Source organism: Cyrtonyx montezumae, unplaced genomic scaffold, assembly GCF_038088225.1.
Source record: "Cyrtonyx montezumae isolate F1298 unplaced genomic scaffold, pur_monq_1.0 scaffold_33, whole genome shotgun sequence".
NCBI classification, from domain to species: domain Eukaryota; kingdom Metazoa; phylum Chordata; class Aves; order Galliformes; family Odontophoridae; genus Cyrtonyx; species Cyrtonyx montezumae.
Genome location: NW_027072038.1, coordinates 2,340,774 through 2,412,862, shown reverse-complemented (window position 1 = coordinate 2,412,862; position 72,089 = coordinate 2,340,774). Strand labels below are relative to the sequence as shown.

At 43.2% G+C, this 72,089-nt stretch overlaps 2 protein-coding genes across 2 annotated transcripts; one reads left to right on the top strand and one right to left on the bottom strand.

Moving 5' to 3' along the window:
- The first annotated feature begins 58,280 nt into the window (after positions 1 to 58,280).
- NEFM (neurofilament medium chain) lies at positions 58,281 to 62,597 on the top strand. The gene is made up of 3 exons (XM_065745047.1): positions 58,281 to 59,345; positions 59,523 to 59,647; positions 60,781 to 62,597. Exons 1-3 carry the CDS (start codon positions 58,281 to 58,283, stop codon positions 62,162 to 62,164), a joined length of 2,574 nt encoding a protein of 857 aa, XP_065601119.1. The 3' UTR covers positions 62,165 to 62,597.
- A 4,200-nt stretch (positions 62,598 to 66,797) lies between these two features.
- NEFL (neurofilament light chain) lies at positions 66,798 to 71,423 on the bottom strand. Its single transcript, XM_065745152.1, has 4 exons — positions 70,371 to 71,423; positions 69,391 to 69,515; positions 68,366 to 68,688; positions 66,798 to 67,351 (listed from the first exon to the last, which is right to left on the bottom strand). The coding sequence occupies exons 1-4, from the start codon at positions 71,421 to 71,423 to the stop codon at positions 67,179 to 67,181; spliced, it is 1,674 nt and encodes a 557-aa protein (XP_065601224.1). The 3' UTR covers positions 66,798 to 67,178.
- Between the last annotated feature and the right edge of the window lie 666 nt (positions 71,424 to 72,089).

The following is a 72,089-nucleotide window of genomic DNA, read 5'->3' as shown; positions in this document are numbered from 1 at the left end:
CGTCTATATTTAGCCATGAGATGTAAGAGCAGTAGATACAGAGACAGGAGATTTACACTCAGCCATCAGCAAAGCATCATACAATTTTTATATCATCGATCCAAGCCTGAGTCCCCTTCAGTACTCCTCCCCTGAGCTTATAAATTCTTTCAGGTTTTTCATTGTTTTTAATTTATATGCTGGAAAAAGCACAGATGCTTTCCATGAAAGCCACACCACATGAATTAACATTTCCTCAGATCGCTAATGATGAAGTAAAGCATTGCCCAAACTCAAGGGAACAACAGCCCCAAGTCTTATTTCAAATTCCCATTACAAACCCTTCAATTAGTTTCCTGGAATCCTTTTCTTCCTCCCAGTACCCAACAGCAGGAGTTAGCCCACTTACTAAGAAGAATTTTGCTGTTGCTTATGCAGCTCTGAAACCTCTGGTGGCAGAATTAATCTATGTGCAAGTGGGATATGTGATGAACTAACCCACTGAAGAGTAAAGCAGACGCTGGAATATCCAACAATGCTTCCTAACCTAAGAAAGTATAGGGCCAAGACTTGAGGCAGAAGGATACCTTTCTAATCCCAGCGATAAGAAAAGCTTTTGATTTGCTCTGCATTATTTTTAAGGCTTAGGACTGATGGGTAACTCACAAGTAACTCCAGAGCTGATGGTGTGTAATTCAGTGATGTTTTGTTTAAGAATAAAGCACCAGACGTAAGCTAATGGTTTGGATTAAATAGACATGATCCTAAGAATGTGTTAGCCTTAATTGGCGTAGCTACGTTGACTTTAGTGGGACAATGTCAATTAGCTGTAGTTGATGGCCTGAAACTCACATACTGAGTTCCAAGGAGATGAAAATTAGAAATGCAAGTTGTTTGATCCACATTTGGAAATGCACCTTTTGGATTAAGGCTGCAGACATGTAAAAAATGGAGGTTCATGGGATAGTGACATTCAAGTCACTACAAGGTGAGATTTGTGCCTTCAGTTTAGGCCTATGAATTTGAAAAATGGCCTTGCTTATATCTGAGACTAACATAAATCAAAGGATAAAAATATCCACAACATTTTTATCCCCCGTAGCCAAATGAAATTAAACCTAAAAGTCATTTATTTACAGCATATGCTTATAATATCTATTTATTATAACAATTACACCAGGGATTATAGCGCAACAAATCTTGTGCATTATTAAAGCCTACAGGTTTGTAATTTCCCTAAGTAAATACCATCCCAATGCTTTTTGCAGGGAAATTCATTTGGGTTGTCAGTAGACACTGAACGGAACATTTTGCATTGAGATCTTTTGCAAAAACTGATGAAGGAGGAAGGACCAAATGCACGAGAAAGATGTATGGTAGTGTTTCTGAGTAGGATGCAACACCATAGCTTTCACTGAAAAGAGTAAATATTCTTTGTCTGAAAACAGACATTTTATGGATTGGTTAGATAGGCAGAATGATTAAGGGTGGATTTACACTATTTGAGGATATGCATCAATGGATTTTGAGAGATGGATGTGAGATCATTGCAAAGAGGCTACTAAAAGCTATTGAACGTGCATCAGAAACATGAAATCCTCACTCCAAATCCTCAGCCATTGAGTGAAATCTGATTTGCCAGACACCAGACATCCACAAGGGAAGAGGCAAGAGGACGCTTAGATTAAAAAAAAAAAACAAAATGAATTGTTAGTATATTTAGAACACAGAACAGGAAAATGGAATAAGAACTTAAATTCTAAGAAAAACATGGAAAATCCTTTAGATTACTCCAAAAAAATTTAGGATAATGATTTTCATTCAAGGTAAGTCCAAAGCAGAAGAAACTACAAGCTTATACACACACCAGTACCTAATATTTGCTTCTGATTTGCATAGTATATATCAGATATGATCCTGGACTATAAGCAAGGTACATGAAGTGTGACTGATTGCAAATTTTAATGGATTTTCTTATCCATTCAACCTTCTAATTGAAGCAGATTGTTGTGTATAACCCTGGCCAACAGCTTCACATCTATTTCACCACTCTTCCAAGGGATATGTAAATCAGTTCACCAGATTATTAAAAAAATGAAAAACCAGACACCTAAAGGGAAAACTCTGGCATTACTTTGTCTTTCAAGACAATCTTAAGTCTTTGTTTGATATGACCTAAAGGCAATCACTTTGCTGCAAGTTGTTCCTATGCTTTCCTGCATGAGCCCTCCAATATGAGCTCCTACAACAGTGCATTTGAACCAAGCCCTTTGCTGCCATTTGTTTCAGAGCACCTCCAAGAATCTACAGTTAATTCCCTAATGTAACTGCCTGTCACATTTTAGCAGTAAATTTGATTGATTACATTTGCTTTGAGCTCTCAGAGGTGATAAAGAGATGCAAAAAGCATAACTAAATATTTATAATTCATTCACTGCACACACACATACCCACTAAGCACAGAGCCGTGTAGGTTTTTAAATATAGAAAATCAACATCTCAAATTAAGATTCACGACTTATGCAAAGCTTCACACAATAAGAAAGCTACAATTACTTCTTGAAATAGTGTGGAAGAGGAGGATCCACTACTTAAACACAGCAAATGCTGTCAGATAACACTTCCTTGCTACACTCAGGTGAGTAAGGAAGTGTTCAAGTGTGTGTGGCACTCTCCAGTCTTATGTCTATGCCCATCCTCCACTACTGTTACAACTTGTGAGTCTCTATGTTGACAAACATGACAAATAGACATTATTTCTAAGTCAAAGTATCAGTAAAGGATTAAACAATGGACTTTGACAGATCTCTACAGCAGTAGTAAGCAGAAAAAAATGACTAATTGGTTAATTTATGGCAGCACATGCAACTTTCCCCTTATGCTAATTTAATCAATGCAGAAACTTTATTTGAACTTTTTTTTTTCTTCCAATGATCAGATCATCAGCGAAATGCCCCGGAACAGCCACCTGACACTTGCTTTATCAAAAGGAAATGGCTACAAGTAAAACAAATTATTAAATGACAAATCCTTGTGGTGCTAGATCTAAATGAGAATGATTGAAGACATGTGGGCACAGAGGGCAACAGCTAGCATGAGATAATTAGGTATTACTGCACTCTAGTCTTGAGGGAATCCATTTTCTTTCTCCACTGAGTAGCAGTCTCCATCGCTGATCAAATTAGTAAATTCCATTAAATATTCCCAACCTCCATTGAACTAGCATGAATGATACTTGTCAAAGACAGCTCAGCTCCACCAAGACAGCTAGCACTAACCAGATGAGCACCAGCCAACCTGCTTTTCTGTGATGTCCCCATGTAATGATTTACCACCTACCCTGATTTCCTGCATCTGCTTTGTCTCAGAGTTACAGAGAGTGACAACCTCACCCAATTTCTTCTTCCCTGAAACAGAGACGTGGGCACAGAACTAACCACACAGGGAAAAACCAGGAGTGAATCATTAGGATATCAACTATGACATGTTCACTCCTCCTGTCTCTCCTATAAGTGAAGAAAATTACTTTCCTCCCCAGTGAAATCAAGCAAGCTTCCTTACATCTACTGCAGGAAGAGCCTCACATGGAATAGATGAGGCTAGAGACTTACCCCACATAACCCACACATGCACATAAACCCAAAGTCCCTATGGCCTGGTAAGATAATGCATTAACGTATGGGAGCCTCACTAGAAGTCTGCAGCAGAGACACACATCTCTATCAATTATACATTCCTGGTGCTGAGCAGGCACTGAATGCAGACGTTTCAAGTGTTGGTGCTGAGCATCTGCACGCAGATCTCCTGTCTACAGGGGACAGAAGCCCTCAGCAGCATTTTCTACCTGAGCAGTTTTACTCCACCTATGCAAACATGCCCTGATGCTGTAAAACATAAATGTTTTACTGCATAAATGAGTCAGAGCTCTAGAAAGAGGCAGTCACGCAATGTGCCAGAGCCACTTAATCCAAACAAGCCTGATTTTACCCTAGAAAACCCTGCTCGCTTTCTAAGCGTCAAAGTTTGCTTTAGCAGTGCATTTGTATGTCCTTCTCTGGTCTGACTTTGTATAACCTGAGCTCTTAATTAAGAGAATCTTTAAGTTATGAATCCCACTGAGATGCAGCCCTCATTGCCATCAGACTGGGATACTTAACAGCACTGAAGGAACTATGAGTTTAGGAAAGAACTACTTGCATTCCACAGATGAGGAACTGGCACAAGTAAATGATGTGGGAAAAGCTAGGGCCCAGAATGAGCCATCAAAGTCATCACTGAGTCAGCAGCAGAGCCAAGAACATAGACTTGGCAAGAGGAACCAGATCTATAAAAGGAGGAGAACTTCCAAGTTGAATTTCCATTTGTGTTATTAATAAAAAACCTCTTAGCAAACAACTAGAAGAAAAATGATTCCATCCTCTAGCAGAGGAAGATCTAATCAAGTTGCACAAGGTGACATCTCCAGAACCCAAGCATTTGATTACAGGGATGGGTGCTTAATTAAAATGGCTGTCTACTGTATCTGTAGCATTGTAGCTCAAAGGAGAAGATTCTGATCAGATCCGTGCTCAAAATAACCTTCGCTGACATTTCTTTTAGGATGAATCCAAACCTACTCCATCGTGGAAATAACATGATGTGACTGCATTTAAAACAAGCTGAGCTCTTGACTCAGTTTCCACTTGTAAAGCCTTGGAAGTGTCCTCTCACAAAGCAAGCTATGCGAACAACTGGCAATATTAGATATTTTATTTGGTTTTATCTGTTGGGCTTAAAGGACAGGAGGCACCTCAAAATAGCAATAGCAGCATCAGGACAAGGCTTACTCAGTTGGTACCTGCTCCCTTGGGGTAAGAAATCAAAGGCAGCCAAACATGGCACGAGCCACGTCCCTGCCAGCTATAGAACTCATATGCTTTAATCAGACCTCCCCAAAGATTACTTTTCCATTGGAAAGCTACTGCTTTTTTGGATCAAAAGACTCATAAGAGTCCTAAGGAAAAACCTGGGAGCTATCTCAGCTATACATCATCTCTGACATCTTGACCTAAATAAGACATCCCCCGTAGAGTTAATGAGGATATAATTATATCATGTGCAGAGACACAAATCAAGCCTTTTAGAGATGGAGAAATGACTGTCCCCAGGCTATGCTGATGCTAATGCAGGAAACCTTTCTCATTCATGGGGCTGGTGTAGATGATACTGAGTTTCTCCAAGGATCCCCCAAATGCTGAATCTAAATGCAACATTTCCCCAGAACAGAGCCACCAGAACTGTTTTCAATTAGAGATGACTGTTAATCAGGATAGCTGAATGCATCATTCATCCTTATTCACCAACCTTCAAATCCAGGCAGAGGGGGGAGGGGCTATGGGTAGAAGGAAAGAGCATTTTTATTTCAAAAACAAAGAAAGATTTGCCCAAAACATTCTCATTCTGAGATACCTTGTTCATTATCACAGCAATGCTCTTCAGTATTTTAAAATTCACAAAACACATTCTGAAGAAGGATGACTAAAGTAACTTCTCGATGAAAGAACACTTTGAAATGAAACTTCTTCCCATCTTGAGTTGAAGCTTTCATGTTCTGAAGTTATAGAAGTAACAGCATGGGAGGTACAGGAGTGAACTCCCATAGCACTCCCAGAACTTCCCACTGCCACTACCTCGATTAAATCTTGTTCCAGGATTTCAGGAGTCAGTACCAAGAGTCCTTCCACGCAAAGGTTTTACAGGATTAAGTGATAAAATTAACGGGGATGTCTTTGTGTAGGAAAATGTAATCCACAACGTTCACTGAAACAAGCAATCACAGCATTCCTGCAGCCATGCAAAGTGAAATGAAATTAGAAAATAATTGGCTGCAGCTCAAAATTAATGACTGCTTAAACATCATAAATGCAATATATAATCAAATCCAAAGGACACATTATTCAGCATGAAAGGTAACAACAAAAACATCTTTTAAAGCAACAATTATTTGTGACTTCAACTACGAAGCAGATGAATGTTGTTTTTGCTTACAGAGTGCTTTTCATTTTTAAGACAATCGGGTGGAATTACTTGGGACTTACTGCTTGTACTCAAGAAGAAATTGTAAGCGTTTGGAAAGCAAATATTCTGTAAACAGTGTTTTCTTTCATTACAGCCCCTCATCATAATGCTGATTTAAATTCAAAAGAAAGAGCCCAGGAATGAAAGGACATGAGGATGGTTTCGATCCCACGTGCAGCTACAGCTGTAAGTGTATCTAAGCTTCTTCTGAATTAGGGCTTTCAGGGGTCTGGCCTCATTTACTCTTATTTCTCAGGAAAGAAGATGACAGCACAATACTACACAGAGCTGCAAGTAAAATGTGTAGAACATGAAAAATTCATCCCTCAATTACTAATGCACCTTCACTATTTATTAACGAGGGCAGGATTTCTTCCGAATAGGCTATTCATTCCACCAACTACACACTGAGGATGTCATGTCATCACTTCCCAGTCGCACACAAAAGGGCAGAATTAGAGTGAAAACCCAAATGGTGGTTTATCCACTATGTTCTACCCCATATATTCTTGACTTCAAGCCCCCATCCCCACATCTCTCTACAGATACTGCTTCTGTCTTTAAGCTTCATGAGCTCCACTGTCTGAAGGTCAGCAAATCCAAACTGATACTGCCTCATACATTAGTACAATGTAGATGACAATTATTATTTGGGGAGAGTGAGATTTTCATTTCTCTGATGATGTAATGCAATAAGCATAGCATGACTTTATAGTGAAAAATACTAAAATTCAGCTGCTTCAGCAAAACCTAAGTTAATTTTTTTAAGTGGTTCATCTTAACTGAGTGTGCCCACAAATGTCACCTCAATTCCCTTAGTTCAGACAGTCAACTCATACTTTGTTACAGAATATTTGAAAACCTCTATCTCCTATTCTCCTGCATGCTCCCACCATGCTCACAGGTATAGCAGTGTGTCTTCACTGCAGGACTTGGTTACTGCTGAGATGTTTGGTATCCTGTGCTTCTAAAACAGGTATAGGAGACACCATGATCACCTTTCCCTTATGCAAGGTGAACTTCCCAACCAAAACTTGCTTTGGCAGAAGGAGGTGGTAAGCACCAAGGGAGCAGGTGGCAGCAGTGGGGAACAGGACATCTATTTGGAGAGGAGATAAAGAATTTAGCATACAATGAATGAGCAAACTGTGACTTCTCAGAAGTTTAACCTGAAGATTTAACCATTTCTAGCTCAGTCCTTATGTCTACAAGAAGTAGATTGCATAACTCCTCCATTCATTGTAATTAGAATGTTAAAACAATTGATTTGATACTGCAGAGCCCATTTTCCACAGGACATACTACATAGCTACTTCCATAGCATATTTAGTAAAAGGAGCTCTACATCCTAAAAAAATGATTAATGTGCATGTACCATGCCTTTCAGCTGTACCAGGATAGAAGAACTGCTTATAGATCATATAACAAATCACCTCTTAAGGACACAGCAACATACATTACTTCATAAAACACCATAGGGTGACTCTGCTTTTCTTAATAAGCCATTCTTCTTCTGCAACCTTGGCTCCTCATGCATTTTTATAAGCTTCCTTCTTTCTCCTTCTGTGCTCCACATGTCTCCAAAATTACTTTCCAAATGCAATTAACAAGTGTATTAATTAAATTATTATGACTTCAGCTATTTTTTGGAATACGTGCTCAGCCATACCACAAAACAAGAGCTACTCACATCCCCTTAATGACTCCCTCTCATCTTTGCTGCCATGTTTTTACTTCCAAGTGTCATTAAACACAAGCCAAAGATTAGTTTTTAGGCACGTACAAATGGGTGCTTTACTGCAGCACAGCAGAACAGCACTTGCTTGTGCCAGCTAAAGTTTGGTCCCCGAAACATATTAAAGAAAAACAGGAGGTTTCCACGTGCATCAAGTCCCAGCTTCATCTGTTGTATATCAGTGGCTATGGAAAAAATATAATTCATTCTATGAAATGGATGGATCATGGTCATTCAAGGCACGATAGAGCTGTATTATGCTGACTACTGCAGAGTAGATAAGGAAAGAAGAAACACCAGCCTCTTTGTTCACAGCTAACATCAGTCCCTGCTTAAGAGACTTGTTTCAGCTTACTGTGACACCATTCATAGCACAAGGGATGCTTAATTTCTTCTTCCGATTTACCGTAATGCCTACAGAAGTGTGCAAGACAGAAGTTCAGATATGATATCTACTGGTACTTGAAAAAAGGCCAGTACTTGCTACATCCATGGCCATTGAGGGTAAGAGGGATATCTTCCAACTGGCTCTAAAGTAGTAAATACTTTTGCTGAAGGAAACCCAGAAAAAAAATAACTTGGAAACAGCTACTGTTTACTCATCAAACCCTAGATGCATTCCCACTGAGTACTACCAAAGGAAAAATCTGTCCTGCTTGACAGATTCTATACAGTGCCATTCTTGACAGTGCCTATACTTCAATTCTTTGGGTTTCAGCAGGTCATAAAGTTAAGCACAGGGTGGTTTCATTCAGCCAGCTCTCGAAGCTGTGTAATTTTGCTGTGCAGCTATTGCTGAGAGAATGAGTCACACCAGAAGAGAACTCCTTTTCTTCAGTCTTCTCTACCCCCCCCCAATTTTCTTTTTCCTAGTTTGATATCAAAGGTTTTTATTTTTAATTAAGAAAAAGTGTATACTGCTGTCTCATAGGATCACATAGCTCTAATATATTCTTTGATTATTTTTTCCCCTTTGCCAGAAGAAACGACAATATTAAGTCACATCCCTTGCTACTTACATACTCAAGGCTTAAAATCACATCATTGCTCTATAGCCATCTACCTTTCTTGAGGGTTTTACTGTACAAACATTAACTGCTGCTTTACAGCAGTCCTGGATAACCCAGGAAAATAAAAAATAAACAGCTTATTCAAGAGTCCAGTGCATGTAAAAATCAGCACTCTTGACTCTCAAGATTAATATCAAGAATTCCCTTCCCTGCTGTCATGCATCAAATGTTACTGGTGCTCAGAACACACAACTGAGGCCAGACCTATCTCCAATGAGTCATCTGCCTGCAAATCTGAATTTCAGCTGTGTTTGATGAGCTGCATACACTTGAGAAGCTGTCTCGCCCAATCAGCAGATAGGCACCCACCTGAAAACACAAAGACATTAAAGCCTTGCCTTTGTCTGTGATTATTAACCATGGATGAGGGTCAGCAGCATATAATCTGTTTATTGATTTACAGGGGTTTGAGGGCAGCTCCAAGGAAGCTGTGAGCCAGCTGCGTTCTCCCCCACTCCTGTGCCATGCAAGCCTTTAATGGAGAAAATTAAATACTACCCCTGCTGTAATGTAGAGGCTGCTGTGCTTGCACAACCACTGATTCTTGGCTGATACCCATGGCTTGGCCTGACAAAAATAACAGCATGTTCTGCTACAACGTCAGCTGAACAGCCAGGGCTCTATGACTAGGGGCAAAAACAACTGGTCTCCTCTGTGATTTGGAAAGAGACACGACTTCAAATATGCCTTCACCAATGGGATACATGTTTGCTCTTTGAGAGGCTCTTGTCCTTCACAACTCACAGCTGAGAAGAGCATGAGAGATAACTACCTGCCGTGAAATTGTGAAGACATTGAATGCTTGGTTATCTTTAAGCAATCGAGCAGTTCCAGTGAAACATTCACTACAATCAAGGACTCCTAATGCAGTTTAATTTTCATCACCATCATCCCTAATAGTATACAAACAATGAGCTTTTGCCTCACTTGCTGATGAGATCATCAGTCCCAAATAACAGTTCTGTATCCCTTCCTGTACCTAGTGCTCTAATATCCAAACAGCTACCTGATGATAAAAATACTATCTTTGGCACCAATCTTGTATGCCAGTCAGACTGTTAAGTCCATGGGAGAACCCTGTATTTCAGCATGATTTTGTGCATTACAACTATCACAATGACTTTGAGAGATTTGCAGTGTGATCACTTGTTTGGGCAAGGCAGCATTTTGCCACTGTTGTGTGATGGGTTTCATCAACATGATTAGTGTCTTTACTAGGTCTTTTTTTTCTGAACCAGGTTAAAAATGATATTTATGGCCTTTCTCAGCCATTCTCCACAGAATTCCCGAGAGAGTGGCATGACATTTAATAAATGTTTAATGAGATCATCTCAGCTTTGAATTTTGTGCAAGTGAGCATTTTTATGGAGGAAGAAAAGTGCTACAAGAGCTGCTTCAAAGCCACAGCTCTGTTCTGCAGTGAGGAGCCACTGGACTTGGAGTGAGGCTTTGTATTATGTGAGCTATGGGTGGTAAGAAGAATGTGCTGTTCATCATCAGTTACTGGTGAACAGCCTGTTGGTAGTGCAACAGCTGATCACAGTTATTGAACCTCTTCCTTCACTAGCATTTCCATATTGCTCAATTTGACCTTTACATCCCTGCAGAAGAAGTGCCCCCAAAACCTGCTCTCCACCTGCACCACAAACATCAATTCCCAGTGGAAAGCTCTGATGGATGAAATGAGTTCCTTGGCCTCGCTCCAGCCTTGAAACGGTAAATGCTTTTATCCACAAAGCCACTACAATAATTGGCCCTTTTGTGCTGGTTGGGAACACACAGACCTAGCAAGTCACCTCCTCCATTCCTCCTAAAGGTCATCTGTGAAAATAGCTGCTGGGAAAGAACCCAAGAGCAGCACAGAGTACCTTGCCCACTGCCTACATTCAGCATGAAAACAGAGGTACTGCCAGCCTAAACCCTTCATCTGCCTTCCCCACTTCGCCCTCTTCAGCCATGCAACTCTTTGGTCATCCCAAATACGGGGGAAGGTGATGACAAAGCAGCATCCATCCACACTGCAGCAAAATGTACCACTCAAGTATATCCAGCACAGAACCATACCTCAGATTTCACTAAGTTCTCAGGGAGGTATTACATTATTTGTCAAGAAATAATATCTTGGAAAGAACTAGCAAAGGAATTAGCATGACAAACTAAGAGGAAAAAAAATCATCCCCTAGAATATGATTGCATTAGGATGAAAATCTATTTACAAACAAAAAACTGTCTGCTTTGATATTCTGAGTTTGAAGCAAAAATTGTCTAGTGACAAAAACAATTTAACACGGGGAACCAATGTGGGTCTCTCCAGCTAACAGTGCACTAAGTGGAAGTCATGGGACCAGTGTAAACACGTGGAAGACTGTTGATGCTGAGAGCAATACTCTTGAAGTTATCCTGTAATGCTTTTACATCACCACGAGTAGGATGTTGGTTGGTGTTCTCTAGATTTCGGGTGAGCCATTTTGCACTCTTAAGTTGTACAAAACATCCAAGCTTAACCTGCAATGAATTTTAGAGCCAAAGTCTCACTGGGCGTTATCAATATTTTAAAGAATAGACTGTCAAAGATAAAGAAAGAATTGAGGCATTTCCCACCAATATTCAATAAAGTCAGAAAGGGACTGCAAAAATAACTTAAGTTCTTACAGGTTCAAATGTATACTAAAGGAAGCAGAGCACCAAAATGCTACCTGAGGCCATTGAAAATAAAAATCTTCTGTACTTACATGACACAAGTAACTTTAAAGTGAATTTGAGCTTCAAGAAATAACTTATGAAAGCTTTCTCATCTGACATGGAGGCATTACTAAAGAGAATAGAACACAAGGAAACAAAGAGATGCCCTTATGTGCAACTTCATTTTACTTGCTAAGGGATAACCATACCTTAAGAGCAGAAAGCTCACATGATGCCACAGAAGTACTGAATAAGACCAGAAAAAAAAAGGGGGCTCAAGTCAAAGCAGCTATTAGCTGCTTATAAGATATTCCACTGAACCAGGTTTTGTTCAGCAGCACCGTATTAAATCATCAAGAAGAGGTTCTCTTTTCTTATTTCTGGGCATGTAAGAACAGAGAGTTATCCTGTGCTAATCATCTCCCAGCCTACACACGACAATTTTTACATGACTTTAAAGAATCTATTTTCTGTTCCAGGAAATAAGCCCATTTGTGCTAGCTAAAAGGTATTGTTTTGTCAGCTCTCAAACGTGTGTGTGAGATTTCACTAGGCAAAGTGCCAACTAGTGATGCTTCTAGGCAAAGCCATCTATTTAGTGCCATGATGAGCATCTTACTGACACTCCCGAGCTTTGCTCTTTGTATTTTTTTTCATTATTTTTAACTTTTTAAATAAATCTCTCAAGTCTGAACGTGCTCTTCTTTCAGAACTCAGTTTACACTGTGTAAAACTGACAGATTGGAGCACTGAAATGGTGGAATCGCCACTCAGAGCTGTAAAGTTGCATTTATTTTCAGCTGACTCCAACCTTTCTGCTGTTAAGCCTTCCTTCCTCTGTTTTAATATGCAGTGCTGAGCTTTTATTATCAATAATGCAAAAGGTGCAAGTAAAGCAGAAGCTGGCCAGGAATACCCATAAGCTGATACATTAAGCTGCAGATTTACTATACTTCTGACATCCATGCATCACCATTTTACAACCATCTCGTTGTAACAATAAGCCAAGAAATACAAAAAAGTATTCTCAAGTGTAGTGTAGCAAAAAGATGAAACTAGATGAAAAATACCCTAGATATAGAGTAATTAGTATAAAGCAAAATGGAGAAAACTCATTCAAGATCACTTCTAAATCCATTTCTTAAAATGATGGAGCAATGTGGGGGAGCAGTTTACAATTGAGGTCTTCTCCACTATATCCTCAGTGTTCAACTTCTAAGAGCGAGAGCTTACATTCAGAGATACCACCACCAGGAGGAAATGTTATGAGCATCTCCACGCTAAAGCCACAATTTCTCAGCCTACATGAAGATCTAAGCTCCAGAACTCAACAGCTGACATATATTAAACTCCTCTTGGAAATTCAGTCTGAACAGAACAGTGGTAGTAAAGACGCCTTCAAAACTGTTCAATAATTTCTGGTTTCAGTTTTCAAATGAGGTTATTTGTTCAGCTCCATTCTGCAAATGCACATGGTTTAGATTCAAATATTGCTATCATACTCCTTTCTTACAATTCTCTTATGAAAGAGATACAGCATCCGTGGGGATGTACATGATCAGCAACACAGCATAGTGTACACGTGAAACAGTTTGCAGTAAGAGTTAAGCTTATGCTGTATTCTCCACCCTCCCAACACAGACTATCCCTTTACTACACATTTAGAAAGCTTCACAAAGCCACAATGCTCATCAGAAGCCAGTTAAACCTTCCTTAGGAAAGAGATGTGCTAGTTAATTCCTTTAGCACAGTCCCATTTCCCTTTAAGCAGGCCTCAGAGTAAATAATGAATAACTATATTTCTTTCAGGGGGAAAAATACTGTAATTGAATGTGTTATCTTTAAAAAACACTTCGTGAATTAAGTTCCTACAATGGTCCAATTCTGCTAAGGTAGCAGATTGCTGCAGTCTTCATCCTTACAATCAATGATTTGATTGCAGTGCCCTTGGGTTTGACCACTGCTCTTCTCCGCTTAGCTCCGGACATTGACTGAATGCCTTAACCCAGCAATGAGCAGCCACTCATTGATTATGAGTTAGAGTGGACATCAACCCTGCCTGCCTTCCAAGTAGAATAGGTAAGGGAGCAGAGTTCCCTGAGAGTAATCCCTTTTAGAGATATTTCTCAAAGGACTTGCTGCACTTCTTGCTGAAGCAGCAGATAGTGACCGCAGACACAGCAAGGGTATTGCACTAGCAGGAGCATCACTAGGATCAATATGGCAATTCCTACCAGGCTGCTCATTTTACCCAAGGTAAATGCTCCACACAGCATTTTTGGATATCTTGAAGTGACAGATATTGCAGTTCATCAAGATGGTAATTTTATCAGGAGTAACTGAAACAAATGCTTTCAAGAATTAACAGCCATCTGCTGTCTGTCAAGAAACAATCTAAATGTAAAACAGGAACACGTTGAAGTACACTCAAAATCTGCCCTAAATTTGTTTTACACCTTCATAGATTACCTGAATATGTAGTATAAACATAAAACTAAGCATAGTACCTACTGCCCAATTCCCTTCACTATATCCAGTTAAACTACATTACCAGTGCAAAACAGTATACACATTTGGACAACTTATCCATAGCTGATAAAGGGGCTGAGACTGAATAACCCAAACTACACACACAGCCCATTGAGAATTTATTAAGGGACATTCATACAACTCTCACTAACACAGGGAATTTGTGGCAAGCTGCTTTGCACAGTGCTAATAAAATATTTGGGTCGTAGCATGACCTTCTTTCTGTCCCTGAAGATCACTGACAGGCAAAACTTTTGTCCCCATTAACTAAATTCTGTTCCTCAGGCCAGGTGACCATATATTATCACCTTGCAGAGAAGATGCTGGCTTGGTTTCTACTTCTTTCAGCTTTTCAATCTCCCAGAGGAATTTTCTCTGGCCACCCCGCCAGAGTATGCAAAATTAGCTCCAAAACATATGGCAGAAAACCCTAATATACTCTCACCTTTCAATGAGAATTGTTTCACTGATGCTAGCTTGCCTCAGCAGAGAAGTCTTCAAAACCCCCAGAACATCTCAGCAGAGCTGCTGATTAATATTCATCTTTCTTGTCAATAAGATGCTTTTAATATCTATAATTTTATCTGGTTATCCAAAATCTCTTCAGTACAGCTTAAGATTTTTCCCCTTTGCAGCATTTTCATAATAGCCAGAGAAAACAGTTGCCATAATCTGCACAGCAGCACTTCAGTTGCAAACCTCAGATAACACAGTGGAGAATGACTGCTAAGTCAGCAGTCTCAAGTCAGCATGGATGTACAATGCACACAGAGCACTGTACAGGACCTCTCATACAATGTGTATTTGTGTGATCATCAGAAGAAAGGGCTAAATCATCACTGTCACACCTCAAACCACGTTGCTGAGGGCTTTTAAACTCACAGCCCTGAACACAAAGAAGCACTGTATGGAAAGCTCTGTTCTGAGCTCAGGGATATTGATCCCTGTCACTGGTTCTCTCCTAGAGCAGATTTAACTTGTCATCCAGGAGATGACAGACAGCAGCGACATGGGTAGCTCCTCACAGCCTGCTTGCACCTCTTCCTAACGCCTAAAACACACTTTTGCTTCCAGCTCCTTCCATGCCCAGCACGATATGCTATGAGGATTGATAGAGTGCCATCTACTGTCCCAATTCAAGGTTTTCCCGAAGTTAAAGGGATCCACCTGAGAAATAAAGCTAAAATCCGGCTGAGCTCTCCAGCAAGGATAATCTGGGCAGGGGGAGCTCCAGAAATGTCCCTCACTGAAGTGAATCTCACTGCCTGAGGTTGAAAAGGAGGGAGCAGAGGAAGGAGATATTCTTGAAGAAGGACCTGTACATCAAGGCACCCATGCAGAAAACGAAGTCCAAGTGTGATACAGAGGTTTGGTACAGTTCACATGCATACAGGGCAAACTTCTAACAGCTTAAATAACATCCCTGTTTTCAAGATGTATGTCAAGACCATATAACACAGATATCGTGCCAACAACCCAAGTAAGACTACTTGCACAACAGCCTCTCAAGCCATTCTGGAGATTTGAAGCCAGACAGTTTGCATAATTCCTACCAGTCTGGTACGTCGCTTTACCTCCTTTGCTCTCACTTAGGGACAAAACAGAGGAGCAGTTTAGTCATAAACAGTTAAGCACTTAAAGCAATGATGAGCCCGACTGCCAAAAATGGGCATCTTGGCCCAACATGAACTGATTTCAGCATAAGAGAAGATTGGAAGCCATGCATGAAGGCTTGTCCTCCACCCATTCTTATTAAAACGGCTTCATGCCTCGCTCAGATGTGCTCCATTTAATCAAATGAGAGCTAAATGATATTGCACTGCCAGCGTCAATCTGAGAGTGATTTGTGTGGAGAGATACATTGCTAAGACTGAATACAACAGGGCACTTTCCTTTGCCATATAGCGTGTCAACAAAATGCTTGTTTCCTGCAAAATTCTGAAGAAAATTCTTTGCTAAGCACCATAGAATTCATACCAGCAAGACATTAAAAAATCCCTCTTCCACCAAGCCTAACTGTTTTCCTAAGGAAAGAGAATCCAGGGTTAAGGTTTGCAGAGCTTAAAGTCTAACTGGGAATTTGGCATTAATACAGTATATTGATTTGTGCATTAATATTCCATTACCTCCACAATATGAAATTGAAACCCAGACAATGTTCAAATTTATTGCTATTTTACCCCCCCCTCCCCAAGTCTTGTTAAATCACTGTTTCTTCCATCTCCAGAGATAGCTAATGAACAAGCTTCATGTCTGTCATTAAATCTTCCAGTCAGACAAAAGTTAACCATACAAAAAGCACTTGTAAGAATATACTTAATATTGTGATTCTTAACAGCCTCCAACATTGCCCATCTTTAGGGGGTTTTGGCATGAATTTCAGCTTGGCTTTGAAATACTCAAGACTTCTGAAGATCCAAGAGCTTTACCAGCAAGAAAACCACTGGATATTTCCACAGGAATATGGTAAGCAAATGGATCACTTATTTCATCAGTAGCTTTTTGGAAATACCACTGTCATGACTGACCACCAATACACACAGAAGATCATTCAGACTCAAAAACCCAGAAAGTTCCAAATTCTTCACAGTGTGAAGTAGAGAAGTCTCTCTATGCAAAAAGCGATTTATACCACCTTAGGTTATGCCCCCTACTATATTAGGTACAGATAATATTGTTTCCAATTCACTCAAGATATTAAATACAGCATTTACATTCTGTGCTTTCAACAGTTGAAATATTAAATGAGCATAATTTAGAACAGATTCATCTATCTGCAAATTGCTCCTCCTTTGGCCAAGGGAGACAATATTGGTTAGGTCCTCCCTTTGATATTAGTCTTTCCTACCACTACAGCCTTTAGGCAAAACTTTTGGTCCTCTCTTTCAAATGAAACTGCCTTCACACACTGGAGGCAGTGCATTTTCTGAAAGGATGCTGAGCTCTGCAAAAGGCAGAAGTGTATGGGTTGGAATGGGGCTCCCAGCTGAATACTTTTCTACTCTGGTTCAAGGTTTCTGTTGAACAGCAAAAGCACACAATAAATCTTGATCCAAGAGTTCACATCGCCTTCCCATCTGCCAACAGCAGTGCAGATACACCTTGTGCAAAACGTGAATAAAATGCATTCAAAATGCAACAGATTTGGTGTGCAGGCAAGCAAGAAACAAAACGTTTGTACTTATCCCAAGAAATCATGTATGGTCTCACAGAGCAAATAAAGGACTCATCAAAACCTTGTGGGTTTCTTTCTTTGTATGTTTCATCTTAGTGTTTCTACAGTGTTTCCTCACAGCTATAGCAATTCTCAGACAACCTCAACAAGAAAAGTCTTCCTGTCACTTAGTTATTCGAGAACACAGCAGTTTCAACCCAGGAAAGCATCAGTTGGCTAATGCACAGCAATCCAAGAGTTACCAAGGAATGCAGCATTTCATTGAGGTGGGCTGGTGAGGTTGCACCTACACACACAATGAGAGTAATGCCAAGAAGAGGGCTGAACAGACTATTGATGCATTGCAGATAAAATGTAGAGCAGCCGAGATGTTCTGGCAGCAATCCTGTTGGAGTGGAGATCAGCATTTCTGTCTCTGGAGTGGAAACACATATGTTCCTGATTTTCCATTCTTTATTCCACACCGACAATATTCTAAATACTAAAAAATGAGCTTTAGAAAGTATAGGTGTGCAAGTAGCTTAGAGCTGTTTGACTGAGCTCAGATTCGGATATTCAGTGCAGCTTCCCTTTTGTGTATATAAAAATACTCCATCTTTAGAAGAGATACAATCATTCAATTAAGCAATACTCCTACTTAATTACATGGATTGTCCGTTTTTACCACTTATATAGTAGCTAATTGTAGACTTCAGGAAACATCATTGCAGTATCTTTAATTGTACTGTACACACAGTGAAACTAAGAGAAAGGAATAGCAGTGACACCACAGCCCTTTACAAAGTGCCAGGTCAAAGAGAGCCTGAACATCACATCACTGAATTAGGACTCAGAATTCACTGACTTTAGTAGGAAGAATGTCACAGGAAACAGCTTACAGGACTCACACTAGTTTTTTCCACATTGTCTCTGAATACTATTGCCTGCCTAAGTGAGGGAAAAAACACTTAAATAAGTGGGTATAGACTTACCTTCTCTAATGTTGCTATACTTGAGATGAAGACAAATTCCAGCATCTTTTCAGGCCCTGCTGCTGTCAGTGTCTTTTTTTCCATCATTTTTTCAATCAAGCACAACCCCAGAAGTTTTGCAAGACTTCAGTGTTTTCCTGGAAAAAAAATAATTATCTTTAAGCCCTCCAATGAATTCAGTGAAGTTTTGAATCCAGACCCATGAGTAGCCCTGAACTCTGCATTTCAGTTTAGCACCACAATGTGCTGAAACAAAACCGACAATGTGAAAAGAGACAATTTTAACCTGCATCCAGAAACCCTTTCTAATGGAAAACCTCCATTCTTCTCACTTCACACTTGCTCTTATGCCTCACGAAAATGAATGAGAGAGATTGAGAACGTAAGAAAAGCACCTACAATTCCAGGAATTTCTTCCTTTTTTTGAGACTTGTTAGGTATTGTTTAAGTCATCTGCAAATGTGGATAACTGAAACCATTCGCATTTCAGGCCAAAACCTAGAATGCTCTGAAATTGGCAGTGTGTGATGGTGAGGAGCTTTTTGCCTTAATCCCATTCTGTAGCACAAGTTATTAATGATCACAAATGTTCAACAGCACCTACTGAAATTCTGAACTCTGTTGGGTATGTAGAGGACACAAAGGAAGCGACTTCCCCCTGTTTTATACCTTCATGAATGCAGCAATAGCTTTGACTCACTTAGAACTTCGGATTTCAGGTCCTGCACTTCCCTAAGCTAGTAGAAACACCATGCACTAAGGATTGGATTCTATTTGTGTAGTGATCTAACCCAAGCTCAATTTGAAAATCTCAAAATCACCATGTTAACATTTCATCCCCCTTTTCCAGTAGTTTGTGCAGTGCGTCATGCCAGATTCCTCTATCTGCTGCCATAAAAAGACCTCTGCTTTATTTATGTGCATCCCGTGACACCAATCAACTTAAGACAAAGGTCTCTTGCTATATTCAGAGCCAGAGCCATCACAGTGCACACCAGACTGGGATCAGATGTAGAGCTCCAAAAATAAATAAAATCCACACTAAACTAAATCCATAAATTTATGAAACAGTAGAAAAATATAAATCTTTCTTTGAAACCGTTTTCAACTGGCTGAACGTCAGCTTGCTGTAACAGCAATCGATAAAACCCTATCTCCAAATCCTGGCATTCACAGGGTAATAAAATGTAGTAACCAGCAGAGTGCTGTAAGAGAACTGTAGAGTCATGCTGCTGCAATGCATTATGTAATAGCGAATAGTCCAGTCTAACACAGCTCCTTTCTCCAATTCCTTTTTACCCAAAGGTTGTTTCTAAACGCAGCATGTGAAACTTACCTCCCGGTTGCAAGGCTGACAAGCATGACGCTGTATGAGGATATTTTAGTCCCCATGCCTTCAGATGCTCCTGCTGAGGGCTGGTGAATGGCTGCCCACTATTGCACTGGGCACTGGAGAGAACCGAAGGTCAATTATCTTAACAGTGAGGCTGTTGTGTTGTTAAACTGCCGAGGAACGACCCTGCCATCCATAGAAACAATTGCTCCCCTCAAGAAAGGTCAGGCTGAACAGGTCAGAGGATTCCAGGTGGGAGGAGCGGAAAACCATGAGTTCAATTTTATGGATAAAGCATAAAGCCACTAAAACTCACAGCCATCAACCTGCCTTGGCTCTGAATTACCACTGTTCTCAGGATTTTCATGCCGAAGAGTTAATGCCCCCAAATCCAAAGCTGTACGTGCACCGCAGTAGCACTGAAAGCCATGGAAGAGGAACCTCTCTGCCCATCCTGTAGATCTGGATTTGAGTTGCTTTGGATCACAAGGGAAGTTTCCAGCAGAGCAGACAGCCGGTACTTTGATTCCAACGTTGCTTGTTTTACAGATTTGATGTTCTCCAAGCATTTGTTTCATAGCCTAAAAGTCTCATTTCATGGGACCCTCAAGTATCTGGGAAAAAAGGGCTAGAAGTGCAGTCCTAATTACCACACTTAAATTCCTTACTCAATCCATTCCAAGGGCAGCGTACATTAAGGAAACCTGTGACTCTTACCCCCTTCCCCCAGAGACAAATGCCTTCTTGAAGACTGACACTTCATGAGGATTTAGAGAAATGAGATGGTATGCCAGAAGTTAAATCATTTCTTGGATGGCTGTGTTAGTTCTGCCCTATCCTCCTCTCCATGCATCCCTTCAGGCTTGTTAGCTTCTCTGACACTGCCTTTCAGCCATTTGTACCATAGCCAAGTACAAGCATATGGCCAAAAAAACATTCTGTTGGGGAAGATGCTGTGTCACGAGGGTTGTGGGGTGCTCAGCTTCCCATGAACATTACCCCCATAACAGCCTTTCATACCCATTGAATTTTCTGCTCTGCATACTGGGAACACAGTGAAAGGAATGGCAAGAAACAGTACTGGCAGCAGTTAGAGTATTTCCAGTGCCAGAGCAGTTCTTCAAACATGTCCAAGAGTCTGCCTTTAATCTCTTGGCTTCCCGAATTAACCTCCTGCCCCTGGAGAGGAGTGAGAAGAATGACAAATAACATAACTCCTAACTGAAATTCCATGCCAAGGGCCCATTTGTGACATGGAAAAGGTGGAAGAGGGGCAAGGGACAGACACATTTATGTCTCCTACAATATTTGTTGGCCAGGTATAGAAACTCACAGTGAGACAGCTGCAGTCTATTGTTAGCATTAATTAGTATTTAATTTCAGCTCACCTGCAAGAGCAGAGAAAAGGCTGAGATGACATTGATGATATTACAAAGATATATCCTTTTTTTGAGGGCCACACAAGAGCAAGTTCATTGATTAGAAACTATTGAAATTAGCACTGAGAAGGAGATGGGCCTTATTTCACACAAACTGAATGTTTTCCCCAAGGAGATTTATCAGTTGGGAGCAGCTGTTATATACCTCTGGTTATTAAAACTGCTGGAAATAAGTACCCAAAATATGCATAATCAATAACAATAGTTTTGGCTTGGTTCAAGACTCATCCTTATCAGTGACTGAGTACACAATGCTGAGCAAGAATTACATTTTCATGTCAATACACAGCTCCAACAGAAAGAGCTGTCTTCCTCCTAAGAGGAAAACTGGGGCAGGAATGCAAGTCATTTCTATATCCAGTACACTTCAGGGTCTTGAAAATCAGTAACTAAAGCATTTCTTAGTTCTTTGCATTAGATATATTGAAGACAAAGATGGTTTTGTGGTCACCTTCCCAGTCTTATGCAATCTTGCCTACCTCAGACTTTCTTACAGATGATTTCTGCCTCCATCAACTTCAAAACACCCCATACATAATAACCTCAGGTTATTTCATCTCCTTTTACCCAGCACTGACACATTCTTGCCCAGGTCCTTGAAGGTTTTAAGAGACCAAATCAGTCAAGTTCTTCACTCCCTGTTCTGTATTGCATACACACACACAACTAAAACTACTCTGCCCACGCAAAGAAATGTTTGCTACCAAATTCAACATAACTTTGATAGAGAACAATCTCCTGAGTGCTAGCAAGAAAATTATTCTGAAGGAAGTTGCTTAGACACCCAAAATACAGTGCCAAAGGGAAAAGTAAGCAGATTACAGCATAGCAACTTAAAACATATATATGAAATTCAATTTTGCTTTCAGAGTAATAACCACAAGAAGTAACCAGCCAAGTCCTTTTCTCATTACAGACTTAGACCAATCCTTTCTCACAAAGTACACCACGTATAGCCAGTGGTAAACACAGTGACAATAATTCTACAGAACAGTCTCTGAAATGGCTATCAATCAGTGCACTGGAAGGTATGCCCCCAGGAGACAAAAGTGCTGTTACTCTGCATTGAGCTGAGCCAAAATCCTTCAGAACAAAGGAACTACATCAAAGGTCTGGAGCTCATTAAGGGAGAGCCACCGCCTTGCCTGTCATAACCACATTGTCCACTGGCTTTCTCATTTCGAAAAAGTTATTCTCACCTTCCACACAAGGGGCATCATGAACATTCATTGAGTGCTCTCAGATCTCTGGCAAGAAGATATTATTGCCGTGTCATAATCAGTTCTGTATTCCCTGGAGCAAAGATTGAATTTCAAATCATTCCAATAACCAAACTAATGAAGCCTTGTCCAGCCTTATTAGAGGACAGTGCTTTTCCTTCAGGTTGTTAAACTAGCCCGTGCTGTAATTGTATACATGACATTCAGTTCAGCCAAGCCATACTAAGGTGTGGAAATGAGATGGATTCTGATGAAATTTAAATTGCTGCAGCCCAGTTGAGTGACTTCCATTTTCTAAAGCAGTTGTCAGAAGAACCAACCCTAGACGTATAGCTAGTGGTAAGACTAAACTATTTCCACATCAGAGTCTGAGCAAGCTTCTCTGTTTTGCTATTGTTAATGTATAGATAAGAACTCCTGCCACAGAAACCAGAAGGAAATATTCCTTTTGGCAAATATATCACATTCCTATTACTCCAGTCCTGAAGCCTTTGATCACTGCTTGAAGGTATCTTTCCATTTTCTTCCCAAATGCTATCTGATCTAGCCAGCAAGAGCACTAGAGCTGTCAGTCATATTCAGCTGATACCAGGTGATCAAGGCGTACAAGGCAATACCAATTATACCATTTGGACTTAGCTCCTAGAATCCAGAAAAATATCTTGAAAGCACAGGAGGCCCAGACTGACACTGTGAGAAGCATCAGGTCCTAGGTCTCACTCCTAAGAAAGGAGATCATAACACCAACCTGTTGGACATGCCCACATTTAAATTGTCCTCCGCACAAAAGGAGTCTGAAGTCGCAGATACTGCACAATTACAGAGGCACAGCTGTTCCCTTTCACAGCTTCACCCTTCTGCAATGGAGTAACTCTTCTGACAGGCTCCCAGCAGCCATGCAGGCAGGCAGCCAGCTCAGGATGGCAGATAGACACCTTTGCAATATTGCTAAAATACCTCTTGCTGAACCAAGTAGGGCGTAGAGCAAAAACACTGCCAGTTTGGCTGACTTACACACATTACATGACCTAGGACCTTCTAATTTTAACGTTCCTTTTTCAGATGCCTTTAAAAACCTCAAGAGATAAATGAAAAAAATCTGTACTTGTTGACGGTCTCTCTTCCTCACTGCCTGCCTTGTAAAATCTAATGACAAGCTACCTAGAGGAAAGCAAGAGGTGAGGAAGATGAGATGGCAGCTTCCTGTTGTGCAGCCCTAGAAATGCTCTTCTTGGACTTTGAGTCAAGCAGCTCTGTTGGGAAGGAAGTCTTCTACACAGCAGAGACCAGTGAGTCAGAAGTGTAGGCTGTGCTGCGTTAGCAAAACTGAACTCTGAATGGAATAACAATGGGTTTTTACTCATCTTTCTTCCTGTATCTAATTAAAGCACCAAAGCACAACTTAGTGTGCCTGCATTGCTGCCTCTCTCTGGGTACCCCTCGGGCCAGACACCTGCTCAGTGCTGTTCTGCACCTCCCGCAAAATTATTTCAGCACTTTTTTAGACAAGTGATACATATTCCTCCAGGATCAGAATGCTCCCAACAAGTTCACATCTAAAAACACCTTCAGGGTTTAGCTGAAACAGTGAGAATAAATAAACTCGGTAGACAAGGAGAGAAATTATGCCTTACACCACAGTGTCCTTAAGAACATCACTGAGCTACAGTTTGCAAAAAACAAAGAGAGAGCAAACACAGTCAGACTGTAGACAGACTGTGAGAAGGCTAAAAGAGCATTTTAGTGCTTTTTTCTATTTCATACCTGGTCCACTTGTAGATCAGCATTTTTCAGCAACATCTGCTGGTGTTGAGTACTCCAAAGATGCTGGGGAACAAACAGAAATTCAGTGAGGTTGGATACACCACGCATACTGAATTACAGAACTGTTAGGGTTAAAAAAGACAACCAAGTTTATCACTAAACCCCATCAGTCCTTTCCTTGACAACTTTCAGGGATAGCAACACCACTTCTCTTCAGTCCAAAATGAAAGTAATCGAGGGAGATCAATCAGCAAAAGAAGTTTTTTTTTGGCAAAAATAACAACATCTGAGGTGGCTCATCTAGCTGCAGCCATCTTGGAATAAATCACCATCCTGAATCTGAAATGCAATGTTTGTTTTTTATCTGATTTATTAACGGCATAGTGTGGGTTTTTGACAGCTCTGGTAATGAATGCCTGCAAAGTTAAGGAACGTCTTCTTATAACTAAAGCAGTTTTGCCAGGTCTTCCTATAACTAAAGCAGTTTTGCCAGAGTGGACAACACTGGGTTTGGTGAAGAGAGCTTAACTGCCACCTTGACTGACATTACACCTGGGGTGACACTGTAATATTACAGAAAACAAAAGGGCTGGATTCCAAGAGTGGGCACAGAGGGACTGAGTGGTAATTAATGAGGTGGCTTGTGGTTATCCCACCCTCTGTCCTGCTCTGAGGGGTTCTGTCAGGCCTGGCTCTGTGCAAAGCAGCCATCTTGTTGCACATTCACCCTCCACCACTATATCTGACAAAACCATTGCTCCTATGCTCACAGTAAAGCTTTCAGATATACCACTGCTCCGCTAATTAATGCTCACATGAGGTTTATGTGGTGAAGCGTTGGCAGCAGAGGCCTTTGTGAGGAGGGTCCAGGGCAGCCCTGAGCAACGGAGCTGCCGCTGGCTGCAGGCCAGAAGCTGCTGTGAAAGCATGTTTAAGTAAATATAATGGAAATATGAGGGGAAAAGAAGTGCAATGAACAGCTCTGCTTACATCAAGGTGTGAGAAGGAGGGGTTCTGGAGCAGAGATTCCCCTTTGGGTGGGTGTCTGTCGACCAAGAGTAGACTAACACTGCAGGAAAGAAACCTCCCTCTGCACCATGGGGAACACAGTCCTGAGTGCATCTTCAGTGTTCCACACATAAACCTGATCTCTAGCACCTAAGAAGGCCCCAGGTTGGTGTCATCTACAACCTTACTGAGGGTGCACCCAATTCCCTCATCCAGAGGATCTCAAGAGGTATTTAACCAAATGGACTCTGGCAAAGAACCCTGAGGCATGCACCCCTTTTTATGTCTGGCCTGAAGGTGCGACATCTATCCCACAGAAGAGGGATCCTGATCCCCAGACAGTGGACAGCAATTCCCAGAAGTGAAGGACTGCAGTAACTATTCTTCTCATGCCCAGCCCTTTTCTTTGTTCCCCCTTTTCTATCTGCCATTAGTTAAGATCTCTAGGAAAGTCTTTTATGTTATTATTGGATTGCAAAACCCTTTGGACAAGAACTCTGCAGCTGAGTTGATCAGTTTAATATCCATGCCATTTTCAAAACAAATCTAGAAGCACGTTAATACTCTTGTATTGTGTTTTTTTTTTTTTTTGCAAGCTGCCAGCACCAATACCTAGTTCATGTGAGTCCTTTGCTGATTTATCCCAGAGGTGAACAAGCCCATCAAACTTAGTAGGCGGCAGAACGCTTATCAGCTTGTTTTATTTCTGTTATTAAAAAAACTCAGAGACATTCCAGGATCATCAGCAGTTGGACAAATTACCACTTCATTTTCTTGCATTTTTAGAACCAACACCAGGCATACAAATGAAGGGTTGTTCAAAACATTTAGTTCTACTAGAAGTTTTACCTGCAACAGCAGTAACATCAGCTGCACTGGTCCCATTTAAGAGTACTCTTCAAATTACATCTTCAATGATACTCAGAATGAAAGGTAGACAAGGGAGACGCAAGTAGACAAATCCATTTGGGCACGGCTAGGGATAGATAGCACCCAGTCCTTTCTAACTCCACGTTGCAGCAAATGTATAACACTGGAAAATAATTTGCTTTAAGGCTGAATTTCAACTATTTCAGTTAAGCAATTGAGTTTAGATGGGTGAAGTTTTATGGCTCTAATAAGAAAGTCTAGCTTTCTGGCACTGCTATGCACTGGAGACTTATTTTTTATTAATAAGAATAAAGTACAAAATTCTTTACTCCAAATTCTACACAGAAACAAAACCAAAAACCTCTCAATAGGTGTATTTTAAAATAGCTAGTTTATGGGGTTTGTATATTATTTGTTATTCTTTTAAGTTAGGTGCAACAAATTCAACACCGTCTAACACAACCTAAAATCACATTTTTCAAGATTTCTGCTCCGTATTCCCATGCCTTTTATCCTCATCATCCCTCACACAGCTATGGGACCTCCCAGTCAGATCAGGACCCCACTGAGTGTAGGGTAAACAACCCCCAAGAATGGTACTCAATGAAAATAGTATGGAAGATGGTACATTTTAGTAGGCCTATATCAATCATATACAGACAAATAGAAAAAGAGAGTGGCTCATCTTCATGATGATAGCAGCTTGCTGTTGACTCCGCACAGGAGGGATCTCCAAGAAGGGATCCTTCCCTTGTGGTGGTCAGCCCTTAAATGGGGTTTGGGAGAGGTGGAGCTAGGCTTCACCCCTTCCAATCACACAGGTATATCACCTTCACCTGTGCCCCCATGGCTGACTTGGTGCTTGCCTCAGGTAACCAATCAGTGGTTCAGGCCATGATTCAGCAGTTCCCATACACTGAGTCAATTGTGCACTGTATAAGCATCTAATTGGACATGATGAGATAGGTAGTATGCGGAAAACATCTACCACGTGAAGATGCTCCTGAATGCTACAGCAATTTACGTTATTTGTAGAGATCATTTAGGAAAGTCATTCATACAAATCCATATCAGAGCCCAGTTCTGAAGAAGCTAAAAAAGTGGTAGATCCCACACTGGTATAAATCTCTGTGCTGCTGATTTCAGTGCTGCCGGATTTCCAACAGTGGTATCACAAATCAGTGCAACCCAGCAGAACTTCCCTAATCTGTGCCTTCCTAATCTGAGCATCAGATCCTCAAAGGCCAATTTCTTCCCTTGGATCGTAGCAGTGTTAAAGGCGGATGTGAGCACACAGGACTTACTGGTGTGAGCAGTGGGGAAATTGCCTGTAAGGATGAGGGGAAAAGTCAGTGATCAGTCATTTCTTACATCTCTTCTGCTGGCATTAATAATGCTAACAGGGACAGTGGCTTTCTGATAAGTGAAGAGGTATCAAAGAAAAATCTGGGTCACAACCGACCTTTACACGTGCCTTTTCTTGAAGATTGCTTGAATAGTACATAGAGGTACACTCCATTATCTGGGGAACTGCATCTGTGAAAAACACAGTTCTTGCAAAGCCTCTGGAATATCAGCTTTAATTCTTTACAGAATGAGGACACCTGATTCTTCTCACTTTTTTTTCTGGTTAAAAGGACACTAGGTTTCATTAAGCTTGCACAAGTTGGGACTGTATCAGTTTGCAGTAAAACAGCTGAGGGCTTGAAATTCAAGTCATTTCTTAAGAACAATCCAAGTGCAGCACAAATGCCATTCAGCCTTTCAAGTGTCGAGTAATGCTGGCTGTTTTATCTGACTTCAATGGATATGCAGACATTGTGAGAATAAAGAGCCAGAATACATATCTCTGCCTCAGTCAGACTTTGAATGGTTCAAGTGGTTTTCAATCATTTTTGTTTCGGCAGCAATTATGTTTCCAGATCCAGTAGAGATTATTTGGAAGATATCTGGTATATTAGCACTGTTATATCCATGCACTGTAATATCCATGCACCAAAATTCAGCTGGAAAAAAAAAAAAGGAAAAAAGGATTTCTAGCACCAAATCTTCCAAATTCACAGAACTCAAAAAGTCTCAAGATGGATTCCACTATGGAGCAGAAGAAAAAAACCCTTCTGTCCTAAAGTGATATGATATCAAGTTGTATTCCTTTTAAAACTTCTGGCTCAATGCATTACATTAGTGTCTTTAATACATGCTTTCATTTTGGTTTTATTCTCAACCGATGTTATCTTTTCCTGACCAATTTTTAGTTGTCTTCTCTGTACTTTTAAAAGATATATTTTGCTACAAAGACAATAAAACAAGATTTATTCCAGCCTGGGCTCCTGATTTTCCCTACAGCAATCCATAGCATCACTACAGAGCACTCATCACTCTTAGTTTGCTGTAGCAGCTTCAAAACATTGAGTAAACAGAGTGTTTAGGACCAGCAGTGTCAAATGCTGCAGTGATTTTGCAAAAAAGAGATAGGCATTTTTGAAGGTATTTGTACCTGAAAGTTGGCTTTGTTGAAAAGTACCAGCATGGCTGGTCAAAATAAATAAATAAATAATTCACATTTTTGTAGAGGCTGTGCATTTTGTTTGTGCTGCTGTTACTACGCTTTTTCAGCTGAAATTCATCTTCCCTAGCATCTTCTTACCTGATTCATTTGGAAGTGCACGGGTAGCTTTCAGTCTTCATTTTACATGAACTGAAGCTCTTAGAATTAAAGTGCGAGGTTGAAAATGCAGAGCATTTTTGTTTATTTGAGTAGTGCAGATGTCTGAGATCAGTGGGCAGTTGTTAGTAGCATGGGAACATCAGTCCAGCTTCATGGTGTTAATGCAAATCTCACATTTAGCTGAAGTCTGTAGAAGCTATTAATAAAATGTGTTCATGAAGAAGAGCTTGACTTTGTTCATATTACTTTTAAAAATAGCGAGGAGAAAATTAACGGTATGCATATGTGTAATCACCAGGAATTGCTACTTTTTCAATTCTTAAAGGGAATCAATGGTGATGGAACATGATGCTGAAGAGCTGCTTTGCATTTCTTGTTTTGAGCAAAGTCATATCCAGATTTCTACCTGCAAGCTCAATCTGTCATCTGCTCTGGTGTGGCCATAGCTGTCTCCTCAGAAGTCAGACTGGTCTTACAGTGTAGAACCAGGAGTTGGACTGGTTGATCCTTACTGGTCCCTTCCAGCTGGAGATAATTCCACAACTCTATGATTCTGTGATATTGGACATACAAAGCTCCTGCAGCTAGCACAGCATCACTGAAGACTATGGGCTTTGGATCCAGCCCTTGGGTCACATCAGACTTCTAAGCACACCACTTCAACAGGTGTGAATTAAATACAGCTCCACTGGGACATATGGTATTGCTTTAGACACTCAGGCAGTGAAAAATGGTGATACCGTGGGGTAAGGAGGAAGTGAGAGACGTCCTCTACAGATGAAAATCTGTGTAATTCAACTGCCTCTCATGGCTGCTGCCATCTTGATGAAACAAACACTCAGACTTCAAGCTCTAGCTAAAAGCTCTGTCTAATTCTGTTTCTTGGAAACTTGCAGCTCTCTAGTGTTTGTATTTATCCTTCTGTTCTGCCATTCTGTATGCATGCTGCTGATGCATACCCTGTTATGTTACTTTATATTCAGTTTGCAGTTCCCTTCCTCAGTACATTTCTGCAAATCAAATTCTCCTTTCACAGCCAGAGCTATATTTAGCAACAGGCCTCGTCTTCATCTCGTGGTTCAAAAGGTTTATTTTTCCTTCCTGTAAACTCTATACTCATTCCAAAGATTTATCAGGTCTGCATCACCCAGAACACAGTTGTTGCATTTCTGAGCTCTCTGCAGAGACTTCCTGAATAATAGTGGTCCAGTCCATGCATAGCATTGCAAAATATTAGTCTCTAAGTCAGCATTCGCTGGAAAACAATTGTGAAGTTACTTTTCACTTCAGGGAAGCACAAAATTGGGTCCCTTGTTGATGTTACCTGTTTAGCACCTTTTGATTTTTCCTTCTTAATTCCACCTGGTAATCTAATGGTTATTGTTAATCTCTTGTTGCTGAGGCAGAAAAAGGTCGTGCATTTCATGTCAGTGATTCTGACATTTCTTTTGAAAACTTAATTCCCAGAGGCACCATTTGCTTCTATCACCTTAAATACACACACACACACACACACACACACACACACACATATATATATAATTTTCTTTTCCTGCTCCTCAGTATTGCTTTCCAGGGCTTTTATTTCCCCTGTATCAGACACAGATCAATTGAGTGGCAGCTAGTGTGTCTGGTTAGAGGAAAATCTGATCTTGGCAGCCTTGAAGTGACCTGTAAAAAGCACACCATACTTTCTCTTGTTTCCTGCAGACCAACACTCAACCTTCCAATTCCTGCTGCAAGCAGTACAACTCATTTTGCACCCTGGCTACTGAGCATGGTTATACTTAGGTTTCTTTTGCTGTAGATAGTGGTTGAGGGGGTGATGTTTAAGCATGCAGTGCTAACGAGAAGTTAAGCACTGGGACAGCACCAGACACTAGTAAGCTGCATCTTTGTACAGATACTGATGGCTTTTGGAAAGGGCGATAGTAGTAGAGATGCTAAATTGAGGTTGCTGTCCCATAATTGCTTTGCTCTTCGAGGCTTGTTCCCCTGACCTCCCCAGTTCCCTTTCCTGCTCTGTCAGAAACTGCTTCTTCTGCAAAACAAATAGACAGCTTCAGTGTGATGAAGTTTATCATTTAAAAACCTCATTTCGTTGCTTCTTTGATTGAGAATACAGTTGCAATTCTATTACCCCTTCTATCTGTCAAAGGCTGTTAGCTAGAAATCCCATCATAAATGCTTGCATAGTCCATGAAATGAATTTCTTTTCATAGTTCTGCAGCCTGAACATTTTATTGTAGTTATGTGAGACAAAGAAAAACCCTTTTTGATAATACATCTTTCATTCTTCACTAGAAGCAAATGCAATTCTGCCACATCCCATCCTTTTGTCTCCAGAATGCTCCCAATTTACACATACCATGAGTGAATTTTGCAGTCAGGACTTGGTTCAGTCTTCTTTGGGCTTTGCTACAACAGGAACATCAGTAGGGACAGAAAACAGCAAATCCCATCCAACATGTGGTACGAGCAAGCCCACAGCTCTTTCAGAGGTGTATGAACTGTACCACTATGGTCCTCAGGACCTAAAGGATGGGCCAATATCCCAAATGTTCAGGAATACAAGGTTTTAGTGACCAGCTCTCAGTTCATGCATAAAATGCAGAACAAAAGTCCTAAAGATTGTAAGTAACACTTTTAACCAAGAATATTGAACGTTTGTTGATTCCTAAGGAGGAGGCATATAGGCACAAAGGACTACTGTTCTAAGTATTACTCGATCCCTCAAATATTTGAAGGTTTTATTTTTTTATTTTTTGTATGGAAATTAAACTCCTGTGCATCTCAGAAAGAATTCTGAAGAGTTACACAAAATTCTCCACTGATACCAAGTCAAGACATGAAAGTACTATCGATTTTCTTTTATTATTTAATTTTAAATAGCTTAACACAGATTTTCCTTCAGAGACCTCACCGCTACGATTGCTATCTTATCCATTTTGCTGTAATTCTCTCGAGCGCTATCAGCCCAGTCATTTTGAATCACATCTCCAGACTGAAGCACTCCATGAGTTTAACTTGGAAGCCAAGGGGATCTCAAACCCTCTGCCTGAGGAGCACAAACCTGTGGATGCATCTACATTATTCAATGACGACTCCAGTGTTAGATTGCTAGAAAGTTCTTGCTGTATTCGTAACAGATATTTAATCATCTGTGCATTTCTTTAGTAGTTGTGATGCAGAATACAGAATAACATTCACTGTAACCTCCCTTGGTGTATGCTTTCCCTTTTTTCCTGCATTAGTTGGATGTTGGCATTGATTGATTTCATAGAGAATCGGAAACCAAGTGTTGGTTATTAAAAGCTGTTAAGCTTTGAGTAGGACTTAAGACATCAGGATCCAGTAAATTAATTAGTTTTTGCAATTCATACATTTTACAGACAAATTTTGCCTGCCAAGCGTCTGATCACATTTAAGAGCTTGGCTGTGCAGTGACTGAAAGCCATCACTAGACTTCAAGAAGTTTTTCTAGTGGTGAGCTCTTCTGGGACCTCAGAATTCCACACATAATAGTTTTACAAGGAAAATCTGCGTAAATATTAAAAATATCACATCCAAGACCAGCCATGTTCCAATTTCTGTTCCATCTGTGGTCTTTGAAAGGCTCATTGTTTCTATGTGTGCTCTTATGGAATTGTTTGCAGTTGCCTGCTGCTTACAGGCAGGCTTTGATGGCTTTTGGAGCTGTCATTTAAAGATACTGTCCACAGAGGCCAGAGAACAAGCAAGCTACGTTATAGATATATATAACATATAACCAAGCTCCAGATCTCCACGCAGAAGTTTAAGGAAATCACTCCCCTGTGTAATTCAAATCACAACTGAGTTCACACAGCCTTTAATTAGTCTAACAGAAGTAAAGGAAGAAATGAAAAAAAGATTCAAACACCATCTTACTTTTGTAGCTAAGAATTCTCATTTTAATTGCTGTCTCCAGAAGCTACAATCACATCCACATAAGAAACCTTCCAGTTCTGTTTTATCTACACAGCCAGTGTTTAACTCTGCATTGACTTACTGACATCTCTGTGTGACAGCAACGTAAAGTCCCTTGAACTGCCTGGCATTTTCTAGCAGATTTGTTAATTAGCAAAGGGCAAGGTTGCTTGCCATGCAGGGTTTGTCTCTGTTGTTTCATTATTGACGTGCTATCTATTTCCACGGTGAGGCATCTTTCAGAAGTGAAATTAAAATACATGAGTTGACTTGCCCTTCTTTCTCTTTCCTTGTGGAATTATCCTGCTGTCTAGTGTTTTCCTGCTGCCTATACATGCCACTCACACTGCTCTGCAAAAGAAAAGATCAAATCCATCCAGAAACAAAAACAAAAAACAAACAAAAAAACCCCCACACATTGCATTCTGGCAGAATGGATTTATTCCATCAAATACTTATTTCTATGCCATCACTTAAGCCCACACGAGACTATGCTTTAGTATAAGGTCATCGAGGGCATCTTGTCCATATCTGAATTTTCTGATGGATAAGATTAAGCTTTTCAGTGGAGAAGTGAGTGCCCATATGTGTACAAGAGCATGAAGCACCACTGTTTGCATTGGAGTGTCTGGGACTTTGAGAACTTCATCTTTACCCTGACATAAATACTTCATGTTTGAGTTGCATTTTATAATTAGAAATAGACTGCAGCTCAAACAAACATAATTACTATAATTAATGAACCATATTACATTATCTGTCTTGTCTTCAGTGTTAACAGTTTCTTCCAAAAGAGCAGGCATTGCTGAGTCCCTTGTGAAGACGTAGGACTGTACTTCTACTGAAGTTCTTCAGGAAGAAATATGATGTGTTCTGAGACTCCAGAATGCTCAAAGTGGTACAGTGCTTCCTGTTCCAATAAGCTGAAAAACAGTAGCTCCACAAATAACTTGTAAAATAGTCCTGTAACATATTGACTGAGATTTGCTCTCTTATACTGCTTTTGACCTTAGTTTGCAAGTAGAGGACAGAAAGATATCTAAATCACTTAACAGCATCCAGATACTGCACTACTTGAGATAAACATCACAACCAAACGCTTCCTGCTTGCCTCAAAATTAATGCATTCCTTACCTAATAAGCAAGAAACAGTCATATCTCAAGACCTATCCTTTAGACTGCTGACTGAAGAGTTTCTGTAACTCTATGTATCCATTAACATAAGTATATAAAAGCTTTTCCTTGGGGAAGAAGCATTTGTTTGCTGAGAAGTTACAGAAACAGCCAGAAAAGATCAATTTTACACTTCAAGGTCTGTAAGTGAATTAAGAAATCCTTCCTGAGGGCCACGTCAAATAAAGACATCAGCGGTAAGACAGTTGAATCAAGTGATGAACTGAAGACTCTCAGCTTTATGCATCCGTATATTTATGTCATCGTTCAACTGTTAGTGCACAGGCTGAATTTTACTTTCACTAGGAAAAAAAAAAGAGACTCTTGTTTCATTCCCCATTTTGAGTAATACTGCAGCAGTGTATATATTTTTGTATTGGCTGATGAAAGCTGTCGGCCCCGTTGGAGGTTAGGTTTGCATTTAAGCCCCCTACTGCACTGTTACCTTGGTTGATACTGACAGATCTTTAACACAGTCATGCTTTTGTGATCCAGTAGTGCATTAAAAAAGCACCTAGAAAAGATATATCACCAGTACACCCAAAACTTCATTGGGTTCCAGCTTGAAGGGAAAACTCATGTGAGTATAAATTCTTACACAGATTGCTCAGGTTGGGTAGGAACTCATTTGAGAGCAAAGCATAGCACCTATACACAAATATTTTGCACAGGCAAGCTGAGAGAAACTACTCATCCATCCTCTACATCAGTATGATCCAGAAAACAAATTGACAGATGATTCAGAAGTAAAAAAACTTCATTTATCAGCTTGCCTCAAGCCTAAGATGTTTAGGTTCTTTTTGCCTAGCTACTAATTCTTCCTGACAAGAAGCTTTTGATCAACTGCTTAGACAACACGAAGCCCTAATCTGCAGTGCCAACAGAAAAGCTGTTCTGGAGCACCAACAGCTCTAAGCATATCATGACTGTAACATCCCCCTAGTTGGCCTTGCTGAAGAGTTATATCCATCAGGAGTGATCACAGTTGTGGCTTTTACTTTAAACTGATGTTAAACACGCTTATAAACTGAAAGCATTGCAAGTTATCCAAATTGGCACAAGAGAAAGGAAGTTAATATTAAGCAAGCTTCCCTAGAACAGAGTGAATAACCAGAGTGTGTGGCAGGAGCTTGTGGTTTGGATCCTTCAAAGAAGCTGCAGATCACCATGAGATCCTCAGCTGGTACCTTCTGATCTGATACTGCCTCTGACTGCCCTACACATCTGAAATGCAGAAGATGCCATTTGTCATGGCAGCAAGGCAATCCTTGGGCTCTTGGCTCCCAGAAATGTGTATACATATAGTCAGAATCACTTCTCACCTTGAAATAATGTCTTGAAACAGGCTTATGAAACAAACTCTTGATGATTATAATCTTAAACTGATGGAATAGAGTAAACCTCTGGATTGTCATGTTGCTTTTGTGCCAAGCAATTTTTTGTTTTCAGTGGACTGAAAGTCTCAGGTAGGACCCATTCAAGCATCCACAATCACCATCCTTTATCTCCCAGGGCTACTTTTTAATATCTCTCTGGGATATTGAGCAGGAAGCCACGACAAGCACTTCTGCAGTAAGTTATTGAAAGGAGATTCAAAGCAGGTTAGAAGAAATCACTATCTGAAGAGTGAAAGAGATTTTATTCAACCTTCAGGATGTCTCACCTGAAGTGTGCACCAGGGGCTGACAAAGGCATCTTCACAAAGCTATCATCACTCTTAAACCTCACAGCTACTCTTTCAGGGTGATGGCAAGACGAAGCAGTAGGGAAGTGGGATGCAGTCCCAAATCCAATCACTATGCTTACTCAGATCTTTCTGCCTCTCTTCTCCGGCACCAAAGCCTGCTGTGATTACATTAGCACGTTTTCAGAAGCGTACAGCTCCCACCTTTGGGCACAGCAAGGCTCCATCTGCAGCAGGAGAGCCCTCAGCAGTACGAAGGAGATAAAGCCAATCGTCTTCCCAGCAAGCTGATCCATGCTCATGGAAGTCACTGTCTTTCAGCCAAAAGGGCAGCAGCTCATTAAAATATGCTAATGAGATCATCTCATTTCACCTTTAATCTAGGAAGGAAGTTGCTGCTGTTTTCTCAGTGTCCCTTAGAGTCAGTCACTCCTGTCTTGGAAAGGATTTGATTGATTATTGTATCTTGTGCGGTCTTTTCGTTTCTTGATGTTTGATTTTTGTCTTTCTCAAGAAAGAAAAAGCCAAGTTAAAACAGACAGTAAGCATTTCACCAGTGACCTAGGGAAGAAAGTTTAATTAACACCCAGCAAAGCCTCACATCTCAGGGCTGCTCAGTGCTTGTGTATAGGCTGCTGCCATTGCCATGCAGGGGATTTAACACCCCTGAGCAGAATATAGCTGAGCAAGATTGGGTGGGAGGAAGAGCATTGGCAAGTTAGAGTTAGCAGGAATTATTGAATGGCTTAGGTTGGAAGGGAGCTTAAAGATCATCCAGTTTCAACTTCTTGCCATGGGCTGGTTGCCGCCTACTAGATCAAGTTGCTCGGGCTTTGGGCATCTCCAGCAATGGGGCATCCACAGCTTCTTGGGGCGACCCAAATAAAGATGTATAAAGGCAGGTGGTAACATAAGATGGGTTAGAAACACCTGCCCCAGCTGCTCAAAATCGTCATCAGTAGCTGAAGAGGGAACTGCAGCTTTTCTGCTGAAAAGTAAAACCATAACGAATATCAAGGACTTTATGTGAGCACTTCGAAATGCTTTAAAATGCAAATGTCCTTGGTGCTGCTTAGTTAGAATCCAGATTTGAATTCTGCTCCTGGAGCAGGGTTGTTTTCAAGGTCAGGGGATCATTTATGATCTGAACCTTCTCAGAAGTGGGCTTTGTTCTCTGCTCCATCTCTAACCACATTTTTTTTAAGCTTTCATGGTTAAATCCAAGCACATTGTATTTTAAGCATACAAACAAATAAACAGTGGAGACTTCAGCTGACTCTGTTTCATTTCCTTTTGATTAGTTGAGAAAACAAAATATATGGAGTATATACAAAGCCATACAGGCTTCGTAAATCTCTTTTCATTTCAGTGGTGTAGAAGCTTATGTCACGTTTTCCTTTATGATACTGCTTTCTTGTGGAATTATAACCTGGATAAAACAACCAAATCCACTCAGAACTGAAAGCTGAATCTTGGCAGACAGGAAAGATCAGGCTAATATTAAAATAAAGGATTTGGGCTCTCTGGGTAAAAACAGTATAAATAGAATAGAAATGAACGTTTCTTTATCCTCATTTGCATTTCCACAGTCATGACATGAAATGCTTGAGTTTTCCAGTGGATGAATACAGCTGTACAGAGTCAGTTCACCATGGAAAGGACAACCAAGGCTTCTTGATTGAATTAGGAAGAATCTGAGTCTTTAAAAACATTGAGATGTAACTCAAAGTCACCCAGAGTAATAAAGTGCAAAGATTTTCTGGCAAGCTTTGTTTTACTGTCCATGGGATTACTGATCTGGCTTTGCATTGGCCCAAATGCACCCTAAGAACTAGAAGACAGCTATTATTTGATCCTGAAAAGCTTAAAGATGTGCACCTGCAGACACATCCCATTTTGCTTGGGCCCCAAATTGCCAGGGATAAACACATTCCTTAGAAAGTCCCTGGGCTCTCATTCCAGCTTTCCAGTTGGGTTTGCAAGGACTGAAATTGGGCTCTTCATATTATTCTAATTTTCTTCTTTCTGATATTTCTCCATCTGTGACTTGCAGATTTGTCCATACACAAATGGCAGTGGGGCAGTGAATGGTATTAATAGAAGCAAATTATTATACAAGCTTCAGAAATTGCTGTGAACCGAACCCTGCAAGGTAAATTTCCACAGCAGTGAGAGCACAGTTACAGCTGGGAAAGCGACTGTAAAAATGAACCTTTTCCCTCAATAGTTTTGCTCACAGAGGATAAAATTAATGCTCCCAGGCCAGCATCTCTCAACTCATGGCTTGTGTGAGGTTTTGTACTACGCTGTCCTTTCGCTGAAGCTGGTTGAGGACTCATTCCTTTGAATGACAGAATCATGAAGGTTGGAAAAGACTTCCAAGATCACCTAGACCAACTGTCTACCTACCACCAATATTGCCCACTAACCACGTCCCTAAGTACTACTTAAAAGGTTTCTTGAACAACTCCAGGAATGGTGACTTCACCCCCACTTTGGTTCCCAGTTGTCCAGCATCCAATGGCCATGATTGTTACTAGACTCACTGGGTTGTGCTGAGTGCTCTTCAAATGCAGACCAGACTCTGACCAGACTCAACACTTCCAAAAAGCTCCTGATGGTGAAATCTCAGTGTGTCTATATATGAACTTTCTTGCCCTTCGGTGCCTTGCATTAAAACAGATTTACTTTCTTCCCTTTTTATGCTATAATCCTCCAAACTTCCATCAGGAAAATGCCCACCATGGGTGGCTGCTGCCCCTGAATGCAGCTGACATGCCAGCATGCTGCAGGAAAAGGCCACATGGAAATCAGGTGGCAGCATGGGTCAGGTACGGATCATCATGCCATGACTCAGAGATCATTTTGGTTCAGCAAGAAATACCAGCTTGAATTTTTGTCTCCTGAACAGGATCAAGACGTCAGTGTCTAACTCTTGCTGCTCCCACTTACAGCCCAATTTCCAAAATGTATTGTGTGTACCAAAATACCTCCAACTGCTTTTTATTTGTCTCCTGAACTCAACACATCAGACAAGACGAGAGCAAATTGCAAAAACATCTTGCAGCTTGAATGCTATAGCTCTTTTACCTCCGACTTCATTTCAGGAAGACAATAAATACTCTCCTATTCCCATCAAGCCTCCATAGAAGAACAAGGCTGATGCTCCATTAATCACTCAAGTGATGGTTAGTAGGAGAGCCAACATTTCTCTCCTCTTATAATCACTGAAACATCAGGGGACAAATGGCTAATTGTGGGGTTTACCAAATAGTACAAACCACTAAGTGGCTGCCTGTCAATTAAAACTCTAATTCCAGCTGAAAGTCACATTGTTAACAAAGCTGATTTTAACAGCAAAGGGTTTAAGCTAGCAAATTAAGAAATAGCAAATCCGATGGGGTCTGCTTAGGAAATCACAGCCTTCCACCTTCTGGCTGCAGCATCAATCCCACACTGCTGACAGGAGCTGTCACAGCTCTGAATCCCAAACAGTCTTCCTAATATGATTGAGTGCTTGCAAACAGAACAGCGGATGCACAAGGAGGTGATGTTCTTCCCTACGGTCAGCTAATAAACTGAAACAATGCAGACAGTGCCTGAGCACCAGCAGCACATGCCAAACACTGTTAGGACTTAATCATGGTAGCGACCTTTCAGTTCCTAAAGAGGAGATGTAAGAAGGAAAGAGAAAGACTCATTAGCAGGGTCTGTTGTGACAGGGCAAGAGGAAATGGCTTCAAACTAAAAGAGGGGAGGTTTAGATTGGATATAAAGAAGTCGTTTAAAATAAGGGTGGTGAGGCACTGGCACAGGCTGCTCAGAGAGGTGGCAAATGCCCCACCCCTGGAGACACTCAAGCTCAAAGAGATGGGGCTCTGAGTACCTGATGGAGCTATGGGTGTCAGCTTTCATTGCAGGGGATTGAGCCCAGATGGACTTTAAGGGTCTCTTCCACCCCACACGGTTCTATTCATTATTTCAGGACAGGAGCCGAATATCAGATTTCTTTCTGCTCTCACATGCCTAATGGGACACGTACAGACTGTGGGGCATTGGACAACAGCAGGAGACAAGTGGGAAACCTTTGGAAACATCCCATCCATCCATTCTGCCAGCAGTTGGATGGAGGTGTGGTCCCGGTGTGATCTGCTCGTTACTTGCTGCACAAAAAAAAAAAAATAAGAAGAAGAAAAAAGGACAAAAACAGCACAAGAAGCTGCAGTTTGATCTTCAGGATCTTCCCGAGGTAAACAGCTCCTTTGATTGTATGTCAGCAGTCCCCATTAGATTGCCTGAGTGAGGGACTCACAGACGGAGCAATTCTTTTCAGTGGAGTTCAAGGCGCCTCTGACCCCGCCTTCACACTCAGAAAATCAGAGCAATTTTTGCACACAAAAGAAAACCGTGGAACAGAAAACCCTGCACAAACACTTTCTAATCTCTCTGTTATGATACCAGGCAGAATGTGCACAAGAAGCTCCTCTCAGTTGGAGGCCTGGAGCCCAAAGCTGCACAGGGATGGGTTTCATACATTTCCTTTTTTTTCTTTAATGTGTGATATAAAACAACAGATGCAGCCTTCAAAGCACAGAGCATAATTTTTACTGATAGGTAGAAACTTGCACTCTGCAACACTCACTGGTCTCGACTCTAATCTCTGTATTCTCAACAACCAGCATCAAAATTAGGTTGCTCGTTTTCCAAATGCAGTGATTTCTCTGTGCTTTATACACTCCCCTGTACTGAAGGCTGAGTCCAACTTGAATAAATGTGTATGCAAACTCTCTTACTGATGTCAGACGTACCTGGGCCAAGCACAGAGTTTCTTGACAGAAGAGGCTCACATTGATGTGTTATCATATGCAGATATGCAACCTAAATAATAAGAAATTTAGGCTGTGTTATACACTGATGGAAATATAACACTCCTTCTACATGAGCACATATAATGGAGAAGTGAATGTCAGTTCTGGCAATTAACATTTATTACCGAATAAACATTTTGATTACTGAAGGATATGGACTCTAATATATAATGCTGACAGGGAATTTAACTTGGGAAATAGCTGCATGGAAACAAGCATTTACAGTCAGTCCTTTGCGTTGACGTTTTGTTTTCATTCTTAGTTGGCATTGGCCTGTGGAGCAAAAAAGAGAAAAACCATTTGGGAGTGACTTTAATGCTTTCCTGTAAACTGAGTTTATAATAATAATAAATAAAGAAAACATATTTTGAACAGAGAATTTGGGATATTTCATCCAGAATGCTTCACTCCCCTTCACTTCTCATATGCAGAAGAGGGAGGAGGCTCGAGTACCCCATCAATACTCTTAATCATTGCTGGGTTATTTAATTATCTGGGGATGGGCTTGCTTTAAACCGGATTTTTCAACTCATGCTATTAAAAAGCTTTTCCTATAAATATCCCTGCTGTACATCAGACCCAGGGGAGGGTCCCTGCACTCCTGTAATCTAATTGTTGGAGTGCGAGCGCGGCAAAGAAATGCATCTGAGCAGGAAACTCTTCGGGCTGAAAGCCACCTTGACCCCCCTCTGCACACAAAAGCCCTCACTTAGGGTCAGTCTGCAGGGAAGGAGCCTCCTCTGCCAGCCCCCAGCAGCCCAGAGCAGTGATCCTTCTCCTCCCCAGGGAGCACAGCCCTGGAGGTTGCCTGGAAGGCTGTCAGGAGCCACTTTGGCTAATTGCAATCCTGGCTTAAAAGCATTGAGGGTGCAAGGCGGCAGCAGCCTAATGCAGGGTCAAAGGTTAATGCACAATTACACGAAAGCATTTAATCTTACAGAAAGGGAAAGGTGCATTTCTTTGCCATTAAAGTGCATTTCTTCTGTTTGTCTCTTTAAAAGGGAAAGCCTGCCCCACAACTCAGCACATTTTAAAGGAGGATTCTGCTTGCTTCTGTGCTCCCTTTGCTCTTTCTGCAGCGTCCTTGGTGGTGGGGGGGGGGTGGTTTCATCACACACGCTGTCTTTGCCCCCAGCTCAGGGGGTCCTCATGGCTCTGCCTTTCCAAAAAAAAAAAAAAAAGGCAACGAGCCACCAGGCTGCAGCACAGCAGCAGCTGAACTCATTTGATTAATGAGAGCTGATGCACATCCAAGCCCCGCTTTTGCACCAAGTGATGCCCAGGAAAGAAAACACCCTGCCAGCAATGTGTCAGGGCAGGAGGGAGATGAGAATAATACATCAACACAGCAGCAGTGCTCAGAAAGGGCAGTGTGCCTGGAGAGCAGGTGAAACCTTTAATAAAAGAAATGTTTTCCTGAGCAGGAGGTTTGCTTCTATCACAGCCCACGCCAGGGTTTGCCCCTGAGTGAGGTCTGGTGGTGATGAAGGATGCTCAGTCCCAAACTGAAATCCTGCTGAGGCCGGCAGCTTGCAAAGGGTGGTCCCATATGGGCTTGGTCTTCCCCTGGAAACTGGGAAGTCCTGGAAACCACGACAGATTTGCCAATTGACGCTGATGTGAGGCAGCTCAGCATCTGCTGCCTGCAGCAGCTCTGCACAAATGGATCCTTTCAGGGATTCTGAGCTTAAACACGTGGGGGTTTCCCTGCTATCACTGCTCTGTGACTTGCATTCATCCTCATGCCTTACCTGCTGTGCCCATCTGCTCCAGGCATCAAAATCAATACCATCAGGGAATAGTGTTGAGTTTTGCCCGTAAAAACTGTGCAGTCAATCAAAAAGTTGGTGGGATTGCTTTTTCCACTGGGAGCAATGGCCACAAACGCTGACCTCCGGCTCCTGCACAGCTGCTGCTACAATGGAAGGGATTTGATGTCCCAGTACAGCACAGCCCAGCAGTGTGTTGGGGATGGGGACAGCACAGCACAAGCTGGGCTGCAAAGAGGAGGCAGAAACCCTATTGTTTTGACTTCAATCTGGTGCCTGTTTCATCCTCTCCCTGCCCTGCTGGCCATTGATTTTTGCTGTGCGAGGACCCTCCTCACTGTGCACTTGCAGACAAAGTCTATCAGTGCCGGTGCTGTCCCTGCAGCTGGGCTTTTCGTTGTGGTCAGCAGGCTGCAGATGACTCAGACAGTTTCTGATTAATGGGAGAGGGAGAAAGTCTGCTCCAGAAAGCCATAAAACATTGCAGGCAGGAAAGCAAGCTCTGGCCTGACACACGCTGTAATATTTCAGTTCTACAGGAATGAGATATACCATAAAGCTGTGCACAGAGGACTCATTATGAACCAAGCAGGACATCTGGGGTCCAACGCTGCCTAATGCATTTCTCCTCCCAGGAACTCCCTAAGGAGAGGGTTACTGGTACCTGCATTTTGCAGACAGGGAGTTTAGGTTTGTGCAGGATCCCAAAGAATGCATCAAGCAGGATAGAGAACAAAACCTCCCCCCTCTCTAACCAGAGTTTGGATGTCCTAAAGGCTGAGCTGTCCATTTTTTGAGAGGTGCATGCAGAGAAAGGCAAGCGAGCTGTGAGCAATCTTTGCATCTTCCCTTCATCTCCTGTGATCCTTTGTATTAAAAGCATGAGCAGTGCATGGAGGTGATTTTCCAATGCAAAGGAAATTCAACCTTAGTGAACAGTATCACTGTGGGGTGCTCAGGGGCTGAGGGTCTGCAGGACAGAGTGCAACATTCCCCATTCTCCTTTTGGGGGTAACAGAGCGAAAAGAGCTGTCAGAAATATGGAAAATCCAACAGATGCTGCTCATATATACATAGCTCACCCTGTCTTTGCAGGTTGTCTGACATGAGAATCACTCAGCTAAAAGCCAGTGTCCGAATTCCCCTTGTAGCATGTGCTTGCCATTAGCAAAACCTCATCTTCCCAATAGCTTTCTCATCAAGACACTCCCTGCCATGCTGCATCGATTGATGAGCGGATGGAGGGACTGGAGATCCCTCTCACCCCGGTCCCCAGTGATGCTTTCATTGGGATGCATGTGAAGATGCTGCAGGTGGAGTCCCAGAGCCACTGGGCTATGGCACATCGCAGCTGCATCGATAAAGCTCCTTTAGCAGCACAGCTGCTGTCCCCTGCATGGTGACCTGGGAATAGAGAGGCCAAGTTTTTGGGAGGGGTCAAGAGGGAGATCAGCTGGGCTTTCCCTCTGTTGCTGTCAATAGGTTATTTTCTATCAGGGCACATAGGGCAGTATTTCCCACTGGGAAGCCACTGAAACAAAGGCTCCTGCAGCTCATGTGAAAGGAGAAACTAAAAATTAAAAAAATAAATAAAAATTAAGCTCACTTTTCTGGGTAGTCTGGTGCTGCTCGAGGTGCAAACAGCAGAGCCATTACACCCACACAGAAATATATGAACCACCAACATCTGCCAGAGGAAACAGACTGCCCGCTCCCCACCACAGCACGCTGCAATGCTGCCTGCCCATATTTTTAGGCTCTCCATCTGAAATAGCTGAGAGAGAGATGTCTGCTGCAGGAAGAATACTCAGGGTGCACTCAGAGCTCTTCCATAGTTGTGGATGCCATGAAAGGCATCAACCTGACCTTAGCCCTGGAGCAGACCCAAACCAAACCCGTCAGATGGCTCTTTTAGCCTCCCAGCTCCCCTCTGAACCATGGACATGCCTGGAAAAAAGCAAAATGGATCAACGAGGAGGAGCAGGGTGACTCTGTCCTCTATATATAGCCCCTAAGTGGTGCCAAGCAAAATGTAGGTTACTATACCATGTGAATCATCCTGCTTTGAAGGATGGAAATAAGGGATATGAGAAGGGGGTGGGGGTAGAAGTGGTTATAAAATCCTGCCTTGATTGACTCCAAGTTTGCCAACAGCCTCTAGACAGGAACATGGAGCATGTGATGTGCCTGTTCTCACTATGCTGGAGAGGATCTGCCTGTAATTCCCAAGCAATGTGCCAGCAAAGTACTGTAAATATGCCAGCACTGACAAAAGAGATGGGAACAGCTTATCTGGTCAAATATCTGTGGCTGATTCTCTGTAGAACAGATGGAAGTGTTTCCTAGGGGGCAGGGCACGGGACTCATCAAGTCATGTTTTTCTAATTCTCATTCTTCTCTTGGCTCGATGTCTCCATCTGTGGAAGACAGTAAAAGTTACCATCCCCTTTTCCTTCCCCTTTAAATCTTTACGAGGATGATTAATGAAAAATGCTGGGGAACAGCATCCCTGCCTGAACTGCATGGTCACGCTGCACTGCGTTGCCTCCCAGTGATGTATCTACAAACTGGGGGGTGCAGAGGATTACTGGGAACGTTAGAGGGAGTCTGGGCTCACAGTCCCTGCTCTTGGTGAGTTTTTAATTCACATTATGAGTAGTATAAAATTATGGGTTCTTTGTGTGATGCTTTTCACAGCAATAGCACAGAGGTCCACTGAGATTTGGGCACTGCTGTAGAGATAGCAGAGAAAGTCAGCATGCAAGCAAAAAGAGTGGTGATAACCAGAGAGGAGAGAAGTGTCAGGCTGGGAGGAGAGGGGAGAAAATGAATGCTGATGCTCCAGAGCGACCTAGTACAAAAACAGAAGGAAAGAAAAGGTCTCTGTGTGAGTAGTGACGTCCCCTGCAAGAACATCTCTGTGTTTTCAGGGAGGTGAGACAGAAAGGTCTGTCCCCTGCCCAAAGGGAAACATGCAGAAAAGAAATGAGGAGGCAGAATCTGGGACACAACCCTCCCCTTTGGCTCCATGCCCTGCATCCCTTGGGGACCACTCACCCACTGCATCACTCGAGCTAATTCTGTTCAGAATACATCAAGGAAGCTGTGCCATTAACAGTGCTGTGTCCAAGGGCTTAATTAGCATTGGATGTACAAAGCTGAAGTCATCTAATGCAGATGGGGCTGGATCGGAGCTATTATTAATCCCATCTCAAGCTTTGGTCTTTAGGGTCAATGCAGAAGGGGACCATAAAATGCTGATGGTCAGAAACCTAATGGGAACCATCAATAGGGAGGCAAAAGGTCTGCAGAGTCTGATTCAGCCACCAAAGAGAAAATCCTTTGGTTGTTACTCATATTGCTGGCTTTTCCTGGACCACTTCAGCCTTCAATTATTTGTGTCACACGTTAATTTCCATGCATACTAATGGCAGCACATCAATGATCTTCCCCTGTGTGTTGGGCCCTGCACCTCGTGTCATTTCAGCAGAAGGGAGGAGGGGCTGCAGTGCAATAGCAGGGCAGTAAAAGCTCTTCTAGACACAACACAGTGCCTGTATCCTTAACTATAACACAATAATTCTCTTTATCCCTATTCATGCAGCCCTTCCATCAATAAATAGAGACCCTTGATGGCCAGCACACAGCCTCTTGAGAAATACTACAAATTCTTTGCACCTGAGCTTGTTTTCCTCCACAATTCAATGAAATTAAAGTTCTGAAGAATTCAACAATGAAGCACTTTTCCCAAAATATTTCATAAAACTCTGTGGCCAATTTTTTTTTTCTTTTGAAAAAAATAAATAAATCATGGAACAGCAGAATTAAAGGAAATGAAATATTTGCCATAGTAGGGAAGTTGTTTCGAATATGGTTGATGAATATTCATGGCAAGTTGCAAGCCAAGAGATTTTCTGTGGGAAATATACAGTGAGCATCAGTACCTGTATACCAAAGGAACACAAATCAAGGCAAGCAATAAGTGCTGTGCAGCCTACTGCAACTATTTCATGGTTCAGACACAGATGTTTCTCTCCTTGTCTTGTTACCAGAGAAGTAACATGACACATAGTTCATCATCTATAAATATCCGGAGGTAGAAAGCCAGCAAGGGCAGCAGCATTGCAAACTATCACTGAGAAGAACTGTAACATTACCACACATGGGAAAATGATTTTTCCAGCTTAACAAATGCATCTGAGATTTCCAGCCCCAAGAGCATCCCTATCTGCCTTCAGAGCCATCAGAGCCATCAGAGCCAGGGAAGGGCTTCTCCCATGTTCTTCAGTAGGTTCAGTCCCCCGTGGACCTGTTACAATCTCTTTCCAGGGGTTTTACATCCTCTGCAGTTTTGTTTGTCTTATCTGAACTCTGTTGCTGGATTTCAAGGCACAAAACCAAATTAAAAATTGTTGCTTTGCCATATCAGCCTAAGGATAGTGCTAAGTGGATGGAATATCATACAATTGTCATTGTGGCAATAAAACTTGCCACAGAATTCCCAGTCCTCACAAGCTTCTAATTAGCAGAGCTTTTCCGTAGATAAAATGCATGAAATAACTGCATAGTAGTTCCTGTGTCTAGTCCTCAGAGTTTAAAACTCTATATCTTAAAAACACTATTTTCGTATCTTTCAGAACGTTTCTTGCATTACATATGAATGCTATCCATTACCATTAATCATGCTTCAAGCCCATTATCACTTAGACACATCCATTATCATCCAGAACATCCTCCACACCTCTCCTCTCGCTGACGTCTGATGCTCACACATCTGATGCACCACTCCTATGCAGCTCAGCAGTGTTCCATCTTTTCTTAGGGACAAAGAGGAGAAAATTCCCTCCTGCAACCAGGAGCTGAGATCATACACACTTCTGCACTCAGCTGCCTTTCCTCTGAAATCAGAAGAACCTCAACGTTCATAAACTACATGCCAAGGGTTTCCCAGATTTTGTGGATCAAAGAACAACATGAAAAAGCCTAGAAAGCAGAATAGTGGTGAGCGCCCTGATGAAGAGAAGGCTGGGACATGTTTAATTCATCAAGCAGTAGATGGGATTTTTGGAAGGAACACTCCAGCGCAGCTCATGCTGACTCAGGCAGGTCTGGCTCTGGAGAACATTTTTAATTCTGCTTTTCAACCACTCAGTTTGCTCTAAAACCACCCAGCCTGAGTACAAAGCACTGCACAACGTCAGGTGCTTGAATGGCCAAGCATTGGAGTGGGTTGCCAAGGGCAATGGGGAGTCATTCCCCTCTAGAACCATGGAGATGTGGCAGTGAGGGACATGGTCAGTGGGCATGGTGGGGATGGGCTGGGGTTGGTCTTGGGAATCTTGGAGATCTTCTCCAAGCTTAATGATTCTATGAGTGAGCATAGTGGGGATGGGTTGGTGACCGGGCTAGTTGGCCTTAGAGGTCATTCCCAACCTTAATGATTCTATGATTTTAATAGTTGGGCTTAATGATTATGGAGGTATTCCTCAGCCGAGAGGGTTCTATGATTCTGTGTTCCTTTTGTATATTCTGAAGAGGTGATGAAATTTCTATGGGTGAAAAATGATCATCCAATAAAGAATCCAACCATTTTTCAGTAATTACAATTAAGAACAACAAAAAAGCGAGCCTTGATTGGGCCATGTTTGAAGCAGCACCAGCCATCATCAGCTTCTCTCCTGTTGGTGGCAGAAGGTAGAGAGTTAGAGAATGCAGCTCCACAGGTTTTTTTGGGATAGAATTTGGGGATGCATTCAGACAATAAACAAACATTGTCATTAATCTACTCTTACAAAGAGGATTCACTGCCAGATCCAAGTTGCACAAGGTCAGTCACCAACCAGGAGCTGAAGGCAGTGCACACGCGTTGGGTAGGAAAGCAATCGAACTGACCAACTCAAAATGTGATGAGGTTCCTTTTGGACAAAGCAATACAGCTTGGCGTGAGTCCCAGAGTTATTTCTCCTTGCAACCAGCCTGCATCAGGACAAAGCATCAGCAAAGCCAGACAGCTGATGAGAATCATTAATTTTTCATTACAGCTTTTCATCTTGACAGAAACGTTCGTATCGCACCTTTTGATTTACAGTCCTGTTTGAACAATTAGTTGAATTAATTAAAACCTGAGACCAGAAAGAGTGGTTTTGGCTTAAGATGGAAACGTGTTATAAACTCAGTCCAACAGATTTGTTCATTCCCCCTTACAGAAGTTTCCAAAACCACTAAACTCACAGTGACGTTTTAAAATATTGCTATAATTAGGATTAGCAAAGAGATGGAGAAGATTAAAATCTAATAAATGCACCACATGAGTAAACAAATTGCTGTGCAGAATGCTGCATGGTAGAGTTATTATCTCAGCAGCCCCAGGGGCAGCAATCACTGCTGGCAATGCAGAAAATGGAGCAGTGATCTCCCTGGGCTGGAGGCAGCTGGATCACCTTCACCTTGAGTAAGAATTTGCAGTACCCACATCTTTCTGTATGGAGTAATAAAAGCTCTGTTCAACACTATTTCTGGTAGGAACAGAGGTGATGATGGAATAATTGTACCAAAATATTCAGGAGAGGAAAGATTTGTTTTAAGTACTGACTTTATTTCAAAAAGCCAATGGATGCCCAGCAAAACTCTCTTTTTCCTAAGATGGGGAGCACTGAGAGCATTGGTCTGTGTCCATAATAGCACTCATTCAATGGACACAATTATGGCAACCCCTTCTCACCACCAGAAAAACCTGCTTTGTTATGAGGGACTGAGATGAGACCGAGGAAGGAGAGACTTCATCCATGAATTGCTCTCATTACTGGGAGTTGATAAGAAGGCCTGCCTTTAATCTAGCGATTCTCATCAGTGCATCTCAAGTGCATTGTGATGAGGACAGTTTCATTAGTCTCATTATCTCTGTATTCATTAGGCAGGAACAGGAGCACAGCCAGATGGAGTGATGCAGATGCAGTTCCCCACTACCAGGTGGCCCATATTCAGAGTCCTGACTGACCACCGTGCAGACCATGCCACTTCCTTACTGGGATAACGATTTTATTAGCAAGAACTGCAGTTATTGGGATAGCTGCTCATGGATAAAGATTGAAAGCAGGCTCACTGACTCTTCACACATAGAAAATATTCCATAGATTGTGTCTATGTTGTACAAGCAATGCTCATAGCACAAATGGAAGGAGTTGCACAATTAATCTGAATTAAAGCCTGATGTATTGCAACCAAGCAGTTACACCACGCAGGTACCACTTCTTCCTCGTACACAAAGTGTACAGAAGATGCTTGGATTCTCCAAATGGCTGAGATACCAGAATAGACTATTTCATTTAGAAAAAGCTGTTGGATTAGGGGGAAGATAGTTAAGGAGAATGATCTACGGCAGTGCAAGGTCTGTTGAACCAGAGGTGAGCTTTATCAGTTGGTTTCTACCTCGGGCAGGATCATTAAATCCAAGTGAAACCTTGCTGACTGCCCAAGCCCAACCCTAGGGAAACTCCCATTTAATTTCTCTCAAAGCACAAGCAGTGTACAGCTGACATCAGCAATCAATGCCACTCTAAGGACAAAGAAGAGAGCTGGGGGCTCCAGAGAGCATGGAAGAGAAGCTGAGAAACGTTACCATGGGCAGGCAGGATCCCCAGCTCATTGATTCTGTGTCCCAAGACAAAATTCACCATTCTGACATTTCTCAACACAGGAACAATGGGAACAGCAGCACCTACAGACTGGATGTGGTTCTACTATCAGCAGGAGAGGGCCCTGTTTTGAAATGGGAAAAAGAAGTAGGAAAAAAAGCAATGTAAGTCACTGGAACTGCTTGTTTCAATCGTGACCACTGGCATAATGAGTAAGAGGTCATTTCAAGGTGGTGACATGGGGGAAGGAATGCATGGATGCACAGAGAACAGAGTATGGCATATCAGAAGAGATGGGGTTATTAAGTAAAGTGTCCTCTCAGGCTCCACAAACATTAAATAATTCCCACTGGCTATTAAAGGAAATCAGGTTAGGAGATCGGTTGGGGGGTGCTTTGTTTGCTTTATTTGTTAATTCTAAAACATACAGGCTGAGTCTGGCAAAATTTCATTCATACCCTGCGATGTCAGTGCAAGGAGCAATTCAAAGGACAATGATGAAAATTGAAAGATGACCTTCAAATTCAAAGGTGATAACTCAGTATTTTAGGAAAGTGCTTTCTAAATACATCTATGGAGCCACTTAGTGAAGATAAAAGGCTAATCTTAAAATTGAAAATAAAAAATAAATTAAAAAGCAGTGCAGCAAATTCTACCAAGTTTGCATGTCATGGTCTTGCAGCATTGCTGATCACAGCATTGCTGAAGATTACTTGAGTTTCTGTACACTGATATCTTTTCTATACCTGCAAGTCCTTCTCATGCTCACCTGTAATGAGAGGGGGGAGAAAGAAAAGAAGTTGAAGTGGGGAATGTGCTGACAGATTGGCAGACAAATACACACAGAGCAGAAAAGCAGGAGCCTCAGAGCAATGAAATAGTACAGGACTCCAACGAATGTAATTCTCCCAATGAATATATAATTACATTTTATACCACCAAATTTAGAAAGACATGTTTTTGAAGACCTTTCCTTCCTAAATGGGAAACAAGCTCCTGTCTTACCACAAATCTACAGTCATTGATAGAATCAAATGATTGATCATCCAAACAGTCACCAATACTACACTAAAAATTGCCTTTGTTCTTTTTATGTTCAAATCACATTATGAAATCATTTCAGAATTTCCACAGGCAGCACCCTATAAACCTCTCTCTTGTGTTCTATCCCTTTGGATGGGGCAGTGCACCTTCAGGTGGGCACCTCTGGTCCATCCTGTGCGTATATTCTGCACACTCCAACTTCTACTTGCTCTACATTGACCCCATGGCTTTTAAATCTGTTTAAAAACTTCTGAGCTTCAATGCAGCTGAGAACTTTGAGACAAGAAGGAGGATTGCTTCATCGAGACTTCTAAGGAGCTATATATGGATATATTTATATATTTTTTTTTCAATAAAATGAGTTTGCAAAATGTATTACTAAAATTATTGATTTTCTTCCTGCAAGTGTCTGCATGATTCGATTTGATTTGTATTTATTGCTCCCCTCCTAATCAGCTTATAGATATTTCTACTGAGAATATTCTTTAGATGTTATACGACTGGAGAAATTGAACTGACATTCTGGCCAAAAAGCAGCTCAGATTTCTGTATGCAGTCTAAAAAATGGAAGGAATACCTTATAAAGTGTGCCTGTCCCCATAACTCCTTACTAAATTCAAAGAGAGATCTGGAACTTGATAGGTACAGTGCACATTTCTATCATGAAAAACACCAGGCAGTGTTCTCATTTCATGGGTGCATAAGGAACAGTTTCAAAAGGTAATGCAGTGATATCTGGACAATGAATAAGAGTTGGCCCCATGGCTACAGCAGCCACCTGTAAGGGAAGTCCTCATGTAGTTGGGCATTTGCAGATTATGATGTGGTTCCAGCAATATTCAACAGCTTAAAGGCATTTGTTAAGGCCAGAAAGTGAAACAAGACATCTCAGTGAGTGTTAAGAGGTAAAATACCAACATGCTGTTGTAATTAGATGGAAAGTAGAATCACTGGATTGCTCCTTAAACAAACTGATAATTCATACCGTGAAATTCTCAGATTTCCCACCCATAAAGCCTTTGCATGAGGTAAGACCTCCAGTCACAGCAGCTTTCTTCGTTTGCTTGTTTCTTCGTTTTGCTGTAAAAGGGCCTTACCTGAAAAACCTCTCCATCTCTGCTCAGTGTCCACTGTAGAGTTCTGCACCAAAAAAATAAACCATCATTACGTACAGAATCTAAACAAGAAAAGGCCAAAACATCATCCCTAGGAGATCTCCGTAGCCTTCCATGAGGTAGCCTCCTTCTTTAGGACTAATTAGAAAGAAAAGGGAGCCACTGCAGTTAAAAAGAGTCATCAACATCATACAGCTTTCCATTGGCTTTCTCTATGTGAATCAATTAAACATCCACCAGGAAAGCAATTAACCTAGATACAAATTAGACTAGCAGGGAGAACGTGTTTTCTTGCATCAAGCTTTTTTTATTTTTAACATGAGTTTAGTGCACAAGTCAATAAAAGAAAGAAAAGTCAGATGTCACAGTGGAGAAGCAGGATGCAGCGATTGCTTTTTGAGCAGAAAGTACTGAAGCAAAGCTGATAGAACACAGGAGGTAAACCCAAATGCATACAAAGGAGCTAATCCCACAAACAAACTGTAACAGCTGCCATATATAGTCCAGTGATTGTCTGCAAAGGGATGTCCGTGCACTCACCCTTTAATGTGACACCCTGGAAATAGTTCTGCCCTGTACTACGCATGGCTACGGGAAAAGCACCTGCAGAAGGAAGAAGCATAGCTCTTTCAAAGTTATATTTTTAGAAAGGGAAGGCTACAAAAAAGCCTCTCAAATCTAGGTAGGAAGAGCTATTTTTGATTGCTTCATCACCAAAAGACCGCTCCCCTGACCTGTGCTATTTTCTGTACAGCGACTTTCAGGGCAGATCAGTTTGAAGCGTCAGATAATAATACACAGAAGGAAAATGACCAATGAGCCATGAAGACAAGCAGAGCATAGAAGCACCAAGGGAACAAAGACAAGTTATTTCCTTTGCTTTCCATTAAAGCCAATTCAAATAGAGTTTTTCTTCACCTGGGCTATGGCACAGAGCTGATCCTTCCCATCCTTGAGTCTACTGTGGACCTGTATCAGGAAGCAGAATTGGGTGATTTAATACTTTGAATACAGATAGAAGAGCCTGAGAGCAACCATTTCCTTCCTATTGATTAGAAAACATCAGTAGATACTCCCCATCTCACTCCCCTGTCTTCCTGCTATCCTGTAACTCAAAGTTACGACCGCAGACAGCAGGTTATTGCAGACTGCATTTCCTCATCCAGTTCCTATCAGAGCTATGGCTTTTCAGAGATGCCACATGTGAAGTCCAGTAAGTAGTTCAGCAATGGGATCGAGAAATGGCCTGAATTACAAACAAACAGGCAGGGCAGTTTAAGCTGATGGACCTCAGTTGTGAATTCAAGTCCTGTAGCTCTCCGAGCCCTGGGCACAGTGCAGTAATTCCCTGACTCACCCATCACGTACCCCCCACCTACTCCAGTTCTGTCAAACAAATTGGTTTGCAGCACCCCACTGACAATTGTTTATAACCATGCAAACTCTGAGGATGCTTCTCTGTTACAAACTCTTTTCTTTTTTTGGAGGATACAGTAAGGTTTGGCCTCATTGGAGGCTGGGCTGGACACTCGCTGCAGCTGAAGGTCCTGGACCCAAATCCATTTCCCTCACTCTACATTACAACACAGCAATAGCACCAGAGGTCATCTCTGCTCTGCTGATGCTGTAGAAGAGAACCAGGAGGGAAACTGAGGCTCAGTGTTGTCACCTAAGCTTATTCCCTTTCATTCAGAGGTGCACATTCATTGTGGACTACATCAATAACCTTCATCTCCAACCCTAACTCTAACCCTAACCCTATCTCCTACCTAAAAAAAGCTGCTCAAGGCAATCTTATTTCTGCTTTGTCACATTCTGGCTTCTCTGATATGAGGGCCTATGGAATAATTCTCCGGTAGGAATCAGGATCTCCACTGTTTGTTTAATGTGCCTGGACATGGATTTAGAAATATTATCACTAAGAAAGGTCACAGCTCATTTGTGTTCTGGATCTGCATTCCTCATAGCAAGTTCATCACACTTCTGCAGTTGGTTGGTCCAAGAGTGATGTGAAAAGTAGAACTGAGTTCAGTGTCCAGTTGGATCAAGTTGGGCAGGACTGCTTGAATCTGTTGGTGGAAAATGGGAAGATGGATAGATACCATGGGGATGAAGGCACAAAATCTCCCTTTCCCTCCTACCCAAGTGAATGCCATCATGCTCTCTACTGGAATCCTCCACTGCAGTCACCAGTTGCCATGCTGATGCTTTGTGAATTTGCACAGCCTGGAGAATTGGCCCTTAGAAACAGAGCAGGGAGAAGTCATGAATTTGAGCACTGCTTTACAGAAGTTACAAAACAAATGTGCAGTGCAGCGTTTCAAAAATGCAAGGAAAATGTTGAGTAACGTGGGCAATATGGTCAAAGTTTGGCTGTTTTAAGTCAGTAAATCACTGAAGTGCACTCCTAGCTGTGAGATCATTCTTGGTATTGACATGGAATGAAACTCAGCTCCGTAAGTATAACTGCTTTTGCAGCAAATAAATTCAGGAAAGGGAACAGCAGCAATGAGATTAATGATGATCTGCAGAAATCTGCAAGGAATCTCCATAAACTGAATGTAAATGCTGCTTTAGGAGTGTGTTTTCAGAAATTGATTACCTTCAGTAGCAACACAAAGCATTCCCGTGCAAAGAAAATAATGCAAACTTCTGGAAATGTTTGATTTAGAGCTCTGAAATGCGACCACTGTATGAAGAGCAACGGAAAGTGGGATGGCATTAGGCAAACACTGCTGCCTTGAAGCTCTGACTTGAGAAACTCCAGTGCAGAACAGAAAGAAAATGGAGGTATAAATTTTTCAAAGCACAAGTGCTCTGTGCTTTGTGCTGTGGTGTGTTACCAAACAGCCTCCGCTGCATCACTCGGGCTGGCTTCATCCTCACGTCCAGCAAGACTGAGATGTGCCAAAACAAAATGCCCACAGTTGAGACCTTTTCATTTCATCTCATTTCCCTCATTGCATGGATGAGACTGGAGGTATCCAGCACCATATATATAGGGTTAGGGTATATATAGGATTAAGCTCTTGTTGCATAAATCTAAGCGTTTTCTTTCACAGCTGTCACTGTATAAATGTTATTAGGGCACCCTCAGCCAGACTGAAGTGTCCTTGTTCTGTTGACGCCACTGGAACGGGACCAATTTATGGTGGCTGATTATCTGGGCCATTATTTATTTGCAGTTTATGGTGATCAGATAAGGTGCCAGGACTCCAAGGTCTTCGGCTGATACACACTGGCAGAAGTGAGAGTCATGCTGACTGACATTGCCCTCTGCTATGGGATACAGGAAGGGACCAAATTCCCATTGCTTCATTCCTCCTTCTCTCGACACAATTCCTACTGAAGTTATACCTTTGCATGAATATTACTAATACATATTTAGGCTTAAATCACTTAAACGTAAGCTTAAATCCGACCTACAAATAGGCAGCGACTTATTAAGAGAAACCCTCTTAAAACTGCTAAATATTTTTGATAGTTCCCCCCACCTCCATCGTACAACCTCCCCAGTGCTCTTCATTTCGCTATCACTCCGTAAAAATAAATAAATAAAACCCCCTTATCTGATTTCATCCCTTTTTAAAAGCTATTGAAGTTAGCCCATCGCCACCGAGTACGTTTCATCTGGAAGCAGTCGGGCTGCTGTGCTGCTCCACCTCCTGTGCTATGTTTCCCTCTTTTGAGGAGCCTGCAGAACACAGTGTCATCCTTCGACTGTGTTTCTTTACTGCAGGTTTGTCAGAGGTCTATAATCAAGCTGAGAATCAATGCAGCCCATCTCCATCTCTGTGCAGTGCCTGCTCCCCCCGTGCCTTGCTCCACTGTGTTGCTGTTTGCCCCAGAGCAGCAGTGCTTGTTAAACTTTGAGGCAGAAAGTTCTCTGTGAGCAGAAATATTCACCTCCATTTGAAAATCTCTAAGAGGGACGTGGATAAAAAGGAACTGGCTGCTCATCAGAAGCAAGGCATCCTTTTCAGTTGATTTCCCTGACTCATTCTAACCTTCAGATCACCTTCAGGATCACGGAGCAGGAGCACTGCCCACCTGCAGCTCATTATGATGATAAATGCATATGAAAATCATGTATTTTAAATGAAAACAAAGTACTGTGTGTTTCAGGATCTCTCTCCATGCTTGTAAATGCCTGCGTGAATAAAAACTTTTCTCATCTGAATACCTTAATTTTTAAGGCAGTCAATATTACAAATATTATCATATTCTATAAAAGATTGCACTGCTTGGATTTCAGTATGCAATAAATAAATCAAGTGCTATCACTACTTGACTACAAAGCAACAATTCACCTTGCATATGAGGTAAATGGATTTAAAACAAGCCATGCCTCAATGTATTTAATTAAAGGGAGTTCTATTAGTAAGTTCAGCTGCCCCTCCTTACTCACTGTTCAACTCCATTAACTTGTTTTTGGAGCATTAAAAGGATAATAAAAATTGCCAAGCACTTCTGTTAACCATATGATTGCTTTTCCTGTAAGTTCTATATATGCAAAAAACACGCTCTGCTTCCCCCCCCTCCCCCAAATCTTATCAGTAGAAAAACAAGAGCAATAAACCAGCTCTTAACTTATCTTTTTCTCTAAAATGAAAATTAAATGCCATAATAGACAGTATTTTTGTCCTGACTTTCAATCACATCACAGGGGATGCTGTTTGCCTGCGGAGAAAACTACCAACATGAATGGGACAGATTTAGAACTCATGATTGCTTTGATTATAAGAAAACCTTTTCTCTGTTTGTCATATAAAAACTCCAGAGAGGTTACATGGCAGATCTGGGTACCCATGCTTGCAAACACAGCCCAGCAGATACCTCGCAGAGTTTCTGACTTCTCCACTGACTGCAGTGCTGCAGTCCTATGACAGCATCATATTAATGAGCCAGCAGAGGTCCGGCTCTCCATGTGGTTTGCAAAGTTTAACCCTGTCCCTTGGACTTCCCCAACACTCCACGACAGCAGCAGCAACACCAGGAGCTCTGTGTGCCTGACGGCAGTTTTGGGGAAAGATTTTGTCCCTTAGCATGTCACCCTAAAAACTCACAGGCTGCTGAACACAAGCAGAAATATGTTTTCAGCACCTTTCCAAATGAGGAGTTAAAATCTAACCCCCTCAGCTTGCAGCTTTGCAGTGCAAGGGAGCTGTAGCAGTGCAGTGCTTTTTCTAGCACCAGGAATTTTTAATTATTTATTATTATTATTATTTTTGCAGTTTACTGATCCGTTTGCCCATGTAGCCGATCCATCCACGGGGAGTTCAAAGTCTGGCTGTTAGCCAGTGCAAGTCACTGTATGCAGCCCAGAGAAAGTCTACTGTACCACGAAAACATCATTCTTAGCGATATTTCAAAGTAGGGGAAATCATTTCTGAGCAATGCACCAAGCGTTGTGTGGAAACGTGCAGGGGGGGGGGGGGGGGGGAAGAGAGGATGAAAGGGAAAGAAAGAACCAAGAGCCAGGACTGCAGGGAGCTTTCCAGCACTGCCCCGCCTGCATCTCCTACCCCATAGGGAGGCAAAACGCTTGCAGTGCTGCAGAGCCGCCCGCTGCCTACGCAGTCTCCCTTTCCCGGACACTTTTCTGACCTTCAAATGTCAGCCACTGCCTGAGGAGTGGGAACTGGGTGGGGGGTTGGATGGGGGGGGAGACTGTGGGGGGGGAGATGAGGAGGGGAATGACTTTGGGACCCCTACTCAACCCCCTCCCCGCCCCGGGGCCAACGGCGGAGCCCCGCGGGAGCTGTCCGTGGTGCTGAACCCCCGATCCCGGCCCCGGCCCTACCCTGCGGGCTCCGCTGATCGCGGCCGGCACCGCGCTGCGCTCCGCCATGGGCTCTGCGAGGGCGGAGAAAGAATGAAGAGGAAAAAAAAGGGCAAAAAAAGAGGGAAGGAAGGGGAAGGAAGGGGAAGGAAAGGGAAGGAAAGGGAAGGAAAGGGAAGGAAAGGGAAGGAAAGGGAAGGAAAGGGAAGGAAAGGGAAGGAAAGGGAAGGAAATGAAAGGAAAGGGAAAGAAAGGGAAGGAAAGGGAAGGAAAGGGAAGGAAAGGGGAAAAAAGAGAAAAGAGAGGAAACGGGAAAGAAAGTGAAGAACTAAAGGAAGGAGAGGAAAGAAGGGAGCCGAGGCAAGAGTGAGAGAACACGGAGAGAGGAAGACATAAGGGGATGAGGAGAGGATAATGCGGATAGGGAAAGGAGAAAGAGGATGGGGAATTGGGAAACAATGGGAAGGGGGGGAGGGGAGAAGAAGGAAAAGAGTGTAGAGGAAAGAGGGTGCAGAGGGAAGGGGGGAGCCGGGCTCGGGGAGCCGGGAGCAGGGAGCGGGGGCCGGGAAGGGATGGGATGAAGGAGGAGCGGAAGGGAGGGCGGAGCTGAAGGGCGGAGCTGAGGTAGGGCCGGGGGTGGGCACCTCCTCTCACACGTGTGTGGGGCCGCCCCGGAGCCGCCCGGCGGGGCTATAAAAGGGGCGGCGGCGGCCAGAGCAGCGCTGCGCTCCCGCCCGCCATCCCCCGAGTGCCCCCCCCCGCCATGAGCTACACCATGGAGCCCTTGGGCAACCCCTCGTACCGCAGGGTGATGACCGAGACTCGCGCTACGTACAGCCGGGCCAGCGCGTCCCCGTCCAGCGGCTTCCGCTCGCAGTCGTGGTCGCGGGGCTCCGGCAGCACCGTGTCCTCGTCCTACAAACGCTCCAACCTCGGGGCTCCGCGGACCGCCTACGGCTCCACCGTGCTGAGCTCCGCCGAGAGCCTCGACGTGAGCCAGTCGTCGCTGCTGAACGGGGCGGCCGAGCTGAAGCTGAGCCGCTCCAACGAGAAAGAGCAGCTGCAGGGGCTGAACGACCGTTTCGCGGGGTACATCGAGAAAGTGCATTACCTGGAGCAGCAGAACAAGGAGATCGAGGCGGAGCTGGCTGCGCTGCGGCAGAAGCACGCCGGGAGGGCTCAACTCGGGGACGCCTACGAGCAGGAGCTGCGGGAGCTGCGCGGGGCACTGGAGCAGGTGAGCCACGAGAAGGCGCAGATCCAGCTGGACTCGGAGCACATCGAGGAGGACATCCAGAGGCTGCGGGAACGCTTCGAGGATGAGGCGAGGCTGCGCGACGAGACGGAGGCCACCATCCGAGCCCTGCGCAAGGAGATGGAGGAGGCCTCGCTGATGCGGGCGGAGCTGGACAAGAAGGTGCAGTCGCTGCAGGACGAGGTGGCCTTCCTGCGGGGCAACCACGAGGAGGAGGTGGCCGAGCTGCTGGCCCAGCTGCAGGCGTCCCACGCCACGGTGGAGAGGAAGGACTACCTGAAGACAGACCTGACCACGGCGCTGAAGGAGATCCGCGCTCAGCTGGAGTGCCAGTCCGACCACAACATGCATCAGGCCGAGGAGTGGTTCAAGTGCCGCTATGCCAAGCTGACGGAGGCTGCTGAGCAGAACAAGGAGGCCATCCGCTCCGCCAAGGAGGAGATCGCCGAGTACCGACGGCAGCTGCAGTCCAAGAGCATCGAGCTGGAGTCGGTGCGCGGCACCAAGGAATCGCTGGAGCGGCAGCTGAGCGACATCGAGGAGCGTCACAACAACGACCTCACCACCTACCAGGTCCTGGGGGCTGCGGGATGCGGGCGGGGGGAGAGCCGGGGGGTGCGGTCCGATCCCGCTGCTGCCGCCCAGTGGGTGGGAAGGACTTTGGGAAAGTCGCGCTGCAACTTTTTTTCTTTCCCCGTTCCCTGTTTCTGTATGTGTTTGTCACTGTGGTTTGTTCCGTCTCGGCTGCAGGACACGATCCATCAGCTGGAAAATGAGCTTAGAGGGACGAAGTGGGAGATGGCGCGTCATTTGAGGGAGTACCAGGATCTCCTCAATGTCAAGATGGCCCTGGATATCGAAATTGCTGCATACAGGTACAGTGGGATCATTGTGGGCATGTCTGGAATATTAATAGCACTGCAGAGGCTGCTTTGAGATGCTTTACTGCCAGCGAGAAGTGTCTGTATGCATTGAACACAAGCCAAATTAGAGCTTGACTGAAGTACTGCAGCCCTCTCAGAATGCACAGACTCAAAAGTGTCTGCAGCAAGGGAGAGCCCATCCTCTCTGGCAGTGCAGACCTCCCCGGGTGCACAGTGCACCCCGGTGCTGCCTCCTGCCCCTGTTTGCAGTAGAAGAGTTTATTTTTAATTCCTGTTTACTCTGCATATGCCATACAAGCGGTGCTTGTCACTTGTGTTCCCTTTTCTCACTTGAGAGAAACACTGTGCTTTGCTTGATCATGGTTTAAGCAGGCAGTGCTAATCTGCTTGTCACAAACACTTTTGCTTTTCTTGCTCAACTTTCCTTTGTCACGCACTCTGATCTCCAGCAGGAAAGCTGTGTGCTGTTGCCATCACCTGGCAGGTTTTTGGTCTCTTTGCATCACTTTGAGAACCCTCATCAGAACTGCTGATTTTTCTGGGTCAGAGGCTTAAGATGAAAAACATGCATTTGAATATAAAAACAGTCAAAACAGAAAGCTGCTTTCAGATCCCTGTCAATTTGAGGCTGTTGAGGCAAACACAGACATTTTAGGCTCTGGAGCTCTGTGCTGCCTTATATCATCTGTATGGCTTTGCAGCCTCCTGCTTTGAGCCATACAGGGAGGTGGGTGATCAGAATGAGCTAGGGTGTGTGCTTGGTTGATGCTGGAAATCTCAGTGACAGTGTTCCATGTGGGTCCATTCCATTCTCACTTCACCTGAGCTGTGATGCGTCCTATGGAGTTGATCACTTTGTTTGATGCCAAGGATGAATTTCAACTGCTCAGCTGAAGGTGATATGCTTGCTACATGGAAAGCAAGCCAAAAGGTGCTTGCTCAATAAGAATTCACCAAAAGAGCTGATTGAGGGAAAGCGGAGCTCAGGCTGTGAGCAGTGGATGGTGCTGGTCAGCTCTAGCATATTCTACATGCTCTAACCTCATCCTGCTGACAGAGGGAAATAGTGTCCCCTAGGTTGGGTTTCTATGCTCACTTTTTTTTCTTCCTCCTGATTCCTTTAGGAAGCTGCTAGAGGGCGAGGAGACAAGATTCAGTGCCTTCTCTGGAAGCATCACTGGACCCATATTCACACACAGACAACCATCCGTCACAATAGCATCCACTAAAATACAGAAAACCAAAATCGAGCCACCAAAGCTGAAGGTCCAGCACAAATTTGTAGAAGAAATCATTGAAGAGACAAAAGTAGAGGATGAGAAGTCTGAAATGGAAGATGCCCTTGCAGCTATTGCAGAAGAAATGTCTGCAAAGGCTCAGCAGGAAGAACAGGAGGAGGAAAAGGCAGAAGAAGAAGCTGTAGAGGAAGAAACTGTTTCTGAGAAGGCTGCAGAACAGGCAGCTGAGGAAGAAGAGAAGGAGGAAGAAGAAGCAGAGGAGGAAGAAGCCGCAAAATCAGATGCAGCAGAAGAAGGAGGCTCTGAAAAGGAAGAAATAGAGGAAAAGGAAGAAGGGGAGGAAGCTGAGGAAGAAGAAGCTGAAGCCAAGGGCAAAGCTGAAGAGGCAGGTGCAAAGGTAGAAAAAGTGAAAACCCCTCCTGCGAAGTCACCCCCTAAATCCCCCCCTAAATCCCCTGTAACAGAGCAAGCCAAGGCTGCCCAGAAAGGAGCAGCAGAGGTAGGAAAGGATCAGAAAGCAGAGAAAGCTCCTGAGAAGGCAGCCAAGGAGGAAGCAAAGGCAGCATCTCCAGAGAAGCCAGCGACACCAAAGGTGGCTTCCCCAGAGAAACCAGCAACTCCGGAGAAACCATCAACCCCAGAAAAAGCGGTCACCCCAGAGAAGATCCGCTCCCCAGAGAAACCAACAACCCCAGAAAAAGCAGTGACCCCAGAGAAACCAGCAAGCCCGGAGAAGCCCCGCACCCCAGAGAAGCCAGTGAGCCCTGAAAAGCCAGCAACACCGGAGAAGCCCCGCACTCCTGAAAAGCCAGTGACACCGGAGAAGCCCCGTTCTCCAGAGAAGCCATCCTCCCCTCTCAAAGATGAAAAGGCTGTGGTGGAGGAGAGCGTCACTGTCACAAAGGTAACAAAAGTCACTGCGGAGGTCTCAAAGGAAGCCAGGAAAGAAGACATTGCAGTGAATGGTGAAGTGGAGGAGAAGAAGGATGAGGCCAAGGGGAAGGAGGCTGAGGAGGAAGAGAAGGGCGTTGTCACCAATGGCCTTGATGTGAGCCCCATCGATGAGAAGGGTGAGAAAGTCGTAGTAACCAAAAAAGCAGAGAAAATCACAAGTGAAGGAGGGGACAGTATGACCACGTACATCACGAAGTCGGTGACGGTCACTCAGAAGGTGGAGGAACACGAAGAGAGCTTTGAGGAGAAACTAGTGTCCACTAAGAAGGTGGAGAAAGTTACTTCACATGCTGTAGTAAAAGAGGTTAAAGAGTGAATTAAACTAAATCATAGCTAAATTAAAAAAAAAAATTAAAGAGCTTGGGTCGGTGCAAAAGGTTAAGCCATATGACAGCTGCAAAATGCATGTGAGTGACGGCTTTAAAGCAGAATGGGTTCTCTCATGGAGGCTCCAGACACACAGTATTTTACTTTTTTGTGCAATATAGGGGAGGGGGGGGGAATGCATGCAGGCTCAAGATGTGCTCCCTCCACAGAGCTTGGGGAACTAAATAAAAAATAAAAAAAATACTAATAATAGTGCATGAGATGAAATGTGCAAAGGAACCTTTTGAATTTCCTGAGCTGTTGGAGGGACGTATCTGAGGAATGACTTAAGATGTATTATGCAAAGAAACGACTGAGCCAAAACCAAACAGAAAACAGTACTAGAATATTCATGAGAACCAGAACTCTCCTAGCCTTAATAATAATTTAAAAAGCTACTTATAAGTAATTATGTTTACCTCACTGGTGCGATTAGGGTGGACTTTTGCTCATGGGAGAACCTAGTTGACATGCACAGTACGCAACCTTTTGTTGTCTGATGTAAAACCGTCACAGCAGTTCTTGCTCAATAAAGGTCAATATGAAAACATGTCTTGTGTGGTGCCTCTTTTCCAAGTGGTGTCCTTCCTTTAGGCATTAGGAACTCATCCTGGACAGCGGAGTGGTGTGGGATAAAAAGTTGCTTGAGGTTTCCCTTCTCTTAATTTCTCCTCTTAGAAGTTTCCTGTAATGTGGTTAAGTGGCACAAATAATTGGTCAAGTTGAAGCAATGTATGAGAGCTGTATCCTCTGCTTTGTAAAGAGGAATCAGTTGAGTTCTATGGGTTGGCCTTTAGGTGCTTGGTGGGGTTGCAATCCTGTTGGCTAGTGGAGGAAAGTTCTCCAAGCCATGGGTTGCCATCACTGGTAATGAAGATACACTTGGCTCTGCATTTGTCTCAGTGTTTTAGGAGAGCTTTAAAAGATAGGGAAATTTCCAGATGGTTCCTTGACTTTCCTATGATCACAGTCCACTTGTGGACTACAACTTGTCATAGTATTTTCTATGACATTCATCTGTGGCTCAGAGGGTCTTTGCTTGACTAAGTCATCTTGACCCAGATGTTGTATTCACCAGAAGGTGAGAGATTCTGAATTAGTTTTTGTTTCCTGCCTTAGTTATGTGTCGGTGTCCTACTCATCGCCTCTGTCTTGAATGATCCACAGGTGAAGTCCATTTCTAAACACAAAATTCTGAAAGAGAAATTCCTGGAAAAAGGGGAAGTGACCCATAGATGACACTGCTTTGGGTATCTGAAATATCACTGACACTTTTATTTTTAGATTTGTCTGTTTAAAAATAGCTGCAGAAAGGAAATTATTGTGGAGTCTGAACTGGGGCTCAGATAACACCTGATAAATCTTTTTTTTTTCATTTCCAATGGAAAAGTCTTTAAAACTTGTGGCCTGCGTCTATTGCCACTTGTAGGATGGTGTCATTAAGAGGAAAGCCTGTTAAAGGGTCCTTAAAAATCCCAATATGTGGAAAATAAGGCAGACAAATGGAAAAAGGACAGTCGTGACTCTAAGCTGGAAACATAATCTCTTTTATTCCAGGATTAAAGTTGTATTTATTACATTTTAGAAGAAAAACATTTTTTCTGTCTTACATACCATAAAATGGAAAGAAATGCAAATCTTTTTTGTTATTTATTTTTTGTCAGTCTGGGTTCAGCAAATGAACCATCCTGAAATCTGATGGCTAATAGGGAAAACCTGATCAAAGTCAATGCTTTGCATATGCCTGCCAATCCCCTGCCCAACAATAATGGTAGATCAAGTAAGTTTTAATTGGAAGGCTTACTCGTGTTCTTCACTGAAGAAAACGTACAAAATCCACAGCAGATATAAGTCTTTCAAACAAACATGAATGCCTTTGTGTAGCAAAGCAATGAATGCTTCTCCTGCTGATATCAATAATGGAAATCTGTGCTCAACAGATTGCTGCTTGAGTGATGTTTAATTAAGGCAGAGCTGGCAAATCAGATGGCAGTTTCTCTGTAGCAAGCTTTGTTATGAAAGTTACATGGGTATATGGACATAAAATAACCAATACCTTTAGGAATAAGATGGTAACAAGCTTGATCACACCTGCCAGCAGCACTGCCAGAATCTGCTGAAATGTCACCAAGACTGAAGCCAATGGGCTTCAGAGTACAGAAAGTTGGGCATCTCCAGCATCCAAAGGCGAGTCACCTTGCACCATTAATTACATTTTGACATCAATGGGAGACTCAAGAACAAGGTGGGCTTGCACAGATGCAGGTGGGATCCTGAGCTGGCTTGGTTTCTTTATGTTATGCTTTCCCTTCAGTTCTGGTAGGATATTACAAGGACAGAACCTAAGGACTGTTATCTGTGCTGTTCTCTAACATATAAATTCATTAATTTGGCCAATCTCCCACTGCAAATGTTTCCATCCAGTCCTAGGGGAAATAAGCAACCCGTTAACACATTTCTAAATATTTATAAAACTATAAGATCCAATTAATATTTAATTTTGCCAAGAGGTTTTTGTCTACTGACATCTGCGATCAAACAGTTTCAAAAGATAGCATAATTCCAGGGCAGAGATGCATAAATGTGTTATTTGCCTGTACTGCAACAATTACTTTTTGAGACTGTGAATAGCCACTGAAGGGATTAATTATTTTCAGATAGAGGAGCTCATTAACTAGTACAAAAGGCTCCAGGAGGGGAAAATACAATGAACAGAAGATATTTGTGAAGATGTATGAGTCTGACATAGGGTAGGCCACTCAATTGCTTTGGGAATGGAGGGCTCTAGGATGGGAGCTTTGCACATTATGGGGTTGTTGAGTATCTATGACTGTGGCACTTTGAGCATCCCAGAACTAAAATCCAGGCAGAAACAAAGTGGGGAGTGTTACAAAACACAACCAGGTTGCTTCTGCCAGGATGCTGAGTCAGACGCTGGTTTTCTCCATGCTTCAGGGTCTGTGCTTTTACCATGCACTGAGGGGCTGTTTTTCTCTGCTCAGCACTAAGCTACTCTCAGTTCATCCAGGAAGGCAGCAAATGATAAATTGGCAATGACTAAGTCTACACAAGTTTTCCTTTCTTGCCAAGTAGAAGGGGAGTATGTGTGTGTCAAGAAGAAAAACACTTAGGACCTCCTTGTATTTGCCTTCTCTGCAACAGGAATTCAATCGGACCCAGCCCCAGCCTGCTTGAACAGCAAGGGAATGCTCAAGGACAGCCTTGCTGCTTTACTGCAGCTGCAACTTGGGTTAGTTTCCATCGTGCCTCCCTCTGCCTGCTTCTACTGCATTGCGTCAAAGCGAGCTCCTGGATTTTCTAAGGTAAAACAAGCATTGCCAGCAGGATCTCCATAACCCTGAGAGCACCTTGGCAGGAAAATTCACGTTTCCACCCTCCTTGCACCAGTTTACCTTAGCACAAGGCAGGAGAGTGCTAACAAACCAGCTGGATGGCCACTGCAGACATACCCCTCCACAGCTCATTGCTGTGCTGTGACTCACACATCTCCTGCAAACAGCAGTGAGATCTTCAGCTGTAATACATTAAAAATAACTCAGGATGAGATGCACTGCAGGGAGAGCTGTGTTTGCTGCCGTGCCTCTGAACGTGCTGCTTGAGAGCATCCCTAGCAGCTGAGATTTGGCAATCTGCAAACGTACTGCTTCCCAGGAGGGAGAGAGATGCAAAAAAGAACTGAGTGAAGAAGGGGTTTATCCATAGGAAAAGATGTGAACTTGGAAAAAAGGCAGATATTGCAAAGTCAGGTGGAGCTTGGACAAAGGGAGGGACAGGGCAGTAGCTCTAATACATTCTGATTTTTTTTACAGTGGTTTGGCTTCAACGAGCTCTAATCTGGCACACAACATACTTCTGCTCTGTGGGAGCAGATTCTCTCCTCCTCAAGTACCACACAGCATTTTCTGATAGAGCACTTCCAAGGGCCACCTCTCACACACAGCACTGTACTGCTGAGCTGCAGGCATCACATACCAGCACAAACAGCTCTGCAGAGCTCCACACCAGCCCTGCTGCCAAATTTCTTGTCCATGGTACTTGAAACACTCACTTTCTGGCTCAGGACCCCAAATTTTTATGCAAAAATCCACCCAGCTAAACACGACTGTGGGAAGCATACAATCATACGCCTCTTCTAACCTGGCTTTCTAACTATAAGCAAATTCAGAATGGCTTAACTTGCAGCACTGGTCTAGCAATTGCTTGTGGCACTAAGCCCACTTTTATGCATCACCTTCAGCTAGTTGAAAATATTTAGGTTCAAACTTGACGATTTTCTGAACTGTCAGGCCTTGTTGCTCTTTGAAATGTTCCCTTTTTTGTGCCCAATCACAGGTTTATTACACCTTTCTTTGCTTCGTGGCAAAAACCCTTCAGAGCCCAACCAATTCCTGGCAGAGGAATTAACACACACAGCACTGCTCACATAACAGCACTCCAAGTCTATCAGCTAGGGACAGAACCCCATCCCATTAAGCAGGTATGGAAGATGAGCACTGTATACCACTTTATCAATCTTTAAGTGCATTAATGACACAACACACACAAGGAATCTGTGTAAGCATTTCTGTAACTTTATTGACTAGCTTTATTGCACGTACTTATTGAAGCCTCCATTATTTTACCCACCCAAGGTTTCCATAATTATTTTTTAATGCACATTAGAGATAACTTTCATTCCCATGACTTATTTTTTGCCCCCCTTTTTTAAAATGTAATGATTCTGAATCACCCAAGTAGGACATAACCCCTGAATTCATACGTGTAGACCATGCAGCACTCAGGGAGCAAGCCAGTGGGTGCTCTGCAAGCAGCATACTGATACTCCACATAGAGAGAAACATCATAGATCATTAACTTTAAACCTCAGTGGTCACTGAAATAAATATGTGAGACTGCAATTTTAGCTCAGTCAATCATAGTTTAACTTGATGAGAGCCTGGAATTCAAGCCTTTTTCTTCACTTCAGTTTCTTCCTTCCCTGCTGCTTCTTTCTCTTCCTTCTCCTCCTCCCCAGTTTCCTCAGCAGTTTCTTGAGATTCCTCTCCATCTTCAGCTGCTGTTTCTTCCCCTTCTTCTTCCTCACCTTCTTTGCCTTCTTCTGATTCTTCCTTAGCACCTTTCAAAGGCAAAAAAAATTCCACATCTCCTGCACTGCTTCAAACCAGTTCCCAACCCCAATTCCACAGAAGCCAGCATACCTGCACACTTCATCCCCACGCATTCAGATGGCAGCCAATCTAAACTTGATGGGACTAGCAGTGGATTTCTGTATGAAAGCAGGGACCTATCTGGGACACGTGAAGGTGACAGACAAACCCACACAAGCAGCTTACCCTAGATTTCAGATTGAGTTAAACACTTTTATATAACTCTTTTGAAAAAGCAGCCCTCAAAATTGTTTATGAACTGAAGGCTTATTGTTTAAGCATTATCTAAATAAGAACAACTTTTGCTACTGCTCTCCAATTAGCTCTTCAGCCATCGTTTCATTGTAATTAACCTTCATGCTAATAAATTTGCTGAGTATTTCAATGGTAACTGATGCATTTCAGATGTGTCTAGTTGAAGCAAGAGCTACACAACATTCACTTTGTATTTTATTTTCTAAAAATGAGCCTGTTAAATAAATATGGTGGCAGCAATTTAGTGGCATGTACTTTGGTTGAAGAAAACAGGAAAACTACCAGGCAACAGGAACTGCTGTCCATTGAATCTAGTGATTACGTCCACTGACATCAGTCAATGTTCCCATTTTTCCAAGTTACTCTGATAATATTTCAGGATTTTCCCCTCTTTTCTTATGAGCTTATCTGTAATAGCTGAACATTTTTTGCTGCCAGATGAATATAGCATTACCTACTTTTAACACAGAAAGAATGGAAACAACCAGCAGTTTCCAAGGGAATACAACCAGCCCTATAATGTCTGGTATTGAACATTTACCTTACCTTCTGTTTTAAATTCATCTGTTCTTGCTCAAATGCTACACGCTTAATCTCTCCATCCTTTGTTTATGAAGGGACAGTGAGAGAATTCTACTCATTAGATCTTATAGAATGTTTGGGTTTTACCCCTATATGAGCAGGATGGATGCATGGAAGAGAAGGCTTTGAAAGCAGCTTATAAGTACCTTCCTCCTCTTCTTCAGCCTCTTCACCTCCTGCTTCTTCCTCCTCACCTTCCTCTTTCTCTTCCTCCTCACCTTCTTCTGCAGGGGCTGCCTTGGCTTCTCCTGCTTTAGCAGCCTCAATTGTTTCCTCTATTTCAATCTGTTCTTCCTGGACATGGCTGGAGTAATATGTGGGGAAGGAACGGGTCGTCATCAAGTAGGAGGTGGACTGGAGCCCGCCATAGGCAGACCTGCCAAAGGTCGGGGCAGTCTGGGTGTAGCCACTGGTGATGCTTCCAACACTAGTGAAACTGAGTCGGGTCTCTTCACCTTCCAGCAGTTTCCTAGCAAGGAAAAAAAACAAGCAGGTGTCTTAGCTATGCTGCAGCAGAGCAGACTCAGCTATGGGCCAATGAGCAGCACAAGCCATGGAGATTGCATACGTAGGAGTGCAAATATAACCTATAATAATGGTATAGCAATAGCATCCTGATCTTCTTGGAAGAATCTCAAAGCTTCAGAGAGATGTATTACTTCAGAATTAGTACTTCTCTTTGGGAGAAATAATGGGGAAGAACACCCTCGGGATTCAATTTCTACAAGTGAAAATACAGATGCATTTTGCTAACCTGTGTTGTGCCAGAACAGTATGGATGTAACAGCTCTATGCCACAGTTAACTGTAAGACAAGGTTTATGGCCACCTCTGTGGCATTCAGAAAATGTATTTCAGCATTTACAATTGCTACTGGTATCTGGGATTAATTTTTTGCTATTTAAAAGCAATTCTTCTGTAAATAATGGTTTAACAAGAACTTGTGAGTTAGAAAGAAATCCCACTGTTAAAAGTAGCTAAGGGAATCCCAGTTCTGAGAAAAAGGCCACCTATATTAACAAGTCTTAACGATATAAAAGCATTTTAGAGTGAAGAGATTGCCAAGCTCCTAAGTACAGAACACACTTTTACATGAAGAGAAGGAGAACTGAGATTACACAGCTGAGTTCCTGATCCATGCTGTGATTTATGGAAACACCCCCCCATCATACCTGTATGCAGCAATCTCAATGTCCAGGGCCATCTTCACATTCAGCAGATCCTGGTATTCCTTCAGGTAACGAGCCATCTCACTCTTTGTTGTCCTCAACTCATTCTCTAATTTGTTGATTGTATCCTGTTGGAAGGAAGAACACAGGCAATGCAAAAATCCTTGTCTAGCAACAATGCTTGCAAGGAATTTCAGCACCCTCTTCACTTTGCTGTGAATAGGAGGTGAACAGCTCCAGTTCTCAACTTGCACAAAGCAGCACTGCTTAATAAAGCCCACCTTGCTGGCACACCTCCACCTCTGTTACATCAATAGCTTCATTCCTTATCATCTAAGGACTAAAATCTCCTATGATTCAAGGACCAAACCATTCATGAGCTGAGCATGCTTCATTTTTTAAACACCTGTGCTTCTCCTTGTGCTTTTTCCAACATTGAGGCTATTTTTAAACAAACTCAATGCAATTCTGTTATTTGAGGACTAGAGCACCCACATGCCACATGTGCACCACTTTGTTTTTAACATCCATTTCCCCCTCATGCTTTTTCCAGCATTAAAAACAACCTTAAGTCCATCTGTAGCTACTCGATTATTGAAGGACCAAAAGCATCCACGAGCTGCATATACTTCACTTTATTTCACTTTATTATTTTCTATAGATATAGATAACATCTACGCCCTCCCTACTGGGATATTTCTAATTAATTCGCAATAGCTCTCTCCTTTAAGGACTAAAGCTGTGCCTGCCTTGCTCCTTTAAGCACTGAAGCTGTGCCTGCCTTGCTCGGCAGCTCTCTTAGATGCGCGTGCTTTGCACGGCAGCTATTTTCAACGCGCGTGCATTTCCCCCTGATGTTTCTTCCGCCGTTCTTTCCAATCTTCAAGCCAACACACAGCAACATCCCTAAGGATGCCGCAAAGCTGCGCTACGCCCCAATTTATCGCCGCTATGTCGCGACAGCCCCCCCCCCATCCTCCCACCTGCAACGCGGAGATGTCGGCGCTCTGCTTCTCCTCCAACTCCTGCAGCTGCTTCTCCAGCGCCTCGTTCATCCCTCGGGTGGCCTCGATCTCCAGCGTTTTGGCCTTGAGCAGGCGGCGGCTCTCGGACACTTCGTCCTTGGCAGCGCGGACGGCGTCGGTGTTTTTCGCAGCGCTTTCGCTGAGGACGGTGAAGCGGCTGCGGAACCACTCCTCGGCGTTCTGCATGTTGCGAGCCGCCAGCTTCTCGTACTGCGCGCGGATGTCGCGCAGCGCGGCCGAGAGGTCGGGTTTGGCCGACACGTCCATCTCCACCGACAGGTGAGCGTACTGGATCTGAGCCTGCAGCTCGGCCAGCTCCTCTTCGTGCACCTTCTTGAGGAAGGCCAGCTCGTCCAGCAGGCTGTCCACGCGTTTTTCCAGCTCCGCCCGCGCCAGCGCTGCTTCGTCCGCTCCTTTGCGCACCTCCAGCAGCCGGGCCTCGGCATCCTCGCGGCTCAGCACCTCCTCTTCGTAGCGAGCCTGCAGCCCTCGCAGGGTCTCCTCCAGGCTCTCCCTCTCGCCCTGCAGCGCCTGCTTCTCGCTCGTCGCCTCCTCGGCGGCCAAGCGCAGCTCGCGGATCTCCTGCTCGTAGAGGGCTCTGAAGCGGGAGGGCTCAGCGTGCTTCTGCCGCAGCACCAGCAGCTCGGCCTCCAGCACTTTGTTCTGCTGCTCCAGCTCGTGCACCCGCTCGATGAAGCAGGCGAAGCGGTCGTTGAGGTCCTGCAGCTGGGCCCTCTCCTGGCTGCGGATGGATTTGAGGTCGTTGCTGATGGCGGCCACCTGGCTCAGGTCGAGGCTGTCCACCGAGTGCAGGAGGGAGCCCGAAGCGCTGGAAGCGGCGTAGCTGCGTCGGACCGACACGGAGGAGACGGGCGCGGAGAGGCTGGAGTACGCCGAGCGCGCAGAGCTGAAACCGCCGCCGCTCCGCATCGAGGAGACGTGCAGCCGCGAGCTGTCAGCGTAACGCCGCTTGTAAGAGGGGAAGAACGGGTCGTAACCGTACGAGCTCATGGCTGCGGGGAGAAGAGCGAGGGCTCTGCGGAGCGACGCTGCCCCAGCGCTGATATTTATGGGCAGGGAGGGAGGGAGGGAGGAGCGGACGTCGGGCGGGGGTGGGGCGGAGCGGAGCACTGCGGGCGTGGCCGTGGGGGGCTGTGTTGTGCCGGGGTGGGTTGCTCGGTCCGGTGGTCCCCGCAGAAAGGGGTGGATCGCCTTTGGGGTTTCTTTCGCCCCGCTCGGAGCCGTGATGCCGTTTTCTGTCCGTCCGCCCTTTCGCGTCGCTCTGATAGAAGCGGGGTTGGAAGCCCCTCCTCGGATCACGGTACCAAATCATCACCGCAACCCCCTCTCTGTGCCTCAGGAACCCCCGAGTGTGTGCATAAATAGCTCTTTTTCTCCTTCCCCTGCCCTTTGTGTTCGTAGCGATCACTTGGCTCCAGCCTTCTCTGTCCTCACCACGTGCCTCGTTCCTAATGACCAGCTAATGGCGTCAATTAAGAAAGTAAACGCAGTGTGTAGTTTGCTGTACCGGCAAAATGCGCTGATACCTGGTTGTCTAGCTCTGTTTCATCCCTTGCAATACTCACAGAGGCAAATCTGCCCGAGACTTGGACCATAGGGGCTGAGTATTTGGCACAATCTACAGCAGAGATCGAAGCTGCACAGCTCCATCGCAGC

What these genes read in the sequence shown, in the direction of transcription:
- NEFM (XM_065745047.1), top strand. Translation starts at nt 58,281, where the DNA reads ATGAGCTACACCATGGAGCCCTTGGGCAACCCCTCGTACCGCAGGGTG. An exon ending in ACGACCTCACCACCTACCAG is followed by an intron (nt 59,346 to 59,522) that starts GTCCTGGGGGCT and finishes TCTCGGCTGCAG; the next exon opens with GACACGATCCATCAGCTGGA. An exon ending in ATCGAAATTGCTGCATACAG is followed by an intron (nt 59,648 to 60,780) that starts GTACAGTGGGAT and finishes TGATTCCTTTAG; the next exon opens with GAAGCTGCTAGAGGGCGAGG.
- NEFL (XM_065745152.1), bottom strand. Translation starts at nt 71,423, where the DNA reads ATGAGCTCGTACGGTTACGACCCGTTCTTCCCCTCTTACAAGCGGCGT. An exon ending in ATTGAGATTGCTGCATACAG is followed by an intron (nt 68,689 to 69,390) that starts GTATGATGGGGG and finishes TTTCCTTGCTAG; the next exon opens with GAAACTGCTGGAAGGTGAAG. An exon ending in GGCTGAAGAAGAGGAGGAAG is followed by an intron (nt 67,352 to 68,365) that starts GTACTTATAAGC and finishes TGCCTTTGAAAG; the next exon opens with GTGCTAAGGAAGAATCAGAA.